The sequence below is a fragment of the Ostrinia furnacalis genome, unplaced genomic scaffold, assembly GCF_004193835.3.
Source record: "Ostrinia furnacalis isolate ACB-3 unplaced genomic scaffold, ASM419383v2 OfSCF1480, whole genome shotgun sequence".
Classification (NCBI taxonomy): domain Eukaryota; kingdom Metazoa; phylum Arthropoda; class Insecta; order Lepidoptera; family Crambidae; genus Ostrinia; species Ostrinia furnacalis.
This window is the reverse complement of record NW_021131719.1, coordinates 1-72,089: the sequence shown is the minus strand read 5'-3', so window position 1 is coordinate 72,089 and position 72,089 is coordinate 1. Positions and strand designations below refer to the sequence as shown.

General features: G+C 40.1%; 6 protein-coding genes and 1 long non-coding RNA gene across 7 annotated transcripts in view; 1 reads left to right on the top strand and 6 right to left on the bottom strand.

Annotated features, from left to right (window-relative positions):
* LOC114352938 (UPF0728 protein C10orf53 homolog) overlaps positions 1–518 on the bottom strand; it is a 1,565-nt gene extending 1,047 nt beyond the window's left edge. Inside the window, exon 1 of the mRNA XM_028304702.1 lies at positions 426–518. Coding sequence (XP_028160503.1) covers positions 426–516 — 91 coding nt within the window. The 5' untranslated portion in view covers positions 517–518. The remainder of the gene's footprint in view (positions 1–425) is intronic.
* A 4,051-nt stretch (positions 519–4,569) lies between these two features.
* LOC114352917 (Protein transport protein Sec24AB) lies at positions 4,570–21,578 on the bottom strand. Its single transcript, XM_028304681.1, has 13 exons — positions 21,554–21,578; positions 19,454–19,641; positions 18,425–18,578; positions 17,288–17,445; positions 16,812–16,885; positions 16,553–16,704; positions 15,637–15,790; positions 14,670–14,845; positions 13,266–13,376; positions 12,333–12,517; positions 9,963–10,162; positions 8,761–8,997; positions 4,570–7,631 (listed from the first exon to the last, which is right to left on the bottom strand). The coding sequence occupies exons 1-13, from the start codon at positions 21,576–21,578 to the stop codon at positions 7,520–7,522; spliced, it is 1,926 nt and encodes a 641-aa protein (XP_028160482.1). The 3' UTR covers positions 4,570–7,519.
* A 411-nt stretch (positions 21,579–21,989) lies between these two features.
* On the bottom strand, positions 21,990–22,919 carry LOC114352914 (uncharacterized). The gene is made up of 3 exons (XR_003655896.1): positions 22,831–22,919; positions 22,476–22,772; positions 21,990–22,320 (listed from the first exon to the last, which is right to left on the bottom strand). It is a non-coding gene; the product is annotated as an uncharacterized LOC114352914 (long non-coding RNA).
* A 7,534-nt stretch (positions 22,920–30,453) lies between these two features.
* mdu (mitotic spindle positioning protein meduse) lies at positions 30,454–36,601 on the bottom strand. The gene is made up of 2 exons (XM_028304687.1): positions 36,371–36,601; positions 30,454–32,995 (listed from the first exon to the last, which is right to left on the bottom strand). The coding sequence occupies exons 1-2, from the start codon at positions 36,377–36,379 to the stop codon at positions 32,087–32,089; spliced, it is 918 nt and encodes a 305-aa protein (XP_028160488.1). The 5' UTR covers positions 36,380–36,601; the 3' UTR covers positions 30,454–32,086.
* Positions 36,602–37,036: 435 nt separating this feature from the next.
* On the bottom strand, positions 37,037–38,695 carry LOC114352935 (gastrula zinc finger protein XlCGF57.1). Its single transcript, XM_028304699.1, has one exon. The coding sequence runs from the start codon at positions 38,578–38,580 to the stop codon at positions 37,120–37,122; it is 1,461 nt and encodes a 486-aa protein (XP_028160500.1). The 5' UTR covers positions 38,581–38,695; the 3' UTR covers positions 37,037–37,119.
* A 449-nt stretch (positions 38,696–39,144) lies between these two features.
* Positions 39,145–55,259, top strand: LOC114352915 (DNA repair protein XRCC1-like). Its single transcript, XM_028304680.1, has 6 exons — positions 39,145–39,320; positions 39,411–39,521; positions 39,667–39,753; positions 40,717–40,881; positions 41,431–41,638; positions 55,246–55,259. Exons 1-6 carry the CDS (start codon positions 39,270–39,272, stop codon positions 55,257–55,259), a joined length of 636 nt encoding a protein of 211 aa, XP_028160481.1. The 5' UTR covers positions 39,145–39,269.
* Positions 54,755–71,864, bottom strand: LOC114352936 (V-type proton ATPase 116 kDa subunit a; the record flags this gene model as incomplete). The annotated part of the gene is made up of 12 exons (XM_028304700.1): positions 54,755–55,971; positions 56,719–56,923; positions 58,285–58,456; positions 59,888–60,105; positions 60,872–60,999; positions 61,096–61,205; positions 61,401–61,774; positions 62,101–62,251; positions 62,510–62,722; positions 66,716–66,892; positions 70,967–71,290; positions 71,697–71,864. Coding segments are annotated over 12 exons (2,367 nt in total), but the record flags the coding sequence as incomplete, so codon positions are not given.
* Positions 71,865–72,089: the final 225 nt, after the last annotated feature.

Here is a 72,089-nt window from a genome sequence, read left to right as displayed (position 1 = left end):
CACTTCTTCAAAAAATGGGTAGGTAGTTACGCTATAGCCATTTTTTATGACTATAAAACTGTTAAGTTGGGATTAATCGCTATCCATCTGTTAAAGAGGACACGTGAGATCTTTATTTGGTTTTATAACCATAAAAATTGGTCTAATTGATCCCAGAGGTGAGCCCAAAGTGAGGTCTATTTTCAAGTCACATTTATTGTAAATGTTAATCATTTATTTAGAAATGAAATGTATTTTTCTTTAAGGATATTTATTGGGCTTTCAAATAACACCAATATTGTTGGGGTACCATGATTGTGTCAGAAGAAAATCTTTAAAGTTTGCGTCGCGGAAGGTGCGGTTTATTTGATGTTGAGTGTATAAGGGTTCCGTTTTTTGCCATTTGGCTACGGAACCCTAAAAAGCTTGTAAAAACAGAGAGGTACCTCTCAATCCCCGTAACTTCTGTGGTTTGTGAGCAACAGTGTGGAAGGAATCGCAAGGTCCATAATAAATAGTCACATATTGAAAAGACATCCTTGTACAATAAAAATGCTATAAAATCAATAAAAATTCTAAAAAAAACACTGCTCAGGTTGAGCGAAGATCTTGAAATGAATATACTGTAATTTTAATACTGTTGTATTCTTAGATATAATGTACAATAGTACATATAATATTTTCAGAACATACAATAATATTGTTTAGACTTCAGATCAACAAAAACACAAAAATAAGTCTGCCAAAAATTGACATGACTGGCAACAATTTTTTTTTAAGTTACGAAATCACGGATTAGACCGATTTATTATTTATTTGGTGATTTTTTTTTAAATATTACAAAATATTATCCTAGCCTGAAACTGAAAATTTAAAAAAATGCTCACTAGGTCATCTTCATAGAAACACACCTGTAGCGGTAAGCAAAACTCTTTGCGCCGGGTATAGGCTACGGCGGTTGCGATGGTAACCAGGTTGTTGATGTCAGGGAGAACGTCAGGTAGTAAAATAGGAGATTTTACAATATATTATTTTATTCAAAAGTGACTACGTGAGTTTCCATATTAAGCCACGTACCCTTTATTGGTGACCCCGATTTTCGTCCAATTTGTCTACAACTGTACTGCTTAATTGCTGCAACGGACAAGGACTACTTTTACACCTCAGACCTGAACTCCCGACCAAGGGTCGAGTAACGAGTTCCAACTTCATTTTGGAACCGCATCACCCCGTGCCCGAGCTCACACCTAGAAGTTGACAGACAATTTGTTCCGGGTTGCTCGCTCCGTGCTCCGTGTTCCGGGTTGACACACCACGCCGCGTTCACCACAGAGGGAAGAGGCGTTCACCTGCCTTGTGAATGCTGAGCACCTACCTGTTTGCTGGACAACGCGACAGATTGCAAGTTTTTGAGTGTTTTTATTTTTTTGTCACTTTCTAAGTGTTGAATTTTATGGAATTGGGAAAGAAGTACCGAGTTTGAAGCGTTCATGAGCAGACATTGCAGTTGAATATTCAAGTTCTGAATTTGATTATTGATGAATAATAAAATAAATCATACTAACTCGATTGATGGTTTCATTTAATTTATTTAAACCAGGTTACCTATAATAATATTTTTTCGTTAATATATGAAAATATCAAATTAGCCCGTAATCCTGAATCCTGATACATAAAGTTAGCCTATTAATTTAACACAGGTACGACTGTACTGAGTGTTGCACTATCAAATGCAATTGACGCGCCTCTATGCCAGGGTTTTTATGTTCCTGGTCAGGCTATACATGACCTACTCATTACAAGCTTTTATTTGTATTTACTCTGATAATATCGCTATGGTTAATGTTTTTAGCTATTAATGTGTTTAATTGACGTGTAATCTGATCGATACGAAATTAAAACACCGTTATTATAGGGGTACCAGAATCTCATGGCAAATAGGGAAAATAAACTTTGTTGATAGCAATACTGGGGAAATTGGAATAAACGATCTTGATACTATTTAATTTTTTACTTTTATTACTTTAATATTAATGAACATGAAGTACGAATATACATTTTAGGTAGGTATGTGTATGAAGAATGTTGTTAGACATCAGATTTTTAACATAGGTAAATGTTTTGGAAATTGAATAAATCGTATATTACTTTAAGTAACTAATTTTATTATGCATCATACTTCTAACTTATCACTTCATTCAGAACTAGAAAAGGATTCTTAAAACTCCACTTGCATTTCTTGTTTTTCAATAAACAGATGATCAAGATAAAGAGGTACTGTAAATAAATTGCTCTTCCAGCATTTCAATGGAGAAGTTCCTGATGTTAAAACACTATATTTCTCTGAATGGGATTAAAATATATACCAAAACTAAAAAGACGGTGAAGTTTTTATTTAAATCGATCAAGAAATGTCTGAGAAATAAATTATTTATATTACCTACATATTTTCGCGTGGAACTGAAACATAGGCGGTGCCGTTCTTTTTGTATATGGCCAGGTCTGGGATATTTTAAAAAAAGGTTACAAAATTTTACTAAGAAAGAATCTTGAGTGACCCTAGCTGAAAAATTAAAAACTGCTAGATTTAAAAAAAATAACCTGTCAACAGCACTGGCTGGATCAGGGGTGATTTACTGTTTGTACTCCGAATGACTGTCGTGAATACACCGATCAAAATGGCGTGAATAGTTATGCGCAACTTTAGGGCCCTGTAACTTATTTATTTGTAGAGATATTTTCATGATTATTTTACAATTATTATTAGTTTTACTTATATTTATTTCAAGTTTATTTAAAAGAAAAAAATTGGAAACTTCTTCATTATTCAATCTTGCTTTGATGAAATCTTTTTCAATTTTCTTTACATGGTCATAACATCTGCACCAATTTGTGAGATATACCTGAAAACCCCGATAAAGCAGCTATTAAGTAAGAATAATATAAAAAAACCCAACCCTCCTTCTGACGCAGTTGGGTAATAAACTAAATGTATCAAAACATTTCAGTCCAACTTACTGTCAACTCGACGACGCGCTTTAGAATCAAAGATTTACTTTGAATTATGCCTTATTTTACAATTCACATTGAAAACAATATGCTTTGCTTGAACTTTTTCGACTTTTTCAGAAAAATAACAAATAGTCAAGAAGAGATTACAAAAATTTTGCAGCGGCTGACAGATTTCATAATTTTCTTTGACAGGTGACAGTTAAACCATAGACAATTGCCATATGAAAAACACACTTTTCCAATATTTTTGTTTGCCATGAGATTCTGGTACACCTATATTATGATTTTAAATTTATTATATTGAAACGAGTTACAAGGTTCTATGGGATTATGGAACGAAACTATGGGATTACGGAGTTCACTCAGACCCGCATTATGGAACGACGCCCAAAATTCGGTTCATACTGAACCATAATATGTTTCATCTAAGATTTTGGGATCGTTACATATTAAGGGTCATAATTATTACTAAGTAGTTTGTTTTCTCACTTCTAAGGCACCAGCTTTTTCACTTTTTCGTTATTTATTTGAATAACATAATTTATGTATTTCAGCACATACATTTTCGAATGTGTACAAAAATTATTTTTCTGAAATCTAATAAAAAGAGGAAAAATTATAAGAGAATCTGATGGACTCACCATCGGATAAATCGGATTCTCTTATAATTTGAAGTTTAGTGAATCCTTGGCTTTATTTTCTGAAAATAAACTCGAACTTTTTAAAGGCAGAAAATGCATTGGAAAGTCCTCTCTTGTTGCTAATGGCAATAATTTTATAGTCACTTCGTCTCATAATTTTGTTTTTAAAAAGATATTATGAAATGTTTTTTTGAAAAGTCGCTGCAAATCGCTTCTACGGCCTACGAACTATTCTCGCTTTAATTATTTAACTGTTTCCAGTGAGGATAAGATCAGTTTGCCAAGTATTGGAATAATCATAGCTTGTTCAACCACCTTTTTTACGATATCTCTCATTTAGAGCTTACACGTTGGCGTCACTGTCATCACTATAGATGCTGATATAGATGACCCACGCTGAACTGTCCCGCCAAACTCAATGACAGGGGGGCGCTACCATCGTCCAACTATATGGTTTCCAACATGGCAAAAATCGGAACTAGCGATCCGGTATTGACGGTGGCGCCCCACTGTCAATGTCATGCATAGAACAGTTCAGTATTTTGGAACTATACCCACGCTGAACTGTCCCACCAAACTCAATGACAGGGGGGCGCTACCATCGTCCAATTATATGGTTTCCAACATGGCAAAAATCGGAACCAGCAATCCGGTATTGACGGTGGCGCCCCGCTGTCAATGTCATGAATAGGACATTTCAGTATAATGGAACTATACCCCAGCAAGTGACAGAATATTATTTGACAGTGACGCCAACTGGTGAGCGCACATACAACAGCCCACATTTGTGCCCACATTTGTCACTATAAGTATTTATACCACCACTGTGGAAATCTACACACGAGTCTTAACTTGTGCATGGATTCAAACAGCATGGCCTGTGGTTGCACGATTGTACACCACAAATCAATCGGAGGAAGGTTCAAAACAACAGTCGGCTTATCCAACATGATTTTATTATATTTTATACACTAGCCAAGACTCGACTCTTCATGTAACAAAGAACGCAGCTCGTTTCAGTGTAAAACATTCTACCTACAATTTCATAAATAATATTTTTTTAATTTACAAACTTTTTAATATATCGAAGTTAAAATACATGGTTTAAAAAAATAAAATCATAGACACGACTAAGCACAGGGTTACAACAAAATTATAAACGATATTGTACGAAAAAAGAGTAAAGGTATGCGCAATGGACGCTTTAGGCATTCAAGGTACAGTCAACTCAAAAATATGTAGTCCCTAAAGATCTTATAGAAACACCTTACGAAACACATATTTATGTAGTGTACTACACGCTACGCTATTGAAGGATACAAAAAAATTATATAATATATTTTATACACGAAATCCATAACGAATTATACCAATAGTACATATACAATATACACAGAACATTTGCACGAATGCGAAATAAAGAAATAGCTGAACCAGTGCATTTATAAATATCTAATTTTAAACGAATGTAAATATACAAAAGGAATTTGATTCGACAGTCTATGTCAACCATTTTTTTATTGCGCATCCAATCGTCCATACATGCAACAATAAACCGCGACCTACCGCGACCTATTATAATTAATTTACAATAAACAAGATTAATATTGTCCAGTGTTCGATTACAACATAATTCATGTTCATAACGTCCCAAACAACCAACATTTAATAATCCTACGCTAACCTTAGCCTATCACATAAATAATTATACTATATCCGTAGTCGCTTCTCATGCTATGAATAAACCATAAAAATATCGATCACAAAAGCCGTATTTGTTTATTACAACATCTAAATGTTTTTGGTTCACTCCGACAAAAACGAAAAATAACATAGGTTGTAATTAACACCATATTTTATCTATAAGATTCCGTTACAAAGTGGATTATGTAATATAGCATTCATCATTTCATTCACCTAACCGTTCGCCTGTGCATCGAACACTGAACTCTAATTCTAAACAATATAATGTCTAAAATGTGATACAAAGTATAAGTGACGTCACACGCCAACAGCTGATGCCAACATATTCACAATATTGAACCTAAATGACACAATGCAAGTTCTGGACCTTCAGACAAGATGCTAACATGCTTTTCAAAGAACATCGGTTATAGTTTTCAGTCATTCTTCCGAACAGCGTTCTACTAACAATTTACAAAATAAGTTAGATGTATCGTTTTTTTTTGTGAATTATTGTAAGTCGTGGAACAATGTTCAGAAAACATCAAGAACTAACCCACTGACCCGCCGACACAAGTCGTCCACTTATGACATGTTGTTGGCGGACCTAGTGTGTGTCCTTAACCGTTTTTTTGCTTGTGTCGTGTCGTATCGAGTTAACAATAAGACAACGGGACGAAAAATATAGAAAGCATCTTATCCACGAGCGCCGTTTACAACTTAAGCAAGTTTCGAACGAAAACCAAAAATAACACACCGATACCTAGATTCGAGATAAATGTCCGTCAAGAAATTATATTTTGGTCCTTTGAGAGACTGGGCAATTAACGGTTTTCACATTGAGTGTACGCATAATTTCTGACAATGTTGTCGATGGTTCGACTGTCAGTTAACTAACTCGAATAACACTGGTCTGTAATTATGCTAAAAATATAGTAAATAGTCTAACAATTTAATCACTATTTCAATGGCAGGGAATTGTTCTGTACCTCTAGGTACTATCATGTGGATAAATTGTGGAAAAACATTATTATACTCTAAAACAGAAACTGGCAAATCTCTTAAAGGCCGACAAGCTGCTTCTTGGGGAACATTCACGTATAAAAATTAATTTTTATCACATTATGTACTATAAATTTCAATGTAGCCTCGTGACTTTATTGCTGCCGTAATTTGGAAACTGGCACGTTACTAAAAAAGTCTAAATATAGCGGACTAGTAATAATAGTAGACTGATAACGGCAACATTCGTATTCTCGGCTCTGTCTGTGTCACACATGATAGCATTTCGGAATGTGCGAGAGAGAGATTCAAAACTACAAACATCAGTAGCTTAACCCTTCAGGCACAATTATGATGAATTTCGGTCTCGCTTCAAGGTCAATAACCTCGTAATACTAAAGCTTCAAACACACCAACGCGTGCAGAACGCCATCGCCGGCGCGATCATAGGCCAATGCCAGGTGATTGATATTACCTTCTCTAGCTATCATGGTAAGATAGGCATAATCCACAGATGTGACATTGACGTTCTATAATATAAAACTTCAATCGAAAATAAGCATTTAACAATCCGCTAATTACTTGTACTAGTCTATGGGCGACGACCGCCATATTGAGGGGAAACTGGACTAAAAAATATTTTTGCAGAATATTGCTACAATATTGCATTTGCAGTAATATTTAGAAACTATAGACTTCGTCACTTGCATTTCAGTATGACAGCCGAGGCTTCACTTTTGTACGTACTAGTAAGTTAAAGCCACTTTCAGATAACTAGACAAAATACATATTTAGGCAAAAAAAAAATTGTCTATGAACAAAAAACAGACGAGAATATCGATAAAAACATGTTTCCAAATAACATAGCCTAAACTTAGTGAAATTACGAGAACAATGCAGGAGTCGTCAGTCATAAGAGAATATGTTAAAAAGTCTTAACAGCACTTTAAAATTTGGTTTCGTTCTAACGCTGAGATATAAACAACTTGACATCGAATAACACTGAGAAATGAATAACATCACACCGAACGGTTCTTGGAATAGTCAATTTATTTACACGTGTGAATAATTTATTCAGTGTCTGTGCGAATGTCGACCGCTTGCCATTTGCTCTCGCGGTACTCTAACTCAAGCCGGACTACGATGCGTGGGATGCGTCCCAACTCTGTCTCCGCGTAGGGTCCCCGCGGCGAAAGCATCTCTCATTTCACTTGGCTTTTGACGTGCTGCAAGAACTCGTAGTAGGAGAATGCGGACTCCACCCGGTCGTCCACTAGCCGGTCCGTGAACACTTGCCGCGACGGCGAATTGTCCCTGCGGATAAAATATTTTGTATTAAAAACTTTACAGTGCCACGAAATCTCATGAAAACCGGGAATAGTAAGTGCTATCGCGATGCAAGGTACATACAACGCCATCTCTTAATACTTTTATGAAGTTATGCAGGATCATTTATTGAATGGGGAAAAACATACATTACCGTGATGCAGAATAACTGCAGCGCCCTCTCTTGATATTTAAAAACTTTATTAGTGATGTGGTGTTATAGTACTAGTTAAATGTTCCTTTTATGTTTGCCTTTAAACTAATTAACTATTCAATTCCAATGTGTCCGAAAGTAGATGACCACCATGTCGGGTAGTTGGCTGAAGGGCCGAAGGTATCCGAAGAAGAACGAAAGACTGACTTGATAAAGCAATTGTAATGAGGGCTATCGTTTTAGCGCTCACCAGTTGGCGCCACTGTAGAGTAAGGTCCTGTCACTTGCTAGTAGCGAAGACAGTGGCGCCAACTGGTGAGCGCGAAAGTGGTAGGAGGACTATCGCATTTGCACTCATCAAGATGGCGCCACTGTAGAGTAAGGTCCTGTCAATCGCCAGGGGTGCCAACTGTTGAGTATAAAAACGATAGCCCTCATTACGTTCGCGCCTCGTCGGGCAGCTGGCTGCAGGCGGCCGAAGGTGCCCGACAGTGCCCGATGGTTGCCGAGCGTGCTGAATACTCACTTGACGAGCAGTATGTTGGCCGGGTACGGACGGTCGTCGTTCAGCTTGTCGATGAGCGAGTGCAGGGCGGCGGCGCCGTCGCTGTCGGGCAGCTGGCCGAAGGTGCCCGACAGTGCCCGAGCGTGCCCGACAGTGCCGTGCGTGCCCGACAGTGCCCGACAGTGCCCGACAATGCCCGACAGTGCCCGACAGTGCCCGAGCGTGGCCGAGCGTGCTGTGGGTACTCACTTGACGAGCAGTATGTTGGCCGGGTAGGGCCGGTCGTCGTTCAGCTTGTCGATGAGCGAGTGCAGGGCGGCGGCGCCGTCGCTGTCGGGCAGCTGGCCGAAGGTGCCCGACAGTGCCCGAGCGTGCCCGACAGTGCCCGTGCGTGCCCGACAGTGCCCGACTATGCCCAACAGTGCCCGACAGTGCCCGAGCGTGCTGTGGGTACTCACTTGACGAGCAGTATGTTGGCCGGGTAGGGACGGTCGTCGTTCAGCTTGTCGATGAGCGAGTGCAGGGCGGCGGCGCCGTCGCTGTCGACTGGCGGCAGGGACCGCGCCTCGTCGGGCAGCTGGCTGAAGGCGGCCACGCCGAATGTGTCGGACAGGAAGGCGGGGCTGACGCCGTGGCACACGTAGATGATCATCGTCTCGCCGTCGTCGAGAAGGTACGCGCCGTTTATATTTATCCTGAGGAATGAATTTTGGTAAGTTTAATTGAAGTGTAGTTATATGCTTAAATAAGCTTAAAGAGTACAATAAAGGTAATTTTAACTATCTTAGTCGTGAGATTCCATAGTATAATAGGACCATGTGTAGCGTTCGGCTGAATACCAAGCGGATATCTAGCGTCCAGCTGTGTAGCGTGAAACTGTGTAATGTGTGGCTGTTTAACGTGCGGCTAAATAGAATACGGCTGTGTAGCCTGCGGTTATGTAACGTTCAACTTTGTAGCGTCCAGGGCCGTCCTGCTGTGTAGCGTCCATACCGTGCACCTGTGTAGCGTCTTTATCGTGCACCTGTTAACCGTACAGCTGTGTAGAGTGCGCCTGTTAACCGTACACCTTTGTCCGTATCCAGCTATGTAGCGTGCAACTATGTAGCGTTCGGCTCTATACCGTACGCCTGTGTAGCACCCAACTATAGCTTTCAACTATTTAGCGCCCAAGTAATGTAGCGTTCAGCTGTGTAGCGTCCAACTATGTAGCGTCCAACTGTGAACCGTCCACTTGTGAACCGTCCAGCTATGTCCAGCTATAAACCGTTCACTTGTGAACAGTCCACCTGTGAACCGTCCACCTATGAACCGTCCAGCTGTGAACCGTCCACTTGTAAACCGTCCACCTATGTAGCGTCCACCTATACAGGGTGTTAGGTAAATGGGTATATGAGCCGACACTAGCCCATGTTAACATGGGCATATAAATGGTATGGTGAAGTCAGAAATTTGATATCATAATTTTATTTTTTTTAATTTTCATACAAAATAAATTTTATAAAATCCGATTTGTATGAAAATTATAATAATTAAAATGAAGATATCAATTTTCTGACTTCACCATACCATTTATATAACCATGTTAACATGGGCTAGTGTCGGCTCATATACCCATTTACCTAACACCCTGTATATCGTCCAGCTGTATCGTGCTCACCTCTCAGCCGACAGTTGCAGACGCGGCGGGTCGGGCGCGGCGTCTTCGTGCGCTTCGGGCGCGTGCGACAATAACTCGTGTATTGGATACAAGTCGGGATACACCGCGCGCAGTAGGCTGGATAGCGGTAGCGTCTTCATGTCGCACATGTCAGCTACTCGATCGTCTAGCCGTGTCGATGTGCCGGTGCGGAAGGCTCTCTGGAACATGAAAATTGTGATTCAGATAACGGAACTATTCAACTATTCACAATTTGAATTTAAGTTTGAATTTATTCCCACCTGCTGCAACTCCTGTGTATTTGTTTATTTATAATTCAAACATCTTAAAAGCTAACAAAATACAGGTTCCAAAGCGCTTATATGATTGTGTATCCAGGATCTACAGCTTGACCGTTAAAAACCCCAACCAGTGAAGGTTAAATTAGTCCGGGGGGAAAGTTAAACTGTTGAAACTGCATCGAAATTAATCAGAAGAACATTGGAGTTCGAAGTTAAGCTTCAACTTCCCTCCAATGGAGAGCGGAAAGTGGTTCAGATGAGACGTATTGTATTGCAATGCATTTCCTTTCCTTCCTATCCCAAAGTAATAATATGATGTCTTTGTTCCACAGTGGGCGTGTTTAGTTGTCATCCCACTCGCACTCTAACCCCGCGTAGTGCGGGGGAATGCACGCCGGCCGGCAGGTACCGACGAGGCTAGTGTCATCCCGCTCGCACTGAAGCTCCGTTATGTCCCGTCTCGCTCACTCACCCGCTTGAGCAGCACCAATGGATACAGCGGCAGTAGTCTTGCTCGACTAGACTAATGTTGACTAGACTAGACTAATGTTGTCTTGCTCGCACTCCAGCCCTGCTATACCCCGTCTCGCTCACTCACCCGTTTGAGCAGTGCCAATAGATACAGCCGCGCGCCGGCGGGGAGCCTCCAGCAAGGGTGTCATCCTGCTCGCACTCTATCGCCGCTGTGCTCTGTCTCACTCACTTACCCGCTTGAGCAGCGCCAGTAGATACAGCGGCAGTAGTCTCAACGAAGCAGGCGCGTGTAAGGCAGCCGAGTGTGCGCAGACGGAAAGGTTCTGCGCCAGTCTAGTGTCGTCCCGCTCGCACTCCAGCCCTGCTATACCCCGTCTCGCTCACTCACCCGCTTGAGCAGCGCCAGTAGATACAACGGGAACAGTCTCAACGAAGCAGGCGCGTGTATGGCGGCCGAGTGCGCGCCGACGGGAAGGCTCCGACGAGGCTAGTGTCGTCCCGCTCGCACTCCAGACCTACTATGTCCCGTCTCGCTCACTCACCCGCTTGAGCAGAGCCAGTAGATACAGCTCGCACTCCAGTCCTACTATACCCGCTTAAGTAGTGCCAATAGATGCATCGACAGTAGTAGCAATGAAGCAGGTGCGTGCAAGGCAGTCCGATGCGCGCCGACGGGAAGGTTCTGCGCCAGTCTAGAGTCATCCCGCTCACACTGTAGCACCGTTCAGGCGAGATTAGTGTCGTCCCGCTCGTACTCCAGTCCTACTATGCCCCGTCTCTCTCACTCACCCGCTTAAGTAGTGCCAATAGATGCATCGGCAGTAGTAGCAGTGAAGCAGGCGCCGGCGAGGCTAGTGTCATCCTGCTCGCACTCTATCCCCGCTGTGCTCTGTCTCACTCACTCACCCGCTTGAGCAGCGCCAGTAGATACAGTAGTCTCAGCGAAGCTGGCGCGTGTAAAGCGGCAGAATGAGGTCCCGGCAAGGCTCATGTCGTCCCGCTTGCACCCTATAACTCTGTCTCACTCACCCGCTTGAGCAGCGCCAGTAGATACAACGGCAGCAGTCTCAACGAAGCGGGCGCGTGCAAGGCGGCGGAATGAGCACCGACGGGAAGGTTCCGACGAGGCAAGTGTCGTCCCGCTCGCACCCTATAACTCTGTCTCACTCACCCGCTTGAGCAGCGCCAGTAGATACAGCGGCAGTAGTCTCAACGAAGCGGGCGCGTGTAAGGCAGCCGAATGAGCGCCGACGGGAAGGTTCTGTGTCAATCTAGTGTCGTCCCGCTCGCACTCCAGTCCTACTATGCCCCGTCTCGCTCACTCACCCACAGTCTCAACGAAGCAGGCGCGTGTAAGGCGGCAGAATGCGCTCACTCACCCGTTTGAGCAGTGCCAATAGATACAGCCGCGCGCCGGCGGGGAGCCTCCAGCAAGGCTAGTGTCATCCTGCTCGCACTCTATCCCCGCTGTGCTCTGTCTCACTCACTCACCCGCTTGAGCAGCGCCAGTAGATACAGCGGCAGTAGTCTCAACGAAGCAGGCGCGTGTAAGTTCTGCGCCAGTCTAGTGTCGTCCCGCTTGCACTCTATCCCCGCTGTGCTCTGTCTCACTCACCCGCTTAAGTAGTGCCAATAGATACAGCGGCAGTAGTCTCAACGAAGCGGGCGCGTGTAAGGCGGCCGAATGTGCGCCGACGGGAAGGTTCTGCGCCAGTCTATGGGCAGACAGCACGTCTACTGCTACGTTGATGAGCGCCTCTCGCGCTTCCGACATCGACGCTGATACGCAGCGGTCCACCGCTGGAAGACAAACGAAAAAGAACTTTATCTTATGACTATTAAATTAAGAGTGGTTACAGAGTATTCAACAAGCGACCTCGACGCTAATACGCATCGGTCCACCGCTGGAAAAGAAACGAAAATGAACCTTATGACTTCTAAAGCCTGGTCCGTGAGCAGGTAGCATTTTGTCCAATGGCCCCTAGCTACCCATCCTTATCGCTCGCGCGTAATTATGTTGCTATCGCGCTCGCACACTCACTGCGGGTGCCAATCGCACAGTCGTGACAGCAATATAATCACGCGCGAGTGATAAGGATGGGTAGCTAGGGGTCATTGGACAAAATTCTACGTGCTCACGGACCGGGCTTTAGATATACTTCTGAGGCTTCTACCACACCAACGCATGCAGATCGATATAGGCATGAGGGGTTAAACTTCGGCCAAACCAATGCGTGCAGCTCGTGTCGGCAATGGCGATCACTGCGCGTGCTTATATCGCCGAGACAAATGTGAACGTTGATGTGAACTCATCGCTACAAATTCATACACATCTGATCGCCATCGCACGCGTTGGTTTGGCCGAATCTTTACAGACCATTCGACCACCGGCGTATGCCTCGACATGCATCTGTCTACCGCTAGAGACGCGAAATGGAAACTTATGACTGCTAAATATAAAAGGTACAACATCCCATTGAATTTTGAACTTTGTATCTTAAGCGTAAAGTGCAAAATCGATTGAAATTACTTATAAGGTCGAACTCACCCATTTTAGCCAGTAATCCTATGATGCACTGCTGGTCAGCAGCGTGTAAAACGTCGGGTAGCGTGCTGGCGATCGGCAGCGCCATCGTGTGCACTCGTATCCGCCTTTCGCCTGCAAATGTAACACTTATTTAGAGATAAATAAAGCGCAAATTGGAATGATATTTCACGTGGAATTTTATGTTCTTGTAATGTGACCTATTTTGCGACAAAAAAACGAGTGCAGTGTGTAACATCACTGGTCAATAAATAAACTGACCGCAGCAATCGCGCGTTCTTATTTATATGGATGAACATTGCAGTAAGACCGCCACGCTCTACTCGCGCGAAACTTGACGGTAACGGTGTTTTAAGGCTCTTATGTAGTATCTTGAGATGTCTAAAACTGGCCAAGTGCGAGTCTGACTCGCGCACCGAGGGTTCCGTACAAACCTGTTGGTTTTGTATTACATCGGTATTAAGGACGTGAAGTAGTGACCCGCTTTATTTTTACTGGAAATAGCCATTTTTTTTGTACTTTCGGCCAAGCCGGAATTTAATAATTATTTTTCCAAGCTTAGCACAAATTTTCTGAACGTGTGCCATGGAGTTTATCTTAGTTTTAAATGACGTAGGGTTTCTTACGGTCCTCTTTCGGACTATACTGGTTAGTTTTAGATTTTTGCCTTTTGACGTTTCAAAATCGTGGGACTATAAAGCCTTGATCACACGTACCGAAGAAACGGGCGAGACAGTGCTCTCGGCCGAGTTCTCGGTGTGTATGAACATTACGCCGAGTGCTCGGCGGAGCGCTCCAGTATGTGACTCGCTCACCCAACTGTCTCGACCGAGTAAACATTTTACTGTCTCGACTAATCGGTACGTGTGATCAAGGCTTAAGTTAATTCTGACAGGTCACAATCACAGTAGGGATGGAGTAGTGTCAGTATATTCAAGTATCGATTACCTTTGCTGCTGGTGTAGAGCAGCGCCGCCTGGAAGCAGACCTGCTGCAGGTCGGCCAGCGACTCGTCCACGGCCAGCTGCATGCCGAAGCCCGCTCCAGCGACACGTCGGGCAGCGATAGCAGGTCCCTAGCTCCCTACAGCAGACACAGTACCTTTGCTGCTGGTGTAGAGCAGCGCCGCCTGGAAGCAGACCTGCTGCAGGTCGGCCAGCGACTCGTCCACGGCCAGCTGCATGCCGAAGCCCGCTCCAGCGACACGTCGGGCAGCGATAGCAGGTCCCTAGCTCCCTACAGCAGACACAGTACCTTTGCTGCTGGTGTAGAGCAGCGCCGCCTGGAAGCAGACCTGCTGCAGGTCGGCCAGCGACTCGTCCACGGCCAGCTGCATGCCGAAGCCCGCTCCAGCGACACGTCGGGCAGCGATAGCAGGTCCCTAGCTCCCTACAGCAGACACAGTACCTTTGCTGCTGGTGTAGAGCAGCGCCGCCTGGAAGCAGACCTGCTGCAGGTCGGCCAGCGACTCGTCCACGGCCAGCTGCATGCCAAAGCCCGCGTCCGGCGACACGTTGGGAAGCGATAGCAGGTCCGTGGACCGCACGAAGAAGTTGCCGTGGAACGTGTGGATCGATATGCCTCTGCAATATAAACATTAATGTTTATGGAACGTTAACTTATTAATTTTGATTCCGTATATCATTCGGTAAAAGTAAAGTTACATTAACTCAAACGCCTGCGCAACATCAACGCGGTACACCAACTCTTTCTAAACTAAATAACACGACGTCAGCGCTGCGTAGATTCGGCGTTCGACAATCGCTCAGTAGTCAGTTTGGCTCGCAGCTACACTGAGCCACCGCCGCTAAGAAATGACGATGTTACATCGACATTCGAAAGACTTGTGGACAGGCCTTAGTCGAAGAACAGATATGCGGCAACAGAGTTCCCGAGTAGACTACAACACGGCAAGGGTAACGCAGTTAAGTGGCTTTCCAGCTAGATGAAGTGATCACTTATGAAATGTCGCTGGCAGAAGCTGGATGCGACTAACCGAATATGGACTAAAGCCTGGTCCGTGAGCACGTAGAATTTTGTCCAATGACCCCTAGCTACTCATCCTCATCGCTCGCGCGTAATTATATTGCTGTCGCGACTGTGCGACTGGCACCCGCAGTGAGTGTGCGAGCGCGATAGCAACATAATTACGCGCGAGCGATAAGGATGGGTAGCTTGGGGTCATTGGACAAAATTCTACGTGCTCACGGACCAGACTATAGTAAAATGTCGTTTAGTGGGAGGTCCTTTTGTCACTAAATGCATAAAGTGGATTGCCGTGGGAAAGGGCCCTAAGTCATGGTATATTCATATACATGGTAATCTGTTTATTGTTTCACTTTATGTTTTCCAAACAAAATAAAATAATACTGACCTCGTACATCGCACCCTCATGACAGCCTCGAATCCAATCTTCCTGGTCAAGTATCGCGCGAACATTCGCGTGAGTTGATCGGCCTGCCACGTGCGGCTGGCACGAAATAGTGGGATATGGTACACCGTGCCCGCACTGAACTTGCTCATGCCGCCTAGAATTGAACAATAATGTATAGTGGACAGGTTCAGTTATAATTTGGGACCTTGTGTAGTTGTAATAAAGGCGATTTTGCAACAGGAATGCAATGCATAGTCTAATGAGCTGTCTTCCGTACATTTAAATTTTGAGACATTATTTTTATTTATGATTTTCCATTAAACATTAGTTCGTTCGTTTCAGCCGAATGACGTCCACTGCTGGACAAAGGCCTCCTCCAAGGTTTGCCACAATGAACAGTCTTGTGTGGTCGAGTGGCGACCACGGGCTGGAAGACGTAGCGTGGGCAGGCCTCTTACTAGGTGGACGGACGATCTGGTGAAGGTCGCGGGAAGAGCCTGGATGCGAAACATTAGTATGGAAAAGCAAAGCCGGAAAACGCAGCGTGGGACGTCCACCCACAAGGTGGACCGACGACATCATAAAGGTAGCAGGAAGACGCTGGACGCAGGCCGCAAACGGGCAATATGGAAAGCATTGGGGGAGGCCTATGTTCAGCAGTAGATGTCCTATGGCTGAGATGATGATGATGAATATGGAAAAAATGGTACGAATTTATATGATTTTTTGTATTGAAAGTATTGTAACTGTGAAATAACAATGTTTTAAATAGTCTAAAGATACAAGGTATATTTGCTATGTAGCCTACGCCGCTATGTTCATCTTCCATCTATCTTAAGTCAATATGACAAAATACTATAGCTTTGCTAATATAATAATCAAGTAATCCTCTAACAAAAAAAAATAGGCTACTTACTAAGCGTAGCAAGGTCTGAGTACTGCGAGTTTAGTAGAAATAGGTCGACAGCCACTTGCGCGCCGCTGCAGTCCAAAGCTAGTCGTTTGTAGAAATCTGTTGCTGGGTTTAGATGCGCCACATCTTTGGAAGACCGCGCGTTCGGGTCCTCTCTGGAAACCACAATTTGAACTTTAACTATGTAGCAATAAGGTTTCGTTTAATAATTTTAAATATTTCAGTAGAAAAATACATAGTAAATGAAAGTTTAAATTATTACCTTGGTTGTAACGAGCCGGGCCCAACGTTTGGTAAACACGTTTGGAATACCGTTATCCGTCCTCCAGTCGGTGCCTATAAAATCGAAAAATAAAGAATTTATTCATTATACACACACTAACACACAAAACATTAGTCGTTTGCGTTACGTATCGTGTGTTTAAAAAGGTAACTTAAATTTTTTTTAGCTAAAAAAATTTTTTAATTAATAATCTTAGTTTCTACTGGATACAGGTCGCTCATTATGGAAATCATTGAGGGAGGTCTATGTTCAGACGTCCTGTAGCTGACATGATGATGATGATTATGATGAATCTGTTTCTGGCTTGATGATTTTTTACACCCTGTATGCGTTTAAGAACCAAAGAAATGCACGGAATGCTCTTGGATGCGGGCAGCGTAGGACCGGACACCCGAAGACCTTTTTCCAGCAGTGGATAACCATTGCTGAAACCGTAAAGTAACGTATGTATTTACCATGAGCTTGTAAGCGGCTTGCAGCGCTGCCCCCAATGCGGAAGCAGGGACGCCAGGCGCTGAGTACCGCTGCGGTAGAACGGTCAGTAACTCCTTGATCATCTCACGCCGCTCTCCCAAGTTTACTAACAGGGATTCCGGGGATGGTAGGAATACGTCTGAAACAGATCATAAACATACTCGAAAACTATTTTTAGGTAAATTACAAGTCTCTAAATCAATTCGAAGTTTAATAGGCAGGTTTGAGGCGTGAGCGGCCATGACCTCTTTTTGCTAAGACGTCACGTCGCAAAAGAAGGTCACGGAGCGAAAGCGCGAGGAAGATCCAAATGCTCGCTCTCCCTCAAATCGACGACGACGGACGGGTCAGAGGAGACGACAATATAATAGAATGGACTTTATTGAACTATTTGTATAATCGTTTTCTGTCTCCTTTCCTCGGTGGCAGCCTTTAAGACCCGCCTAGAAATACTATGATAGCTGAAGGTTTGAATCGAATTCCTATAGTTCCTCCCATTTAAGGCGACTGACGGAACCCCACCGTATTTTAGTTCGTATGCCTCGCCTTTCTATGAAGTGAGCTTATATGACAGTTCGCTAACATACAGACAGTCGGCACTCTTTAGATATAGAACGCCAAAAAGCATTTTGCAAGATAAAGTCCGGTCACGCTCGTACACTCACTGCGGCCGCCCGTCGCACAGTCGCGACAGCAATATAATTACGCACGAGTTTAGGGTCATTGGACGACATTCTATCTACACGGCGACCGAACTTTAGTTAAGTGCAGTCTCTTTTTTTTATTTCTTCCTTGTTTCGTGTGGTATACAATAAAGCGTTTATCAATCTACATACCGTCGATGTCGAGCACGGTCATCTCCTTGGGGCGCGTGAGGCCGTCGCTCATGAGGTAGTAGTGCACGTGCGCGTCGAACACAGAAGCCGGTCTGCCTTCAGAGTGTCGCATAGCACCTGCGGTAGTGTCTGCCTACGTACCGTCGATGTCGAGCACGGTCATCTCCTTGGGGCGCGTGAGGCCGTCGCTCATGAGGTAGTAGTGCACGTGCGCGTCGAACACAGAAGCCGGTCTGCCTTCAGAGTGTCGCATAGCACCTGCGGTAGTGTCTGCCTACGTACCGTCGATGTCGAGCACGGTCATCTCCTTGGGGCGCGTGAGGCCGTCGCTCATGAGGTAGTAGTGCACGTGCGCGTCGAAGCACACGAAGCCGATCTGTGTGCGCGCGTCCCCGGGGAGGTTTTCTAGCTGCGCCTTCAGCGTGTCGCATACCACCTGCGGAACAAACACACATTTATTTTACTACGTAATTTTACTACGTAACGATCCCCGAATCAAGCCCAACCCTCAAATCAGCAGTAGCCGATAACGTTGGATTATTATTGCCATACATTTCACAAGCGGTGCCCCGCGATGTTACCCGTGGTAAAACGTAGCCTATGTGTCAATCCAGGGTGCATTTATCTAACTCAATACCAAATTTTATTAAAATCGCTTCAGCCGTTTAGACGTGACGAAGTAATAAACATACACACTAACTTAACTTTCGCCTTTATAAATTAGTGTGATATGATATAGTGTGATTACCTTACAACTCACAATCTAGTTATGTTGTTTATATTGATGCTGCTTCCTATATATTTCGGTCATGGCGGCCACTTCGAATTTTAGTAGGATTAGCGCATTGACGAGGATACTGGTTCCTACAAAATTTTGGCCATGGCGACACTTCGACTCTTCGTCAGTTTGCATTTGGCGCTAGCCTAGCACGCTCGAAAACGGCTCATGTAGTCAAGACATTCGGCGATGAATACCTGCTCGCAGCCTAACCAGGCATTAAGTGGGATTCTTTCTGCCAGAAAAAATAAAGCCGCTAAAAGATTAGCTGCAATATCACAATTATGGATATCCAATATTATTGTGNGTCCATCAGGAACAGATAGACGGCCGGCTGCGGAGGCCGCAGCATGTATTCGCCAGGCGCGATGAACTCTATCGTGGACTGTGGCGTCTCACCTGCAAGTATCCAGAGTCCCGCGCTATCTGCGACACGTCCAACAGGAACAGATAGACGGCCGGCTGCGGAGGCCTCAGCATAATAATATATTCCGCGGGCGCAATGAACTCTATCGTAGACTGTGGCGTCTCACCTGCAAGTATCCAGAGTCCCGCGCTATCTGCGACACGTCCATCAGAAACAGATAGACGGCCGGCTGCGGAGGCCGCAGCATGTATTCACCAGGCGCGATGAACTCTATCGTGGCCGACTTGATCTCGGGCCGCCGGGTCGGGTCGCCGTACGACTTGCTCACCGGGTCGTATTGGAACTCTTCTGGCACTGTAACATAATGGTCAACACTAATAAGTATAATCTTGAAATAGGATGACGAATTAATCACAGAGCTCTATTCAACGCCGTGCGTTCGATTTGCTGCTTCACTTAAGCAAGCATCGTTTGTGAATACGGGCGTTAGTTTATTCATTTTGCTCTTAATTCTTTAAAAAATCATCCACAGAGGTAAAGAAAACACTACATAAGGTAACATAGTAATCCCTGATGACCAATCATTCTGAGACTCGTCTCTAAACAACACTCAAATATGAATCTAATATCATAAATATCCAGGCCTATGGATTGGTCCAATTTAACCAATGATGGGCTTGAATCCAAGCATGATTTTCAGTGAAGACCAAAAATAATTTTGAGGGCAAAAAGATGAACCCAAAAGGTGTAATTGGATCGCAATATATAATATTGCAACATAAGTTATTGTAGTTGAATTTGTAGTTAAAAGCTTTTTATTTAAACTGTGAACTGCATTGCATAGTCGCACTAAAACCACTAAAACATAAAATAAATTGATACAAAAACTCATTATTCCTTCGTTTGAAACATGTGGAACGCTAGATTTATGAAGATAAAACATGTATAATATGGCTATTCACTCATTCAAATTACCGTATCGTACTGTAACAACACGCGCCGCCAACTATTTAGTATTGTTTTAATTGCGTCACACTTTAATATCGTATTTTGACTACGTGATTTTGAATATCATTTTGCTTCTTATACTTATTTATTTCCTTTTAACAGGACGTTGGCGAAATAATACCAACCTTTTTTTAAAAACATTATTTTATCTTGCATACAAGTTCCTAATTTATGTTATTTATATACTTTAGTTTTGCAGAACTTATTTTGCTTGTCTATAGATTGACCTCGAAATCTATTCGAGATTTCAATATAATGCTATAAGCTGGACTATCAATTTACAGAACTATTGCGGTTTATCAAACTCTTTCAAATAAATACCTTTCTTTGTTTCTTTTTCTTTCTTTTTAAGTTTTATTCAAGCTTAATTTATTCGAACTCAAGTGCAAGTTTAGTGCTTGTTATCGTGTAAATATCAATTACATATACGTAAATGTCGGTACTGTCTCTATTTATAGTTGTAAAAAAATCGAAAGTGAACTCCCAAATTAGATAGCATAGTAGGTTAGGTATCAACGTTTAAATTGATAAAGACAATTAGCGCTTTAGCCTTTTATCACTAATTGAACCATTATCAAACGAAATTTAAACATTCGAAGATCAACAAACTTAGTCGGCATTATAAATCATATCCATATTAACGCACTATCTATAATTGCAATTTATTATCTACGAAACGATGTACAATGTATGGTGTTTAATAGAGCGAACATTAGTATACAGGGTGTTAGGTAAATGGGTATATGAGNCTATCTTTGAGCCAAAGGGAAGTTAAATATAATTTGAAATATTTAGATAGAACTAAAGGTGCAGGTCCCGACGGCATTCCTTCTTTGTTTGCGGCCCAATGCTACGACTGTTTGTCTTTGCCGTTGACCATCATATTTAACGCTTCTCTGTCCACGGGAGTATTTCCCTCTATCTGGAAGGAAGCAAGAATCATTCCGATTTTCAAGTCCGGTGACGCTGCTTCTGTGAAAAACTACCGACCCATCTCTATACTGTCAGTTTTTAGCAAGGTATTCGAGTCCTTAGTCTGCCCTTATTTATCGTGCCACATAAAACACTTGATTTCACCTCAGCAATCTGGCTTCNACTAAATAAATTATTATTATTTTAATTTTTGGACAGCCCTACGATCGCGCAACTCCCTCCTAGGTCAAACGTGGTCAAACGGTATTTCATTCACAAATTTTGACGCGAGTCGGCACCGCCCACTTTTATTATTACTTTTGTTTTGAACCAATTCTTCACTTACCTCTTTTTATTGACTCTGCAAGCATTCCAAGGTAATCAGGGGGTAACACTTCACTCTAATTCACAAAACGAATCGCAACACATCTATCACATCCATCCACTCACTTATTCACCTTCCCACGCTTTCAAGTGACCTGGTAGGTTCTTGTAGTGAAATCCTATTTTCAAGAACGGGATCTCCGGGTCTCCCTTCGGTGGTATGGTGGTGTCGATTCACCCACCCGCGAAAACATTAAGATACAAGGCATCGTGGAACGGAAGGTCTCCCGGGCATAAATCGTTCATCACACTAAAGAAGACACAAAATCCTATTGCACCAACACCACTCAACACACATTACCATAATTTCACTGTATTACTTAGCTATTTGAATATCTAATTATCCAGAACGTCAACAACAAAACATCGCAACGAACGCAAATTATTTACTACACAAAGTCCTATTGCACCAACACCACTCAACACACATCACCATAATTTCACTGTATTACTTAGCTATTTGAATATCTAATTATCCAGAACGTCAACAACAAAACATCGCAACGAACGCAAATTATTTACTGACAAAATAATGTAAACAAATAAACATGGCCGCATGGCGCATGCGCGGTGCAACTAGTGCGGGGTCATTATTTTTTCCATAAAATCGGTAATCGATATTGATATTACATAAATTCGATTAAAATATCAAATTGTTTGAAAACCATCTGAGTAATCAATAGGAATGTCTTAAAATCAATTATCGATTAATTGATAGATCCTACCTACCTGAAATCGCTCATACTATCGATGGGTCTAAATTAGTTTAACGATACCATTGCATTGATAGAAGACATTGAAAAAAAAAACAAGACAGTTTTATTTGGTAAATTAAGAAAACCGTAATCTGCCATGCTTTTGGAAANTTGATAGAGCCTACCTACCTGAAATCGCTCATACTATCGATGGGTCTAAATTAGTTTAACGATACCATTGCATTGATAGAAGACATTGAAAAAAAAACAACACAGTTTTATTTGGTAAATTAAGAAAACCGTAATCTGCCATGCTTTTGGAAATGTTTTAGCTAAATTTGCGATAAACGCTGTTATTTTTCTTAGAAAATATGATATTTTATTAACGATAATATGAGTGATTGGGTGGCCTTTCGATAGGCTATTGATAGACAATCGGCAAGACTACTGTACTGACCAACTGGATTGTAATTACGGCACCTCGACCTTCATTAGTCAATCATNGGCACTGTAATTACGACACTTTGACCTCAGACGACTCGACCTTCATTAGTCAATCATGAAATGAAAACTTAACCCCAACCACAATTAATGGCACCTAAATTTATTATTTGTAGAAAAAAAATCCTTCAACGATTTTTATTGAACACGTGAAAAATCTTAATCGATTTTTTGCCTTCAATGTCACCTCCTTANAGGGTTCCAGGAGCAACCTGGGTCACCATGCCACCATGAATAGGCTTCAGAGGCAATATAATAGGTGCAGTAAGGAGGGAGATATAGATATCTTTTCTGACTCGCTGGGGAAATTTAAGAAAAAAATACAACTCTCATTTGCACATGTGTCCGTTTAGCCAAGATCTGCCAGTTAAATATGAGGTTTAAAATTGCTCTGAATAGAAATAAATCGAATATTGTGTCAAAATCAGCTGTACGTTTAAGTTTCACATTCTGTCAAAGTCCACTTTTGCATGCCGTGGCAGCCTGTAATTAAGATAGCACCTAGTCCTAAGACAAAATTATGTATGTAAACCCCTTTGCTTGAATTTGTGTCTGTCTTGTTGGTTGTCCTAATTAAATAAATAAATAAATAAATAAATAAGATAGATGAAGGGGGTAAAACGGGATCCACGCGTACGAAGTCGCGGGCGGCCCCTAGTTGAAAACATTTTTAGCCGTTTCGTTTTGGCTAATGTGCACATTAGCCGGCTAAAGAAGGAATATCACGACACAAACTAACTGTTATCGAACATTAGCTGCTTCTCGAAAATAAACTTAAGTTTAGCCGGCTAATCTTAAGTTTATGTTCACAACTATCTTTAGCCGTAACATATACATTACATGAATATGAAGTTATAGAAAATCTTCTATTCATAGTTTTTATGAACATCAAACCAAATTAGGTAATTTGGTTTTATGTTTACTTCACCTTTAATTTATCTGGTTTTTTTAATAATAAATTGTTTAACACATTTATCATACTTTGAAATAAAATTATAGACTGATAATAGGGCATTGACTCACTTTTGAATATTATTATAGGTAACAAGTTACTTCCTCTATGATACTAAAATTGCTCAATGTTGCTCAATGGGATTTTAAAAGTAAATTGAAATTAACTGAAAGTTCTGAGAGGGTGGGTATCAGTAGACATGATTGTTAGTTGATGATACACATATATTTTTTCAAGCAATTTATTGATACAAACTTCTAGAACAAATTATTTAATTAGCCTTTTAATATGCAATAAAAAATTTGAATTTGAATTAGGTAATTAACAGCAAAAGTTTTATACAAATTCATAAATGTAACAATAGATTTAATTCCATAAATTGCTAAGTTTGTCATAATAAATAATTGAACTAGGTCTGTGATGTTCTATAAAAAGAAATCAATTCTTTAAACTAATAGCCCTTGGATTTGAAGTATAAATTCTAGAGATAAAATTGTACAACTGAACAAATTTTATGCCATGATTTCGTTAGTCATGTCCACTTATTGTTTTATCGATATCTATACTATTAATATCAGCAAACTTGAGCAAAACAATTCAGGAAAAAGGCTGCAAGTCGCAGTTAAATTAGACGAAATGCTGAAGGTGACGCTTTGATTTTTATACGACGTCATACAACATAATCGGACCGCGTGCTCAAAGAATACAATAATTCATAACTATTTCACTTTATATAGATTTAGGGACGATTTAAAAGGCATTTCCATGGTCTCTGAAAGCATGGTTGGTTAAAACAGCGGATTGATAACACGTTATCAAAGCCCCACGCGTTTCATTATTATCGAATAAAGTAAAAAACTGTAAACACAAACCTTTAACACCAATATCTTCTTCCATTGTTGAAATATATACTAAAAACAATGTAAAACCTTTCTAATAAGTAAGCACGTGCAACTAGCTGATTTAAAATCGTATTTCGAGGGGCAACTGGAAAACAGCTGTTAGGACGCGGCGAACTGTCAAATCAAAACCGACGCGTGCGTAAAATCTGGCAACATTATTTACTGTTTCCGGTTCTGGCTTTGTTTTATTTAATTTTGAAACATTAAAAAGGATTTTAATTAATTTGCGTTGATTATTATTAGATTGATATTATTATCATTATAAATCGCGTTGAAAATTGGTTTATTCGAACTTATTGATTTATTTCTGAAGAGTTCGATGAAAATACGATACGATTCTAATACGATGCAGCCCGCATCACCCATGACATGACCATGACCATGACTAGATGACTGTGAGAACGATAACCATCTACGGCTACACTAGCGCCATTGATTGACCGGCTACATAAATTAAACTTATTTACTTTTTTTAACTGTATAATTTTTTTCGTAATTTTTACTAGTGCATATCGAGCTTTCAACTTTTTCAACAAGTGGAAAGCATCAAACATTGAAGTAACATTGACTTCGTCTATAATTGTGCAGATGGCGCTAACCCAATTTAGGTTCATACAGGGTGTCTGAACTGAACTTTTCCATAAGTTCTGTTCCTGTTCCTGTATTGATTCTGAAAAAAGTTATACAGTTTACTAAAGACTTGGAAAGATCATAAGTTTTAAGAGTAATACTATTTCTGCACACTTACAAATTGCCTCATTGTTTGGTTTGTTTTACGCTGGATGTATTCCAGATTTTTGTGATTTCTTTTGTAGAAATAATAATCAAATAAAACTTTATTTTAACGAAGTCCTATCCTATGTACTCGTAGTAGATACCTATGCTAGTTATTTATGCAGTTCTTCCATTGTTTTTTAAAAACTGAAGAAGATAGATTGAAAAAAATAAACTGAAATATGCTCATATAGTCATTAAATATTACGAACAAAAAACCATAGTGGCTACATTTAAGATTTTGCGATAGGCGCAATGGAATGGTTGGAGGGTTAACTCCAATGCCTGAACGCCCCGCCCTGTGCTAGGGTTAAGTGGGCCCGCACTTAAAATGACATCAAGAGTACAGAAATAGCATTATATCTTCCTGATGACCCCCAACAGAAATTACGTTCAACGACGAAGGCCGTTTCTCAGAGGGATGCCCGCGTGGGACATCCCAAAGAGGAAAAAAGTCCACAAACAATATTTATGCCGGACCTGCGCAGTTTATCCATTTATTTATACAAATTATATTTCCATAACAAGGACGATCTTGTTGTTGGTTGTTGGACATCAACAAATATTGCTATAACGACCCATCACGACTAAGTATTTGCAAGTTATTCATAATCATGCTATGTACCTTCCAGCCTACAGCCTAATAGCCTACAACTCACAATAGAGCTGACAATCAACCGTTCATGAATACAATTTACTGCTAACTACCTACTTACCTACCTAAGTACATATTTACTGCAAATCTGCAAACTATAAAATCACAGCTAATATAATTATAAAATTGATATCTAATTAGAAATAACAATCAAGATTAAAGAACTACTTACTTATTTATTGTTTGGAGTCCAAGAAACTAAATTCTCACAGAACATATAAGTAAGTATAAAGGATTATGTAGGTACTCGTAATTATGAAATTGAAACGATATAGCAGTTAGGTAGGCCTAGTGAAAATTCATTTGTAAGTATTTATGGTGGAAAACAGAAGTTTTGGAGACAAAGCGCGAGGAGGACAATAGTAGGAGAGGAATTGAGGCACCGAGATCAACCATTTCGCGGAACAAAACACGACCGCAAGTTTTGTCCTATCCACCACAAAAACTGTGTTACAGACTGTTGTGTTTTTTTATGCGTCTGAATTGATTGCGTTATTCACCGTCATCAGTCAGTTTTGGAATATTTTCCTAAAAATATTTCAATGCATCATTTTTTCAAATATCAAAATTGACACACGTACTTATTTTAGGTTTAAGTCTGCATTTATAAATAAAAATAGATAGGTAGGTAAGTTACCTCAGTAAGTATACATACAGTCTACACAAAGTATCAAACCATACCTTCTAACATGATAAGTAGTGTTACAATTATAATAATTCATGATATGGGTCATTCCACAAAAATATGTCAACTCTTAGTCCGCGCCACATTTCACATGAAATATTTGTTAATATTTTATTCCAAAATTGTTTAATACTCGCAATGTGCTTTATTCATCACCCATTTATATTTTTTGAAACTATTTTTAAAACATCTTAAGGGGGTCCTGCACAGAATCCTTAAAATTGTCATATTTTTAAATCACGAGTGCTCTGCGATTAGTGACTTAAATACATCAAAGGAACTTGTGTAGGGTAGCCCAATCCTTGATCTAGGTCGCCGCCTTTTCAAAATTTTGAATAAATACGTAAAAAATTGANAAATAAATAAATAAATAATCCCATAGTAAAAGTAATCCATCACCATTATGCGGTTAGTTTTATCACTTATAGTCCTAATGCGTTTGGCAAATAAACAAAAACGTTAAAAAAAAACTTTTATGACCCTAAAAATCGTTCCTGTGACGATCTCGTTGATGTCTTTTCTATGTGCCACTTGTGGTAATGCAAAAATTATGTAAATTATTTACAACTTAAATTGACAATCGGTCGTAATAACTTTTAATAAAGTTCTAGTAATTTTTTTTCACGATCTTGTGATGTTCAAAAATTCATTCATCACCAAATCACGTCTAGGTCGAACTGTCACAAAATCTGAAAATGTAGGGTTATGCAACATTTTATAAAGGCAACAGCCGTTTGGCGGCCCTACTTCTACTTCGTTGCAGCCGTTGGCGGCCGCCGGCAGATTGGCTGCAGTGATGAAAGCGCTGCGCAAGACAGCGACACTCCGATGCGTTCCGAATGCTGCCAGCCCATGATATTTTTACCACTGTCTGAGACGCCCTTGACATAGGTACTATGCTTAAAAATGCTAGTTGATGCAGTACACTCAAGGGCTTGATGCAGCAGAATGACAGCAGCAGCAGATAATTTTAACCGCCTCTGTGGTCTAGTGGTAAGACCACCTGCTTCAGACGCAGAGGTCCCGGGTTCCCAGGTTTGTTCGATTTGGTTGGTGGTAGGGCTTGTTCTAAGTCCGCCTGGCTAGCTACCACCATCTTACCTAAGTCTGTCGCCATAACAACAATGTTAACAGCATTGTTGTGTTACGGCAGTTAGAGGTAAGATAGCCAGTTCCTCCGTGGTTAAGGATTCCGGGTGAAGCTCGCTTCCACCTTCGGCCTGATCATCACTTATCATGAGGTGAGACACAGGCCAAGAGCTTCCTCGTTGTGGATAAAAGGATAAAAAAAAATGATACAAGCTCAGCTGTCAGCGCTGACCCGCGCACACGCCGCGTGTCGCAACGCGTCAACAGTTCTGTGCGCGTTGTGTCGAAATATTCTAGACTTTTGTCTGAGCTGACTGGCCAATTGCGGCGTCTGCAATTAGACGTGTTTCATTTTGTTTTGGATGCGTTGAGAAAGGCTTCGTCGCTTAAGTGAACGTAATGCAGCCGCCATTTTAGTAAATCACTCGTAGGCTACAAAAAGATCTTGAGTAATGTACAACGTCACAGTTTATTTACTTATTTATCCGGGGCTATTTGCCGACAATATCTAAATAAAAAAACAATGTTGAAACTCTAGTAATAGAGTCTAGAATGACTAACCCCAGTGACCCGTTGCCATCTTAACGGTCGTTATTGTGTATTTAATAAATCGCCTATTGTAGCATAGATAAATAAAATAACATATAACAATAACTTTCTGTGAGACTTCAAGCAGATTATAAATAAATAAATAAAACATCTCAAGAAAGTAGACCATTTCTCAGTAAGTTGTATAGGCAGCGGCGCGGCGCCAAGGTGACCGGGTGCGCGCTCTTGACATTCAGCGCCGGCGCCCGCGCAGCCATTGTTGCCTGAACGCGCAGGACGAGGATATATCACTTCAGCTATACGCGACTACCGGTTTGAGATGTTTGTTACATAATACAATACAATAAAACAACTCGCCCAAGTCGAGACTTGAGCCCGCATCTTTTCCTAAACTCTTGATTATGTAATCCGCTACACTCGGGCGTACAAGGTTATTAGGTACTTACTTAAAATAACTTGTGTCATTATGGTCTTTAGGTATGCCTACCCCCATGGGTTGTTTACGACTACCAAAGGGTGACGCTGTCATTGCTATGACCTCCTATTAGGGTCTCAAAGATCGTGTAACTAACTTGCAATGGTGGACGAACATCCTAATTAATACATGTATTTAATCAAGGTATAATTAAAATAACACCGAAGAACAAAGAGAGCATAACGTGCTACAGAAATCGCAATAAAAATAGCACCAGCAATCCAGCTAGGACATAGTTCCAGAGTGGTCCAGCTATGCGACCGGTCCGCGGCGTGGGCGCCTTGCGAAACAACGCGCTAGTGCGCAGATACCCGGCTAATGCCGCCCATTATTGGGATAGTTTCTCTTTCCATCTGCCGTGGGTGCAGAAGAATGCAGGTCATAAAAAGTTAACTAGATCAACGTAATTTTGGACACGAACATAAATAAGCGAGGCTTTAAATCAGCCAGTTATAATTTTTAAATTGAGATTATTAGTAGTTTCTAATAGCAACTTCTGATAATACCTGCTAAGTTTATTACTAATAATAATAATATGTATTTTTACTGCTCCCTCAGTAAATAGTATATAATAATTCTTCGATTTCACTGTCTGTTATTATGAATAAATTCAAACAATACTGTCCTTCAACCGCTCCCAGTTGCAAATATTATTCGGATCATAACAGCAACTTACTGCGAGTAAACTACGCCCAGTGATCTATGCAATATTGCAATGGTCATTAAAGGAACTAGAATATAGTTCTCAGTGCCGAATACCATTGTTTCCATTATCATGAATTATTTTATTGAAAACAAAACTGCTATCTATTTCCAGACAATGGTTGCGAAACCATTGACGGACCACAACAAGAGCAGTTATGAATATTGGCCGCTGATGCAATGCGATTGTTTACTTCAAAGTTGTGAATAACAATTATCTATTGTCGATTATTACGAATTTTCGAGGAGGTCGAAGATCAAGTGGCTTTACCGAACGCAAATCCTTGAAATACATCTTGGGACTTGAATATTTTGAAAGTAATTTGAAATTGGCACAGTATATTCTATCTCTAAAATTACCTTATACACTATTTTAGTTATTTGTGGGAATATAAACTTTTGCTGTAAAATAAATAGGACTTAAAGCCGGTAGAATTAGTTCGGGGCGTAGGATAATAAATATCGAAACTTATTAAAGCTATATATTCTGCGGTTAAACAATCAGTTCGTCAGGCGAAATGTTTCCGTCGGCAATAAAATGTGTAATTTACGTGTATTATGTTTTGTTTGAAATTAATTTAGGTACTGCTGCAAGATGCTGCGGGGTACCTACAAGAAAATAGCAGATTCTTTCATTTCTTTGTGCCTATAGGAAATAATTTTATTAACTCATTAATCATGTGTAAGCACTTTAACCTTTACAAATAATAGACCATACGAGCTATTTATTGTAAGGCAAAACGTACAAGTCCAAGAAAAGTGTAGGTTGATATCCCTAGCATTTTCCCCAAACACGCTAAACCTTTAAAAATGTCAACGAACTAACAAAGACCAAAGGTGAAATTCAGCATACTGCGTGGGTGAGTCAATAACAACCAAAGCGTTTCGTTTGACAAAGTATTTATTGCGAAAACCTTATTATAATTAACACCTCGCGAGCAGAGCGCGAGTAAACATTCTGAATAAATAGCCATCTAATTTACAATATTTCAACTCTAACAAATATTTTAAGGCAATTTTCATATCACAATATTATTTTGACAGAGCTCCTAAGCAGAATAGAAACGATTTGTATAGGAATTGTATTCAGTTCATCACATTCACAAGGCATTTCAGAATAAGTTATGTGTATAGATAATCCACCTGGCACTTTTTACAAAGAAACAAACTTAATACCTACAAGTAAAAAATATTGCAACAATTAACGCTATCAATCTCAAATTATTATGTATAGTTTGCTCTAAACGACATTTAACAGATAATTGACTAATTTATTATTATGCTAAAGAAAATAGTAAATAGAATGTGTAATAAATATTTATACACAGAAATAGTGACATATTTTATTTTGTTAGGCACTATAAGTTAACTATAAAATTGTCATAGCTTCTCATCCCGCCGCGCCTGCAGACCGCGGCCGCACCCTTCGGGCACTTAAGGCACAACTATTTGACACTTCTACATTTCAGTGACGATTTTCATCTAATTATTTCGCAACTACATACACTCTTCCATTTATGAACATTAAAAACTAATTAAGTACAAATTGTAATATTGAACTACTCGAAGTCCAGCTCCGATTTTAGTCCCGAAAGTTCGAACTCACGCGTCTTTCCTTCGACAATCCTCAAAATTACATTTGTAAACATATAAAAAAATAATATTATTACATCTACGACCACGGGGGAAATAAATGCAGCAGATAAAGTTTAAACATGTGGGATATAATTAGCATCGCCTCGCAACGTTCAGTCGTCGATAGAGACGTAAGTGCGCCTGAACGCGATGAAGTTTATCAAAAATTTACTCATAGCGAACGTTGCCCGTTTAACAAGCTTTTAATAACACGCTCGGCGAAACAGCAAACAATAACGATCCGTGGCGAATTAGGAAACGGTGCACTTGAGATGACGCCGCGAGCTCGCGTTTGTACTCGGAGGTGGCGCGTTCCCAGCGTGCAGCGGCGCGGGCGCGCGGTGCCGTACGCGCCGGGAAAGCGGCGCCACCGCAAAAAACACATTAAGTTTTTCAGCGCAGAGGAGTGACGCTAAACAATAGGAAGAAACTATTTTACTCACACTTGGGAGACGAGTTCGCATCGAGTATCGGCCGCTTTCCAACGGCGCGCATGCACGAGATAATTGCTGTTACGGATAACCATCATTTGCATTGTTCGCAATCTGGAGAAAATTAATTGCCCCACAATCGATCGGCGAAAGAAATCGATCGGCCGAACTTAACTTGTTCGGGCACTTGAAATACCGAAATGATACACTTTCATGTGGATAGGTGCCACTCATGTTTTCTTCGAAAGTAAAACGTCGCGAGACGCGAGCGCCCCGCGACGCGTCTCAGTCCGCCGGCCACAGGTATCGAGTTCTCGCGTAACATATCCGAATCCGCTGACACACATTAAACCCCGCTACAATCGATCACGCGACGTTACACGTACTGAGTTTTTTGGCGTTACACGCCCACACATATTGAACCATCACGTCTTCTCAAACTGTTACAATTTAAGCGGCGCCGGCTTCCTGTTTCTGTTGTATGATGGACTCCCACTGCGCGATGAGCCGCGTGGAGCTGGGCGCGAGGAACTCCTGGCCGGGGCTGAGCTCGCACAGCTCCGCCAGCGACTTGGCCGGCTTCAGGCTGCCGATGGACTCGTGGCCCGAGCTGTTCCGCGGCGACGGCGACCGGAGCTCGTCATTCAGGGCCTCGTATAATTCTCCGATAGATTTGGTCGCCTTCAGTTTTCCAGGCAGCGGAATTTCCTCATCCTCGGACTCGGAGCTGGTTTCATTGTCGCTCAACTCGATGTCGAACGGCTTTTGTTTCTTTCTCATGCGTTTCAGTTCATGCTCTCTGTCTTTCATGTCTCTGAGTTCCTTTTGTATTTTTTCCTCAACGGGCACGTAACCCTTTCGGACAGGTTTGCCTTCCGGCGTGCGGGTGATCACGGCGGGACTGACGATGGCCGGGGCGATGACGGGCGATGTCGGGAACGTCAGAGGCGGGGCTAGAGGCACGACCGGGGACGAGGCCATGGGTACTGGGCCGCCGACAGGAGAGGTGGCGGGTAGTTTGCCTTTGTTCGCAATGAACCGTTGCATGATTCCCTTGGTCCCCGTCTGCGGCGTGAAGCGGCGCGTGTAGCCATTGGTGTTGAGGACGGAGGCGGCCGGCGGCGGCGAGGGCGTCACGGGCCCCATGAGGTGCGACGTGGACACCGCCCTGTTGAGGGTTTTCTGCGGCTTGTGGTCATCGTCTCCGTTGACGTGACCGTTCTGTTTGTTGACGTCGATGGTAGACTCCGACATAAGACGGTTTATTCTAAAATGACCCTCTTTGAACTCTCGTTCTCTCTCTGTCACTTCTATGATCTCTCTTTGGATCCTGGAGAGGGGATCCTCTTTTAACAGCGACTGAAACAGAAGAAAAACTAATATTAGTTAAGGTATTTTAATTGATTTCATGATCATACTAGCGGCCGCCCGCGACTTCGTACGCGTGGACCCCGTTTTACCCTTACGGGTGAAGTTTCGAGTTTTTTAGGGTTTACCCGGAAATTATTCAAACTTTTCTCGCTGTAAAAACCATCCTTGGACTTCAACAAACATTTTAAAAAAAGAATTGGTAAAATTGGTCCAGGCGTTGTTGAGTTATGCGCTTACCAACACATTTTGCGATTCATTTTTATATTATAGATTATAAGGATTACCTCCTTGTTAGGGCAATTTAATGTATACGAGTAAATATTATGGCATAATCAAAAAAATATAAACTGCAGACAATGCATTAACTTGCGCTTGAGTCGGCATGGCTGTGCTCGTGGCAGCGGATTACGATTACGATACGTTACATGTGTTGCCAACATATTATGAGTAACGAGTAGGTATAGTTATAAATATTGACCTTAGGCGGCCGATATATCTAGCTCAAAGTGAACAAGTTTTTCAGATTTATAGCTTACACGTATGAGTGAATTTAATTAGTAGCGCCGGATAATGTAATGTTTCGCAAAGTTTATTTATACATAGGGACTAGATTAGAATGCTAATATGGCATCTAAAAATACTTAAAACGTCTAATTTACGATAATTTGTCTACAATAAAGATATTTTTCACCGATAATCACAAGTTTACCTAAGTAACGGCAGTTAAATTACTTTAGTTTACGATTAGATTAGTAGTAACAATACTTAAATCACTCGTGTTACTTGTTTTCCAAAGGTTTTCATAGGTTTTAAGTATTTTCAGTACTTAAATCTACAACTTCAACCTTTTATTTATTGCAGTGGATTACTGTGTTGGTAATAGCACTGCAGTCTGCAGGTCGTAAAAGTTAACCATTAATTTAAATTATTTACTCACAACACTTGTGTATGACTATATCGTGTTTGTTCAGCCATCTGTGAATCATCTATCCGGAACATAGTATTTGCTTTAAGAAAAAATTCGCAGAAATACTTTGGTCTTTGTTTTTGTGAATCTTTCGAAACTAAAGAAATATAAGTAATCAACCTTATGACCTAGTGGTTTACAAGAGCGATTATATTCCATAAGGTTCGATTACAAGTTTAGTTCAATCCCTGTCGGAACAAAGTGTGATGAGCACGAGGATTTAAAGTTTAACTGCTGTACTTAATTGGAACTTGGAACAATTTATTGTAAAAAATAAAAATTACTTAATGTAAAATAAAACATTTTTATCAATATACAACGTGTCCCAAAATTCAAGGATAAGCCGGCGCCGCAGGATGGACATAGTCATGACTACTTTAGGAAAAATAAGAAAAAAAATCTATCTCAATTATTTTTTAAGTTACACAATAAATTATGAAATTCGTCGAAAATTGACACCCCTTATGATATTTTACATCACCACGACTACAATTTTTCAAATACATCTGTTTTTTTGTTTGTATTGGCAACTTAAGTAGTGCTGCTGTCCACTCCAATTCTTAAAACCCCCAGAATCCTTGCAGTTTTTACACAAAAGTTAATCAAAATATGATATTTCCTTAAAATTTTAAACGATTTTTACTTTCACTCCACTTTGACTCGTCGTTTTGTAAAAAAAATCCAGCTCAATGATACCATAATATTGCATTGTCATCGTACTTACATAAGTAAACCAAATTTCAGCTCAATTGGTTGAGGAGAACTGGTTTTAAATTTAATTGCAAGATTTATCCCATACTAACTAACAAGCGAAGTGCTTGTAAAAATGGTACGCATATCTTTTTTGCGACTAGTTTTCTTAGAGTATTATACCATTTTGGAATCTTGGATAGTTGCGTCAACTTTATAATAAACTTGCCGCAGTAGTGTTCATACTGTTTTATTACAAAACGGCGAGTCAAAGTGGAGTGAAATTAAAAATCGTTCAAAATTTTAAGGTAATATCATATTTTGATTAACTTTTGTGTAAAAACTGCAGGGATTCTGAGGGTTTTAAGAATTGGAGAGGACAGCAGCACTACTTAAATTGCCGATACAAACAAAAAAAACAGAAGTATTTGAAAAATTGTGGCCGTGGTATTGTAAAATGTCATAAGGGGTGTCAATTTTCGACGAATTTCATTATTTATTGTGTAACTTAAATAATAATTGAGATAGATTTTTTTTCTTATTTTTCCTAAAGTTGTCATGACTATGTCCACCCTGCGGCGCCGGCTTATCGTTGAATTTTGGGACACGTTGTATAAATGTAAGTAGGTAGATAGATACCTTGTAGTTGATGAAGTCACCTGTTTTAATATCAGTTTTATTGATTGGTTCATAAAGAAACGTTATCATCGACGTGTATAATGCCATTCCAAGATAATAACTCTACATGAACTTTATAAATCCATAGTACCTACACAGTTGAGGTAGGTACAATAAATTATCGTCGCTTCCACATCATATTTTATAGAATTTAGCACACGGCATGAACATGGTGAGAAAACTGCATTCCATACATTTTTCAACAGATCTGCAGTCACGTTAGAGTATGTGGGTAGGTAAAGTGCCTATTATGCCATATCCGCAGTAGCTATGCATGTAGCATTTCATCATAAAGAAAGAGGTCACCGCAGGCCACGCTATGTGACCTACGCACCGCAGTGACGTATGCAGATACCGCGCGGCGGTCAGCGCGGGCCGCCTGGCTTCGAGCAAGCTGCCCAATATGGGACATGGGTGCCCTGACATATTCAACGGACTCGCTTATACCGATTCACGGTGATTATGAATCTACCTTCTTATCGTGTGTACCTACAGGATTTCGTCTATTTCGATCCTTTCCAAATAATAACCCATTTATCATTTATAGAATCACCTGATAATATCATGTTATTAACGGATATGAAGTTAATTTCCATTCTAGATAAGACATTATAGCCACGTTTGTTATTGAACGTTTGATTCGATAGCAATAAATAAAAAAAAAACAATATCGATGATAAAAACTATCGCTGGGCGCGTTATCAGATGATGTATAACAGTACTCCGCTAATCTCGATTTTACCGATGCGGCCGTCTCGCGAGCTTTCTACTGGGCTTCGGTATCGGCACACATTCCCAAACTCGAACACCATTATTCTCTCGCGAAGAAAGCGCTAATTGATCCGAGGGGCACGCGAGCGCCGACCCGCGACTGCACCAGCGCCGCTGCGCCCGCTCGCGAGCGCGGCCAGCCATGCCGATGACCTACGAACCCACAGATCACAATCGCAGGACTACGAGCGGCCGATCTTAACTGGAGCACGCTCGCATTCCAAACCTACCCGCAATAAAACAAAAACTGTACTCACTTCACCCATAGTGAAATTCCAATTTCGAATCCGACTATCCGAGCAGGAAGGAAGTTAAAGGCGAGCACATATGGAGAACTGTTTCACGGTTTGCACATCACGGCACCGACACCTGCCACGGTTGTGCGCCGATTGCGACGTACGTGCGCTCCGGAGGGCGGTCGCGGGCTAACGTCCTCTCGGCCGGCGCGTATCACTCACCTCGCGCGGCTAATTGGCGCGGGAGCGAGAGAGCCTGATAACGCTGCACATTGAAAAGAGAAAGGGGCATAACACCTCACGACACCTGGCGCTGCTTTACCGACCAGCGACCGTTTTGCCGACGGCTCATCATGGCGCGCGTTTGAAACTTGCGAGAGGATTTACGCGCTATTGGGTTTCAGAGGGTCTGTTGTTCCCCCTTCCGTCCAACAGGAAAAGAGGGATAGTTTCGACCCAAGCTGTCGGGATTGTAATGAAGCCATAAAATTCATTATTAGTTTGTTACAGTATCGGCTATGCTTTTTTAGCCCTTTGAGACTACTATTTAATTCTAAGTTAACTTTTTTTTATTTAAACTGAAGAAGTGGGTAGGCACTTATCAATTTATTAATTTTCAGCACTGTAGATGATAATGATAACTTAAATACAATATTTACGTTGCTAAATAAAATAAGCTATAGGTAGTAACATAAATATATTTTAAAAACTATGACTAGCAGTTCAGGGAAGTGACATAAATATTTGAATTACAGGAACAATGTTGTATTCTATTGCACCACATCAAGAGGTTTCAATGGCACCTTGGCCTGGGGCTCCATGTGGCTGACGCGCAGATGGCGCGACAGGTCGCTGGCGCGGTAGAAGCCGCGCGCGCAGTGCCGGCACACGTAGGGCGTGCTGTTGGTGTGCTGCTTCAGCAGGTGGAACTCCAGCATCATTGCGGTCGGGAAGGTGCGAGTGCACTCCCCTATGGAGCATTTGAATTTTGTAGCGTTATCATGCTTAAACGCCATGTGGTGGGACAAGCTCCTCTTGGTGGCGTAGTTCTGGTTGCACAGCTTGCACAGGAAGGGCCGCTCGCCCGTGTGCTTGCGCATGTGCACCTCCAGGTCGGAGAACGTCTTCAAGCAGACGGTGCACTGGCCGGATCTTTCCGAATGCACTCTCCTTATGTGAATTTTCAAATTACCTTTCAATGAAAATGTAGATCCACAGAAACTACATACCAGCTGTTTCTCATTAGTGTGTCGGCGCATATGGGAGTTGAGAGCGTTTCTACTTTTCATGGATTTGTTACATAATTGACAAGTATATTTCTTTTCATCGCTGTGTACCGATTGATGTTTCTTCACGAGATTGCTGTCTGCGAATTTTTTTCCACAAATAGGACACCCGTAAGGCTTTTCTCCTGTGTGAACGCGTTTGTGACGAATCAGAGACGTGACTTGACGGAAACTTTTGGGACAATATGGACAGGAGTATGGTCTTTCGTCCGTGTGTACTCGCATGTGAATTATAATGTCATTTTTTCTATAAAAGCTGCTTCCGCATGTTTCACAGGTGAATTTCCTTTCTCTTTGTCCGTGGCGGGTTTCAAAGTGTCTGGAGAGCGAGCCTTTGGTCCTGAATCTCTTGCTGCAGCCTTGACATTTGTAGGGCATCTCTCCGGTATGGGTGCGCATGTGTGTCTCCATGGCCGAGCGGCTCGCCGTGATCTGGCCGCAGATGACGCACTGCAGGGGTCCCGACTTGGACCGCTTGTTTTTCTTTTTAGTTTTGAAATTCACATTGTTGTGGACCTTTTTCTCTTGGTTTGTTTTATTTTCATATTCGTAGTTAGTTTGATTTTCGTCTAGGTACTCTTGTTTTACAATATCATCGGATTCTATGCCGCCGTTATATTCATTTTCCAATACGAAGTTGACCTCTTCTCCGCTGATATCGAACTCCTCTCTGTCTTCGGCGTCGGCCTCGGGATTTGGGTAGTCGTCGTATCCCACCAGCCGCAGCACTCTGTCCGTCGCCTCACATTTTAAAATGAAGTTGTATGCGACGGTCAAATCATTCACGCAAACATCGCATATAGCACTTGGTAGGCCATCACCTTCTTCTATGCTGATAGGAACACATCGCATAATTTTTACACTGTGCTGGAGGCCTTCTCGGACATCGAACACTGAAGTTGCAGTTGATTTGCTAAGGCAAACTCTACACACTTTTGAATCCATTATTCTCCTCGTTATGACAGAGATTTTTTAATTAAATTATCTTAAAAGAATTTGATGATATTAGACATTGAACATTCAACATTTTTATTTATTAAAATTTGTAACAACAAAGCATCCCTTCAAATTTGTTTTTTTTTTTCACTCTTCTTGTCAAAGTACTTTTTTTATTCTCTCCTTTCAGAGGAAAAGGCAAAGGCACTAAGCTGTACAGCCAAGACTTCATTTTATGACGGTTTTATGGCCTCACGGTAAGAGGGCTGAGGTTTATGGTCATTACTTACAAATCCTCTTTGCTTTTGTCTCAACTCTCGTTACACGACCAATTTAAGGTGTTTTTGATGGTGCAAATTAAAACAGTGCTACAAGCTTTCAAATTCTTTCAAGAAATCTCAGTTTTAGCACCACATCTTTACCAAAACTCAAGGAAAAGAGAGGAATATCTTGGATATCAGTTTCATCATTACTTTAACTAAGGAAATAAACACTTGACTTGGCTGTGTTGCGTATGCGTACTGACCTTTGCTTTATTCCTGCAAAAAGGTATAAAAATTTTGACTGACAGGTGACAAATATACCTGTCAAAATTCGTGCCAAATAAAACACCGGCGCGCGGCGCGATTTATTTTATTAAAAACTACTTAATTTATCGAGTGCGTAACGTTGCTTTCCACCAAATCAATGATAATATTATGCCTCGTGTAAAAATTGATTACATTGTTAGTTTTAGCAGTGAGGATCCGGTATGTTCACGAATGATTTAATGATTGTCTTACAAAAATTATGTGAGCATTTGAAATTCCTACATAAAATGTTGTTCTTGGTGTAATCAGGATAATCCGGCGAGTAACCTGCTAGCATGGGACGTGAGCAAGAAGCGCTGGTTGTGCGCGAAAGGGGAGCCGTCGTGCTCCGTCGTCCTCCAGCTTCCGCGAGCTGTCAAGGTTAGCATATTTACAAAACATACTAAAAATATTATTACCAACCTAAAATCTTTCAACAATTAAAATTCTAAATCACGTAGGAGAGAGCAACGCGTACATTAATAATTAATAATAATAATTAATTATTAATGTTTGCACCCCACAGATTTCTGCAGTACATATTGGAGCCCATCACGCTGCCCTGGTGGAGGTGCTGGTGGGGCGCTCGGAGAAACCAAATGAACCTTTTCAAGTCAGTGCTTACTATTGAATGTCCATTAAACAGCAGCATTGAAAAATTGTATTGTAAATTAACATGCTACATCAGTGTTTTACAACCTGCAGGTCGCGACCCAATGGGGGGTCATGAGAGAACATAAAAACTACATCAGTAAAAAAAACAGTAAAGTTATAAAGTTAGATTTATCCGAAATCTAGTTATGCAAATGCATAAATGTAATGAATTGAAATATTCGGTTCCTACAACATCTTTATCCCAACTAATATTATAAATGCGAAAGTAACTCTGTCTGTCTGTCTGTCTGTCACGCTTTCCCGCTTAAACCTCGCAACCGATTTTGATGAAATTTGGCATAGAGATAGTTTGAGTCCCGGGAAAGAACATAGGATAGTTTTTATCCCGGTTTTTGAAACAGGGACGCGCGCGATAAAGTTTTTCTGTGACAGACAAAATTCCACGCGGGCGAAGCCGCGGGCGGAAAGCTAGTAATATTATAAAATGCATGAAAAAAAAACTAACCGAATTGAGAACCTCATCCTTTTGTTGAAGTCTGTTAAAAAGGGAATGGTCAGGGGGTCACGAAATATTTTTTCATACAGGGGTCGTGTCATGAAAAAGGTTGAAAAACATTGTGCCTGTTATAGTAAACAAAAAAAACAACTACAGAGACTCAAGAGAAATCTAATTGTTTGAGACTCACCGGCGAGCGTGGCGTTCAACGTGTAAAATTAATAAGTATTCTCTTTTTTTGAGCATCATCTGTCAGTTTGTGATAATTGTGATATATGTAGTTCCAAAATACTGAACTGTGCTATCCATGACATTGATAGCGGGGCGCCACCGTCAATACCGGATCGCTGGTTCTGATTTCTGCCATGTTCGAAACCATGTATTTGAACGATGGTAGCGCCCCCCTGTCTTTGAGTTTGGTGGGACAGTTCAGCGTGGGTCATCTATAGCACATTGTTTGAGCAGGTGCTGGTGCCGAGCTGCGTATTTTTATCGCCGGCGGAGTCGCGCAAGGACGCGGGCGTGGAGCGCGTGCGCTCCTTCAGCGGCTCGCAGCTGGCCGCCGCGCGCGCGCAGCGCTGGGACCGCGTGCGCCTCGTGTGCTCGCAGCCCTACAACAAGCACTGCAAGGTGGGTTGTATTCAGCTGCCTTATGTATAAATCTTTGTGGTAAAAGCTAAAATCGTAGGAATTAAAGTGCTTAGAGAACTGCAAACTGCTTTAAATTTGAGTTTAATACTACAGTTGAAAGTGAGTGAAAACTGTGCAGTCAAAGTACAGCTTAAGATAAACATCTGCAAGTTCAAGATGCTTCAAATGAGTAGGTTTACCGGTCGCTAGTGTTAACATACTACCTAATCTTCTCAATATTAGTACTTCAGTGTGCCGGACTACATCTTGACATTATTTTAGCTGTTCATTTACACTGAAAACCAGCGCCGTGGCCTTCGTCACCGTGGGCCACGGCATATGCTGAGTGGGGTCCTGTTGCAGTGGGCATCTTGTTGGTGAATGGGTGGCACTGCTCAGTTTACTCTTGTTTTTTTTTTTTTTTTTTTTCTTCTTCCATTATTATGTGCCACTGTCATGTCTATGTAATTGCCTGTATTTGTGTGATGTCCATTGTAATAAATGTATCTTTCTTTCTTTCATTTCCAATTCATATCTCTTTGACACCAGTACGGGCTGAGCTTCGTGCACATATCGGAGCCGGAGGACTCATCTGCGCCCGCGCCTGCCCCGGCCCCCAGTACCGTGGCGGCGCCGAGCCCGGTCCCCGGCGCGGCGCTGGCGCGGCTGTTGGACGCGGGCTCGTCGTCGGATGACGAGTTCAAGCCGGGGGAGCTGTTCGCAAGGCACAATAGCTCACGGAACAGCACTGACACAGGTAACTTCCCGATCTTCCTTGCTGAGCCATTTATCATTATTTTAAATACGTTATCATTTACTATACATAGTCTGGTCGCCGAGCACGTAGAATTTTGTCTAATGACCCCGAGTTACCTATCCTTATCGCTCGCGCGTAATTATATTGCTGTCGCAACTGTGCGACGCACAGTGGTCTGAAAATGAAGCTCCCATACCATAGAAACTTAATGTCAGAAATTAATAAATAAAAATATGTATTGTGTTTAGTATACCTCCCTTTGTTTTACTAATATAGTATGAAGGGTATGAGTAGCTCCATGTGTGAGAAAAAAAATATTTTATTTTTTTTTGTATGGAAAGAAACACTTAAAGTGGATTTTTTTTTAACTGAATAGAACTGAAGGGCTGGTACTCACATGAGCTATTGCACCATACATGGCGATCAAGATGACATACAATTCTTGTGCCGTTGGGTGCCGCTTTGCATGTAGCAAGCTTTGGAAATTTTGAATTTTCGGTAGGTGATCTTTCAAGTCTTTGATGTTATTTTATGAAGTTATTAACCGCTTTCAATACGAGAATAATATGTTAATTAATACTCATAATAACTAGGAATATACTAGGGATATTTTTAAATAATTTTTATTTTGAAAATATAAAAAAATAAAAAGTTTAATCATTGAATGAAGTAACCAACCAGTTGGTTGACATTGTTATTAGTTACTAACCTGCTACTAGTTACTAACCACTGACATTATTATTAGTTACTAACCTGCTAATGACGTTTTAATGAAAATAATAGAAATCAATATTGATTAAATAAACAACTTAAAAAATCGAACTGCCTAATAGGCCAANGATCATTCAATTATAGTTTATGTAGTGCAGTTAATATCTGGTGAAGCAACGTTTGTGACCAGTAGGCAAGGGTCCTAAATTCTGATATTTCCAATCCTCTGCACATTGTTTTAATTTTCGACCTTTCCGGTCGATATTTAGTATCCATCCTTTAAAGTGCTTCCGGGAATGATAAAATCTGTTGCCTCACTGATTGAGCAACCTTAAACAAACGGAACTTCCGGTAACGTTATACTTTTCAACCTTACTCATGGTTTAACTCTTAAATCAAATAAATAAATAAACTCTAAAATTTTACAAAATAATTTCTAACAGGGTTTACCTCTTTCGCCTAATAAATGAGAAATAAGCGGCACAGCCTTTGTCCAGCAGTGGACGTCATTTGGCTGAAACGAACGAACGAACGAGCGGCAGACCGCTACAACGCAGTCTACCTGCACTCTTGATTAAATGGATTCGTTAATGAATCTTCGGATCTCTGCCGAAGTGTATAATAAATTAGTTCAGCAATGTAATCTATATTTCATAGTGGTAGCTGTTCGCTACATTCAGCGATGGGTATAAATTATAACATTATTAGGTGCTGTTACGTGTGATGCGAAGTTACCGGCGCCTTAAATCACCGCCATGCTCGTTAGCGGGCGAGCGATGGAGCGCGACGCTGGGAGACGTCAAGGAACGCTGCTAATGTTTCAACATTAACAATAACAGTAAGGCTAATTATGTTTGCAACTTCTTACTGTGCCTCTTAGGCCCAGAACAGACGGTGAAACGCAACTGCAACGAAACTGCAACTTTCTGATGAATAAAACTGAAATTGAAAGAGTCAAACTGGTCGCGTCATGTGTGGTCTCTCAAAGGACGCTATGGCAGAAACTTAGATGCAACTCAAAAGTAACTAGCAGTTGCAGTTTCGTTGCAGTTGCGTTTCACCGTCTGTTCTGGGCCTTACTCGTTTCCGAACCTGCCTGCCAAAGAATTTAGACAATGTCTTATTACCGTCTTACAGATTTTAATTCTATTCCGTTTCTATTTGGACACGTGGCGATGAAATTACTATCTGCCTTACGTCACCATCATCATTTCAGCCACAGGACGTCCACTGCTGAAAATAGGCCTCCCCCAATGACTTCGACATCGCACTGTTGGTAGCGGCCTGCATCCAGCGCCTTCCTGTTACATTTGTCAGGTAGTCGGTCCACCTTACTTATCTCACATACTTTTTATCATCTTAAAGGCAGAAAGATAAGTTTGATTCCAAAGACTGAACCGAACAACAACGCATTTCTTTCGAAGTTCTGACACTAACTTGTGAACATGAGTTACTTACATTGCTTACAGGTTTATAGTCGTGTTGAAAGAATTAATATCCATGAAACTTGAGCAATGACGTAATATGCATAGCTAGGTATTCAATTAATTAAACGCTCTACACTTCTGAATCCGAAATGAAAACTATAAAATATGATAACATAAACAAAAAAACTAGAACACTATCGCTTTTATAACCGCCACTGGCGTATATGTGCGTGTGTTATTTAAGCCTAAGCATTATTATCATTGCGTAATCATCCGGTCAAAACGCTTTCAAAAACTTTGCTAGAATCATTCATCATTAACTCTAACTATGGTCGAAGGACAAAAGAAAATAGCAGAGAAATAGTCCTACCAAAATATGAAATTGAAATAATGAAAGCAGTTTCTCGGGTCAGAAAAGGAATAACGATAGTTAATACACCAGCGCCAAGTGCTTAAATAACAAAAACCTTATCTCATCTAAAAGCTCAATCAGGAAAATTACCTAATCAAGAGTTTACTCATATTTAAAAGCAGTGCTCGGGCTAATACAATTACAACCTGTAGATCGCATGACCTGAAAAGATTTTATCAGTTATTTTTAAGTTTTAATGAAATAAGAATATTGTATTTCAGAATATTCATTCATTCATGTATGCTTCTACAGATTTTCCTTTGGTCGGATACTTTAAATTAACGTCACGCGATGTGTGAGTTACCCGGAATGACAGAACCGTCTCATGTAGTGTGTCAAAGTTCACCCGCCTCATTTCCGGAGGTCTCTGTGGAGCTTTCTTCTTAGATAAGAGATCAATGTTGTATGAGGCAGGTTATGTCATACCCCATTAGCCACATACGGCATTAGTGGACCCTTGGGAATATCATCTCATTGTTTGGCCACGTTACATACAAAGATACACCAGCATAGACACACGTACATAAATAGCTTTTATTGTATTTATTATTCGTAAAGTTTTAATACTTATAACTTAGGTATAATTTGTAAAGTATTTCATATTTCACCAGGGAGAGGGATATAGTGTGTACCTACTACTAAAAAGCCGTCGTTGTCGGCCGTTTGGTGTAGTGGTTCAGAACGGACTACTATGCCGAGAGGTCCCGGGTTCGATTCCCGGCCGGGCAGAAATTGAAATGATGAATTTTAATTTCTGTGACGGGTCTGGGTGTGACTATGTATAATATTTATGTATTTAAAAAAAAGTATATAAGTAGTATATCCGTTAAGCTAGCACCCATAACACAAGCATTAAGTTGCTTACTTTGGGGCTAGCTGGCGCTGTGTGAAATTGTCCAAAAAAAAAAAAAAGCCTAGCTTAACATTCTCTTACAATCTCGCCATCTCTATAATATTTTGCTTATGGTTAAGCACCGTAACTACATGTATGCTAAGATTATGAAGCAAATAAATGTATATGTATTGATATCGTGCACATGACCGTAATAGGTAAAGCTGCTCAGAATTAGTTACAATGGCCCGCGGCTCCATCTAAGCAAACTGCGGTTTGTCATGGAAACATTGTGCAAGAGCTTATTTGCCGTGGTGAAGATGTAATGATATCCTTACCAAGAGTACAATAATCATAAGATTAGACAGAAGCTAAACACAAGATTTCAGATAAATGAGAGATATCTAGAGATTCAAAATAGATGTTATTTTTCAAACATGGACCAAATCTTCCAACAAAGGTTCCCAAAGCTTTACGAATGGCATACCAAATACATAAATGGTCGGCTTCCTGCTTCCGAGCCGCACCACGCATGCATTGTCTCCATTATTCGCCGCTTTCGCACGCCGCGGGCTGCGCCTGCGCACCCGCTAATGTTGCCCAACACTAAGCTTAGGCTACACTTTGCCAGGATTTACATTTTCATTTATCTCGTAAAGAATAGGTATCTTGGACGCAGATTTATCAATAACTTAATAGCTTTTCTATACTAATATTATAAAGAGGAAAGTCTGCTATAAAGTGGAAGAGTGTGCATTGAGAAAGTGCGAATCCTTTTTGTTTATTTAATAGACTTTAATAACTTAAAATAATTATTCAGTATAATTTTATTAGGGTGTGTACTTATTTAATATTATATTTTAATAAATTAATGAATTTGTCTAGAAAGCTCTACTTTTCATTTAGCGTCAAAACGTTACACTGCAAGCGGTGGCATTTATCGCAAGTGTGTCTTTAGCCTAACTCCATTGTCGGCCATTACATAAATTGCTCGATTTATACTTACTCTTATTTGTGTGGAGCCTTCCGGGTCTCTTCAGCATTTCGAGGATTTTTAAATCAGTTCTGTCATGTACAGGTTTCCGAATTGTTACGACTGAGCTCTGGGAGAAAACAATATGGCGACTGCGGAAGCGCCAAATGGAATCCGAACTCATTATCTTAGATTACATATACACGCTAAAAGTCATCAAGTTGGTTTCTGTGCCCAATTCACACGTTCTTATGTCATCCTAAGTAAATAGCTTGGGCTGTCTTCAAAGCGTGTTCATGTGAAAATCCTGATAAGCTTGTTGACTTTTAAAATGTATTGTTTGCCTTAAAACACTGTGACGATCTTCCCAACTTTGTGGTTGAAATTGCAACCACTTGAAGAAGACGATAGGTAAAGTTTTTTCTATTTTCTAAAAGCTATGTTTTGAAAAAGTTGACTGCGTGAACTTTTTCACCAACATCATGGTCACCATTAGCAGTACAACAAATAATTATGTTGCCGTAAGGTGTCGTTTCAAAAAACCAAATATTCCTCTAGCTAGGTAAACAACCTATCACGAATCTCTTTAATTACACCGTGTCTCACCTCGAGAGCTCACCGCGGTCATCGCCTAATGAATGATCGCCGCCGTTCCCACGCGGGTCACGCTCCGCTTGGGCTAATGCAATTAGCCACGAGACGGGGCGGCGACCACCACTCCACTGGGGTCAGGTGTATTATGGGAACATCCCCAGTTTCATTTTGCTTCAAAATAGCTACCACCATCTTACCTAAAATCTGTCAGCATAACAACAATGTTAATAGCATTGTGTGTTCCGGCAGTTGGAAGTAAGATAGGCAGTTCCTCTGTGGTTGGGGATTCCGGGTGAAGCTCGCTTCCACCTTCAGCTTGATCATCACTTTCCATCAGGTGACATGCAGGCCAAGAGCTTTCTCGTTGTGAATAAAAAAACAGTAAGTTAGGATCGCCCCTTCTTGACACATTTTTACTGATTGTTATGCTAATATTAAAAAAGAATTAAACGGTAACCCATGAATGCCTTACTAACTTTTTAACATGTTCTAGTCAACTTTTTGTGGCATTCACTTAATGAATAGGGACTTAATTCCCACTTCTCATGGTTTCTTCCAAACCTTCGGCCGCGGTGAGAGCCGGGAACAATGGACCCCGCACTTATTTGATTGTGTTGGAGATGTTGGAATTCACATCACATGGCGCTCGCTCCACAGTTTACATGCCATCCTAAACAATCACCGCTGACTGTGGAAAGCCGTATGAGGTGTCACTGTATATGCTCATATCATCCATATGACTGGTAGAGTTTTCGATAAAAGTTATTTCAATACATTTATTGCCTTTTATTATGTTACAAGAAACAGGCTATGAGTTAAAAAAAATAGAAAAAGGTAGTTGGGTACAAATCAGACACCAAAATACAATACTAGAAGTGGAGAGTTTAACTGACTTAAAACAAGCATTACCCTTGTTTTACAATGTACGGAAGACATGACAAAATCTGCGCAGATGCAGATTCAGGTTTCATCAAAGGTTATGAAATTGATGGGACCGCCAATGATAACTAGAACTCGTTTAGGCACTTACAGGGCATTTATTTACCATCCTAGACTGCATCCCACTTAACACCAGGTGCGATTGTGGTCAAATACCTGCCTAAAAAAAGTTTATTCATAACACCACCCGAACTCTACAATCGCTGGCAACCATAAAAGCATTTACATAGCGTGTGGATGGCGAACAATGCGGCGCTCTTCGACACAGGCTTGACACGGATTTACATGATAATGCGTGACAACGGCGCCCGGGCAGCGATGCCACCGCGAGCCCGCAGCGACTGATCACATATTTACTCAAAAAATTCTACACTTAGCGACGAGATTGGAGTGACAATACTTGGGGAAGACAGGTTTATAATGTCCACACATAAGGTACTCTCAAACTGAAATACCTACTCTGCACAGTAATTGCCAAAAAGAGAAAAGTTACGCCTCAAAGAAGTAGGGAATCTAATCGTACTTTTTAATACGAATTTATTTCTATTGATAAGTACGAGTAATCTTTTAAAGTTTTAGTGATTATAAAATCTTTGAATGCCATATCGTTTATTTCACAACAATACCAGTATTTTTAGCCGCGCGTTCTGAATCCCTGAAGTGTTTTCTAATTTTGCAAGCAGGAAACAGCAATGATGGCAAAAAGTATAACTGTTGATCGATGTGTAAAGCCATAGTTCCTGACAATTTATTGTTGCAATGTTGCAACAAAATATACCAAACTGCTTGAATAGAAAACTTCATCCATCCTTAAATCAAATGTTCAACTTTTCGAATGACAGTACCTAATGTTGTCCCTGCTTGCAAGTACAAAGATTTTCTTTCGTCGATCACGAGGCCGCCATTCAGTTAAAATAACCTCCACCTTTCCCCATTTCCCTTCCCGCTACTATTAGTGCAGTAGTTTCCCCTGTTTAAGGGAGGGCCCTTCCCTCGCGGTGGCCAGAGGTCGCGGCGACAAAGGGCCGCGGCCGTGACCGCGGGCTAATGTGGGGTAATGTGGCCGGCCCTTTCGTGCCTTTGTTGTGGAGAAAGCGCTAAGGAAGCTAGCTATAAGATATGACGGAGGGCGTACTCCGCGAAACGTCTTCGAATCAATGATTCCCATTTTCATCAATAAAAACGTGACTGGAATACAAACTGTCAACTCGTACTGCACAATTAGCACAATCGTAAGTACCTACTCGTACATGGTGTCATTGATATAGTCATCAAATGGTGAGAAATAAACCTTGCACGATTCCAAATAGTAACACTAAATCCGTTATGATGATGCCTTTCGCTTTTCGCATCATCATGACATGACCATGAGCTAATGATAGATGCATATGTATATTTAAGGTAATGACAGGTTTGTTACAGCAAAAGGCGAAGAGAGAGCCACCTTGAATAATGAAATGTCAATATTTTATTATTTTAAGCATTCACTATGTTAAGAAACGTTTGTTATAAAATATTTTAAACCTGTGTTCTTCTATAAATTTTGACTCAATCTACTGATTAGGTTGTTGACGTGAGTGGTCTCACCTCAATCTACGAGTATTTTCATAGCAAAGCCTAATAAAACTATAAATACCACCCACTTGGTCGGGCCGTGTGTGATAATCCGATTAATTGAATTCGACTTCAAAATATTTTTATCTAAAGGTTTAGATAAGATGCTGATAGGCAAACGCTGTAGAGAGGCAATGTATAAATCAACTAAGTATTGTGTGCCATTGCGTGGGGGAACTGCGAAGAAAGATCTTGATATGGGATGCCATCAGCCGGCCATGCATACAAAACTATTGCGATATTTTATGGCCACGTGGGACGAGGTTACTGATCGTTGATACCTAATGTCTACTCGTATTTACATATTTATGGGTATTAAGAATAAATCACACATTTTTTATTCTATAATAATCTAGCAATTTCCACGTTCTAAACCTATGTTCATACGAGGAAATGCTGAAATATCAGTAAGTATAATAATTTCAAGTTCTCAGCATTTTGCGCTAAAAGTGCGTTAGTTACAATTTAATAGTCTTCAGTAGGTACTTTATTTGAATAATGTTATTTCATCGTTTTTATTCGTTGGTATCCAAGATAATACTTTTTGATATTATTTACAACCAATCATGATCCATTCAATTCCACTAAATAATTAGTGCTGTAAAAAATAATGAACTCGTATACATCGTGATTCGACAAGTCTATGCCTCATGTTTTTGCGATTTTGCTGTACTTAATTATTTAGGTTTTCACTAACAAATTAAACTCGATGATTTGACAGAAACATGAAGCAATATTTCGTTTGCACTTCGCGGTCATTTAACCCCTGAGCTTTGTGAATTATTATTTTTGAATGATTCAAATTAAATAAGATATTGCGCTTAATGCATTTTTGAATTACGAGTATGTGAGAACAGTTACAGTTCGATGAAAGTTTCCATGTCAAGAAAAACAGTTAATTATAAAGTTACTGCACCCCATTTTTACTGAACAAATAACTAAAGTTAGATATTATAATAATAATTATAAAAATTCTCAAATATAACACAAGACATTCTTTTACGATTTCATTACGATAAAATGTATTTTATCACTTACATTGTCATAAATTATCAGTTTTCGTCAGTATGATATCCGGCTTAATAAAATAGATAATTATGCGGTTGTTACATTTTATTTAAAATCAAATGTAGGTATCCGTACCAGTAATACGAAGTTAAATGATATTTTTTTGCACAACAAACAATTGTTATGAAATTTGTTTTCCTGTGTTGTCAATAGATGGCGCAGTCTGTACTTTAAATGGCATGTCTGCCTTAACTTAATAAAAACCTTATTCCTCTAGATAGGTTAACTACTTTTATAAGAATTGATTTATAATAAAAATAAAGTTATTATTTTGCTCTAGCTTTATTATACACTCGCGAGCAAAAGTATGGAATCACCATACTTGTTCCGAGCGATCGTAAGAAGTAAATTACTAATAGAAGATAATTAAAAATGGTACCATTTTAAAGGCAATGTTTTACACTTTAAATTGATACTATAAATAAATACATACATAATCATTCAGTTCTTAAGATGGCTCGGAACTAAACACAACGGCGTGATTCCATACTTTTGCTCGTAAGTATATTTTTTTGACAGCAGTCATATTTTTATTAATCAATTATGTTTTATAAAAACTATTTATAATTACGTTGCGGAAAGCACAATTTTATTATTGTTTTTACATTAATCGCACTTTTATTGTAGGTATGTGAACAATACAATTTGCTGTATAATGCGAGTACAATCATGTTGACGCTGCATAATGCGATAGTAAAAATAATAACGCGTAAAAAATGCGCGCCGTGAGTAATTTCTCCGAGGCCGTACGCGCACGCTGTGTGGAACAAACGCGTTACGAATTATTACTGCTATTTTCTAACACTCGTCATAACTGTAATGTAAATATTCATTTACTTTATTAACATACACGCCTATCATTTTTGCAACAGTCTTGCGATAAAAACAAATTGTTTATCAATTTCTAATTTATTATAAATTTTTGCAATCATTTTTCGCACGTATCTACAGAAGAGACTAAAGTTAAGTGTGTAATGCATGAAAAAAATCAGACGCGATAGCTTCGTTCAGCAGACATTAAGATGAAAAATTAAAGCCTCTATTATTGATTTTCGATATTTTGATCATTCCATATTTTGAACATTTTCGATTAAATGTAAATTCGATATTTTGAGTGTTCGAAATTTTGATTTTCCGTCATTTGTTATTCGATAAGGATAACCCGATTTATGGGATTTATATGGCTATACCACAGATAATATAATACTACCTATACTATTTATAATATTTCATAATTAAAGAGACTATTACTATGACATTCTTGACACGATTAATCCATCGCTTATCAGTTGCATTGTTCGCTTCAAGTGTCGGAATTTATACTTCAAATGCGTTGGCAAACGAAATTAATCTTTCCCTTAAAGTGGCTTTGTACAAGTAAGTATTTAATTTGTTTGCGATTGGAGTTTTGAGTCATAGCGCTGTTATCATTGATAAGGACGTCTTATCTGTCGATATCGATTGTCTGCATTCGCGAGTATTGTTTGATATTGCTGTTCGTGCTTCAATAAATATTATGATCTTAATTTGTTGCTTTTATTGCTATTTTATTTGCTCTATTAAAGGGTTAGTCACCATGAGATCATCAACCTGCCTTATTAATTGTGTTGATTAGTGTTGCGATTGCCATATTGTTTTACAAAACTCATAATTATGATCATCAGCCACCTCAGTCCATTGCTGGACATAGGCCTCTACTATTGCATGTATCTGATCGTTATCTTTAATACATACTTTTATTTTTATTTTATTTATTAGGACAACCAACAAGACAAACACGCATACATGGAATTACTATAACTAAAATTGCTTAGAACTAAGTGTTGTCTTAATTACTTTATGATACTTACCTCTAATTGCTCACTATACTCGTAGTAGTCTTTAAAAAAATCTAGTAATTTTATGACTTGGGTTTGTTACACTTTGCTTGATTATGCATGAGTACGCCTGAAGATTTATCTGCAAAGACTTTCAGTTCGTCTAATCATACACTTTAATCTGTTATTAATATTAAAACTTTCGTAACATCTTAATTATTAATCATTGTATTTACATCATCAATATTTCTGACTAACATTATCCGGTTTAAATAATTACAGCTTATACAATTCGGGGAAGTTTATACGAATACACCAATTACCAATCGTCACTGATATGATACCGATAGCATGTCGATGTTGATACAACAATCAGCGGCTGTGTTTAGATATAAGATATAACTCAAGTCAATAAATAATCCAAGTCATGTCCAAGGACTCAGTGTGGTGTTGTTCTCACCATTAAGTAAATGTAATAATATGATTCTGAAATACAACACATGAATGTTCAATTTTTAGGTCCGTATTAGAAAACAACGCTCAAAACTTGATTTAATTTCAATCATTGTTCCTGGCCCAGTGGCTAAATATTGAAATTTAACTATCTAGAACATTGGTTCCCAAAGTTGTCTGGGTTACTACGACTCATCTAATACAAGTTCCCAAACTCGGGACCCACCTACAGGAAATTTCGCCCGCTACCCAAGCGGTTGGATTGGTAGGGTGGTATGTCGTTCCACAGACAGGGCCCACTCAATGTTCGCTCGCGACCCACCACTGGGTCGCGACCCATAGTTTGGGAAACCCTGATCTAGAATCTTGAGGCTAGAGATGGGTAAGTGCTAATAATCCGATTAATAGCAATTGGCTAGTAACGGATTAAAAGCAGTTATTAGCCATAAATAGCCAATAATAGGCGATTTCAGATGGTAACCCTGCTATTAATGTTATACTAATGATTAAACATATCCCTTCATAGTTTACAAATTTAGCACTTGAAATTTGGAAGGGACGTAGCTTAGGTACCGTAGAGGTGCATTAAGAACGGAATACCCGAAATTCCAACGGGCACGGGAATTAGCGGGAAAATCCTTTTGTATGAAAAATCTAAACCGCTTAAGTTAGACGCTTGAAATTTGGCATGCAGGTACCTTAGTAAACTTAAAGCTTAGTTAAAAGTTTAATCATTGAATGAAGTAACCAACCAGTTGGTTGACATTGTTATTAGTTACTAACCTGCTACTAGTTACTAACCACTGACATTATTATTAGTTACTAACCTGCTAATGACGTTTTAATGAAAATAATAGAAATCAATATTGATTAAATAAACAACTTAAAAAATCGAACTGCCTAATAGGCCAATAGAATTACATTTGAAATCGAAAATAATTCCTACAAAAGATTTTATTGTTTTAATGGCTACATTTGTATGGAAGGTGGCGTCTTTTTTTTTTCGCGCGGCCATCGACCAAACTTTGTTTTTTGATTACAAAATAGTGTAATAAACCAAACTTACTATGACATGTATACCTCTAAACTCAGTCTGAACTGAGTTACGAGCGTTAGAAGTTTGATGATTTACATACTAGATTTGCTTTTTGCGCGCAAGTTTTGTAAGAAATTGCAACAAAATAGAGAAAAAAAAACGCCAATTTCCGGCATTGTCTTTTTCGACTTCGACGGAGTTGTGCTTAAGTGGTGGGGCCCCCGAAAGGGGCGTTTTTTCGGTTTTACGGTTATATCGCGTAAAGGACTTACCCTATCAAAAACTGGTCTTCATGACGGTTGAAGGGCATTTAATCCTGCATTGAATAAGACTAAATTCATATGTTTTGGACAAATCGTTCTCGTGCTTATCTTCAAAAAAGTACAAAATGTACGTATAATTAATGAACCTCTCTACGTCCAATGGCTCGTCACTCGCAGGCTCCCAAGCCTTGTAAAGGGCCGAATCAAGGCCTAAGAGCTGGATGTACCTATCCTTGTTCGTCCCAGCCATTCCTTAACTGCGGTTACTGCACCTCTTCCTTGCACTCTCCTGAACAACTCTGTGTTACCAGGCATCGATTAGGCAACGGTATCGAATGGCTGGGACGAACAAGGATAGGCGCATCCAGCTCGTAAGCCTTGACAGGGTTACACTGGTTGAGGCGGCCTTTTCAAAACTTGGAATCCTGCGGGTATCGAGCCATTGGACGTGGAGAGGATCATTAATTATACGTAATTTTGTACTTTTTCGAAGATAAGCACGAGAACGGTTTGTCCAAAACATATGAATTTAGTCTTATTAAATGCCCTTCAACCGTCATGAAGACCAGTTTTTGATTGGGTAAGTTATTTACGAGATATAACCGTAAAACCGAAAAAACGCCCCTTTCGGGGGCCCCCACCACTTAAGCACAACTCCGTCGAAGTCGAAAATTTAGGATAGTCTTAATGGGTAACAAATGAANACCATACACCCGCCATTCTGACGTTCACAAAAAATCATACAGATTAAGCTGAGCTCACACGATACTGTACATGAAGGAAGTTCTTTGCTTGTGGTTCGGCTTGATTTCAGATGCAAAGAATCTGTTAAATCGTAAACGATTTTTATCAATGGATATTTTTATATTTGACTCGATATTAAAAACGAGTGCATCAAAATATGAAATATCACAAAAAGTAGGCCATATTTTGTGCGTAATGTTGATTTAGGTATACAGTTTTATTCACATGTTTACGTAAAAACTACGCCTTTCAACGACGACGAGTTTACGGAAAAAAATAACTGAATAATTAAGAAGAGTTTTTTTGAAGTGTTGTACAGTCGTGTGAACTCAGCATTAGTGGTCTTACCTGGCTGGGTCCAGTAGGCCAAAGATGCGCGATAAGCGGTTATCACGCCATTTTATCGATTTTGCCCATACATTTTGACGTCGATAAAAGTTATCACGGCGCGCATCTTAGGCCTACAGGTGTGGCTATTTCGTTTTTGCATCGTTAGGTTTAGCTATACCTATTTATTTTTCATCTGTGCGTTCTGGCTTTAGAATATGATTCGCCTGAGGTTTTGGGGAAAGCTACCTGCTACATGGATTACTCGGAGTCCCACACAATGTGACGAAAAGCACTTGATTTGATAAAGGCACTATTAAATTCTTGTAAATTACATATTAAAATTGCACAAAAATATAACTATTCATTGATATGATCACTTGTATTTTTCTATCAGGCGTGCGTCATTAGATGTAACCCTATAATATCATGTCGCTCATTGAACACAATGCTAAAATTACAATATGTACTCGTACTAACGATAATTTCAAAATACAAACACTTGCTCTAAATTCAACAGCACACTATCGATTACTTACAGTTTCTTAGGGGTCATCTCATAGGTATACTTACTTCCAACTCTACCAGTTTGCCTATTTTGACTTTTATTTCTTGAATAGAAAAATACGTTTGTCTTAAAATATTTTTTTCATCTACCAATTGGCGAGTACCGCAAGTGGAGGGTTGACCTTTAACCATGATCATTAAAATTTTTCAGTGATTTTAAAATAAATGAAATCTTTCAAATCACTACATATTTTGCGTTCCTTTGAAGAGATTGCTTCTGTTACAGATTCATTTTGCCCTTCAGTGTAAACTCGCAAAGATTCGTTAGTTAGGTACCTTTTATAGGTTACCTGAATGCCACAATCTCTTTCTGCAGATGACCCCATTATTCCTCTGTCATACTGGCCAAACTTAATCTTAACTAATTTGGAAAATTTACTCGATGATACTGGTTTAATTATTGCTAGAGATATATCGTGGAGAGCCGCGTCACTCCGGCGGGCCTCCGTTGGTTTCCGAGGGTTTCTCGTCTTCGTCATGCTCCAGCATCGCTGAGAAGGAGAACGGCAGGAAGGCGTAACCGTGACCCTCGTAGAATTTGCTCATGAACTCCACCCTGGAAATACGAAAGACAAGCTGTAGGACCGAAAGACCGCTGTAACTTAGTGTAACTTACTAACGTTATCTACTTATGTTCTTATCAATTACATTTTAGAAGAAAACGTAGATCACCAGATCTGTCTTTCCTGATCATTATAATCCGGGCCTTTTCAAGGCGAGAGTGAATAGGCACTTACAGGGCAGATATGTACCATCCTGGACTGCATCTCACTTAACATCAGGTGCGATTGCGGTCAAATACCTGCCTTGTCTTGCATAAAAAAAAGATCTATCTTTCTGGTGTTGAAAGTTGAAATCATGGGGACAACGGAAATACAGGGGTAAAATGGGACATAATAATCTTACCACGATTGCAACTTCTGTATACAGTTTTACCTCCAGTGAAACCCATCCAGTAAGGTTGAGTAGTTTCGAGGTATAGCTTTGAAGGGCAGTGAACGTAAAAACCAGATTGTATGGAAGAATACTAACGCCCGTATTCACAAACGATGCTTGCGTAAGTGAAGCAGCAAATCGAACGCACAGCGTTGAATAGAGCTCTGTGATTGGTTCGTATATCATCCTGTGCGTCCACGCGCACTGTGAGACCTCATAGTAAAGTTTGTGAATACGGGCGTAACTCTCGATCACTACAGTAGTAATAGTGTGGAGAACCCCAAAATTCTGACAATTGCGAACATCTTCAAAGCATTTTTGGACACTGATCCAGGCAGCAAACAGTAAATTCTTAGGTTTCACTCACCAATGCAACCTGAGCGTGTGTAAGAACGCCGAGAGTCCCTCCATCAGCACCAGTATGGCCAGCGTGAAGAAGGCCCACACGCCCCAGATCACAAACATCTTTATCCCGTACAGTATCGAGAAGCCTATGCTAAGCATTTGGCCTTCGGAATCCAGAGGCGCCATGCCCATTTTTAGCACCCGCTGCCATAGCACTGCTGATAGCTCTGGAAATTAAGAGAGGTTACCAGATATACTAACAGTAATACGCATTGAGCTATTACAGGACCTGGAAAATAATTTGATTGTATTCTGCTTAAAACTACTTTCAGAATTATAAACCACTAGCGGCCGCCCGCGACTTCGTACGCGTGGATCCCGTTTTACCCCCTTATTGGTGGAGCTTCGAACCTGCATGCTAAATTTCAGCCCGATCCGTCCAGTGGTTTAGGCTGTGCGTTGATAGATCACTCACTATGTCAGTCAGTCAGTCACCAGTCCTAAAATGTAGGATGATTTAGGACGTTTTTTATCCACAAACCGACGTTAGAAGTTCATAAGTTCTTGTTAAGCAGTGTGCATAGGATGAGTTTTCGATTCTTCTATCACAACAACAGTATGTTCAATAGGATCTAAACTATCCTATAAATACACAAAGGGACACAAAACGTGTAATCGTGTCCCACGCGGTGAAAAAACCTAGAACCTGAGTCGAGAGATAAATAAACCTATATTGTCACCATAACAAAAAAAAACACATTAACACAGCTTAACTATTAAGAATAAGGTGACAAGGGCATCCGGCTCAGCGTAAGCTGTACGGCACTAGGTCCATGCAGCTGGTTTTCAGCCGGTGCCAGTCTTCTGCACAGTAATACAGCGTACATAGGTAGGTGCAGTGATATAAAAAAGAGAAACAAAATTAAAATAACAAACTACACATTTTTCATCACCAGCCACTAAGCCTCTCCCACACCGTTACACCGTCAGCTCGTTAACAAACAAAATCAAAACAAAGTTATCAACTCTCTATCATTGGATACAAGATAAATGATAATACACTCGGCATCAAATAAATCGCACCTCCCGCAACAAGCACTTTTCAAAAGTATGCATCCTCACTTCCCACCAACATTGGTACCATTTGAAAGCCTAGTTCTAAACTTAATTAATTTCATTAAAGGAAAGGTTTTTACCCCAAAAATGTGTCTTTAGAAGGATCCAGAGTCACTTCTTCTAAAAATAGGTAGTTACGCTTGAGCCAACTTTTATGGCTATAAAACTGTTAAGTTGGGATTAATCGTTATCCATCTGTTAAAGAGGACACGTGAGGTCATTATTTGGATTTATAACCATGAAAATTGGTCTAATTGATCCCACAGGTGAGCCCAAAGTGAGGTCATTTTTCAAGTCACATTTATGGTAGGTATATGTTAATCATTTATTAGGAAATTAAATTTAAGGATATTTATTGGGCTTTCAAATAACACCAATATTGTTAGAGCACCATGATTGTGTCAGAAGAAAATCTTTAAAGTTCGCGTCGCGGAAGGTGCGATTTATTTGATGTTGAGTATAGTAAACTCACGAGCATGCGCCAGCGATAGAGCCCACAGCCGCAGATAGGAGGCGGTGTGCGATACTGTCCCCAGCACGTACTCGATGGTGTGGATGGCTTGCGTGATCATCATCTCTCCCACTGCCTCTTGCGGCTCCTCTTCAGGCGTGACGTCACCGCTTTCGACCCCTTGCCGATAGTTCTGAGAAAAATATGATACACCTCATACACTTTTGAGTTGTAACCTATACTAATATTATGAAGTTTGTATATTTGTTAAATTGTAAGGGGTAATCTCGGGATCTACTGAACCGATTTTAAAAATTCTTTCACCAATAGAAAGCCACATTATTGCCGAGTGTCATAGGTTATACAGGGTGACTGGAACTGAACCCGCCATAGCTAATACGCGTACCTATAGAGGAGGTCATTTGCTAATTATTGAACCCTACTTCTATGACTAAACTTTTATAGTTTAGGAGATATGTCAATTTTTATACTTTTTTAGATTTTTCCGAAGATCATTGGCAATCCATTATCACCATTAGCTTTTTTTTTAAATCGAATTCGAATTAATTTTTTATCGTGGTTTGTACTTTTGTTGAACTTTGGCGGCTTGTGGCTAGTTATTCAATCATTATCTGGATCTGAAATTTATTTTATTTAACTAAAAATTTATTCGATATTAGTATCAAATAAAAAAATCTGTTAAAATCATGCGAGAAAAAAATTTAAGCAGTTTTTAGGTAAAATTTCGGAAAAATCTGAAAAAAGTTTAAAAATTGACATATCTCCTAAACTATAGAAAGTAAGGTTCAATAATTAGCAAATGACCTCCTCTATACGCGTATTAGCTATAGCGGGTTCAGTTCCAGTCACCCTGTATAAAAAAACGAAAAATTCCAGCTAGTGAAATAAAGACGATTCTGATATTGAATCGTTAACGTACATCAAAAACTTAGACGCAAAAAGAAGTAATTACCTACTGAGATTCAGAACAGCAAAAATTTACAAAAACTCATTTTTTTTTTTACATGAACCACTAATTATACAATAACGAATCAATCAGTTACGGCTACGGCTACCGTATTTGCGTTCACCAGTTGATACCACTGTAGAGTAAGGTCCTGTTACGTAGCAGGATTATTGCATTTGCATCCACCAGGATTAGCACCATTGTAAAGCGTCCATCTGTTGGCGCCACTACTGCATAGCTAGTGACCTTAATATAATAGTGGCGTCAACTGATGGACTTCCATTCACCAGTTGACATTTCTGTACGTAATGTCCTGTCACTTCTTAGTGGGCCGGTGGTGCCAACTGGTGACTGCTGAAGCTGTAGCAGGATTATTGCATTTGCATCCACCAGGATTAGCACCAATGTAAAGCGTCCATCTGTTGGCGCCACTACATAGATAGTGACCTTAATATAATAGTGGCGTCAACTGGTGGACTTGGATTCACCAGTTAACATCACTGTAGAGTAAGGCCCTGTCACTTCTTAGTGGGTTACCCACTGGTGCCAACTGGTGACCGCTGAAGCATCATTGTAAAGCGTCCATCTGTTTGCGCCACTACAAAGTGACCTTAGTAGCGCCAACTGATGGACGCAAAATCTCCTCATCATACTCACTCTTTGTTTCTTAGCCGCCAGTATGTTAAACACTGGCTTCCCAAACAGCATGACCGGGACGCACAATAGGGCGAATACCAAGAAAGTCTTCTGGAGACCATCCTGGCCATCATACATGTACGCGTGGCAGGGTGCCTTTGACTCAGACTCCTTTAGTAGCATCATGTTGATGAAGATTATCAGCACAGACGGGGCGCAGGAGGTGCCGTAAGCCGGGTCTGGACACAAAGAGGTTTCATGAGTTTGTTTTCACGACTTCTATATACACGACTTCTATAGCGAAAACTGTTTTTTTAGCACTGTCAAGTATGGTCTGGTAACGTTTAACGAGATGTGTTTAATGATGATAGGTGTTTCTAGAATGTACGAATACCTATAAGTGGAGAAATAAAATATTTTAATTGAATGCACTCTTCTCATTTATTGCAACATTTGCATACTAAGTACCCACCTACATGTGATAAGTAGGTAGGTACCTATGTATGCAAAATTTAAATGAAGGCCTCGCTAACATTTACCTAACTCGCAGGAAAATAACCTTTTGACTGAAGTTCTTGCAAATAAATCTCCATCTAATTATCCATTCATAGCAAAAGATGCTTAATAAGACACTACTCAGTAAGTTCTGGATAATATTTTAGTTGTTTATAATCATTCGTGACTGCAACAATCACACAACTTAGCCCAAAGGTCTCTAGAGAACCTGCGTGACTGCACTCCTTTTTAATTCCATCCACTGGGGCTTCTAACGTTGTGGTATGCAAATACTAATTGCAGCTCTATTTTTAATATGCGCAGTCTTTTTATAACTATGCAGTTAGTAGTTGGTAGATATTGGCATAATAAAATGGTCAAATTACTGTCTAGAAATTAACGTGTGTGTTTTGTTGTTTTTGTTTATGATATCCGTGGTATAAACAACAATAATCACGGGGTTGATTTTTTTCTTGTTAATTGAGAAGACAAAGAGATTGCAATAATCACCTGTCGCCACCGCAGAGTACATGGTCCATTTCATGAACATCAATATACACAAATACCAAAACAGCAGCAACAAGAACAGTATCTGTGGGATGTACTGCAGCCATATCATTTCTGTCTTCCTGAAGAAGCTGTAATACAAAACCAAAAGGTTAATCTTCCAAATCACCGATGAAACAATAAAAAAGGTCACGACTAAGTCTATTTCTATGAATACTCTTAATTACTTGAAGTTTACCACACTCAATGTCACCCCGAACGCCATGTGTATCACTCCGAATATTATTGATAGCTTCATCTTGTAGGAGTTGAGGAATATAATGTTGTTTTCTGCAAACTGCAAAGAAAATATTTCTTTAATGCAATGACGTCATCCACATTACATTGAGATTGAGAACTATAAAGTCCGTTTTCCACCGCCAAAGAGGAATGAGCTAGGGATGTCTAGCGGTGTGATATTAGTTTAGTTAAAAAGATGGAAAAGCCGCTTTATGAATAGTTATTTTTTACACATAGGGCAAGATTGTCTCACCTGCCATGCAGGATCCAATCCAAAAGGATACGGAGACTGCGTGTAAGACTCCGCTGGGTCCAAACCAAGGCTTTTATGGTTCTCTAATGTCTTACCGTCGTACACATTCTTCCAACTGCTACCGAAAATATTGAGCGACTTCGAGAAAAAATCGTTGTATATCAAGCCAGTGTATATTGAGAATATACCCATCAGAAGTATAATGTACCGACCACCGAAGAATATGTTCCATATTTCATTGTCTGTTTTCATTTTCGCGAATCTCTTTTCGTATATCACGAGGAGGGCGGCGAATATTGTCATGATGAGCCCGTGGCCCACGTCCCCGAACATTACGGCGAATAAGAATGGGAATGTTATAATTGTGTACAAAGCTGAAATAGATAAGAAAATGTAGGATTATATAAGTTAAAACTAGATAATATAAATAAATTGAATCGACTCTAATGGTTGAAAAGCTTTGGAGAAAGATAGAGTGAAACTAGTGTCAAAAGTTCGAATTCCTTCTTGTGATTAACGTCGTTGCGGGTCAAAAGACAAACTTGACCTTCACTGGTTGGGTTTTTATTGGCGGTCAAGCTGTAGATCCTGGCTACACAGGAGTTGCAGCGGCGGTAACGAGAGGTGGAAATAGTCCCGTAACTACTGGAACTTGAGAGAAAACTAAACAAGGTTCGTCGGATGACGGAATATACTTTACCTGGATTAACTTCTCTATAGCTGGCGATTCCATAGGAATCAATAAGGTTCTGGAAGCCCCTAGTGAATTTGTTGGTCCTGTTGAACGTCGGTGGTATTTCTCTGGTGGGGACGTGGTGCAGTATGGACGGGATTGGACTGCCACTTGCTTTCTGCAATGTTAATTACATTAAAAATAAATCTAAATTAACACTCATTTTATTCTATGTATTCATTCTGCATTAACCTACTACTTCAAATTAAGTAAAAACTTGGTAAAGGCTGGTAATAAATTGTCTGTGGTAAAGGTATTTAATCACTGGTATTAATTAGATTACAGTAGTATCTTAGTAGAGAGTTTAAAGTAGGTACTTGAATAAGTAAACTCTTTATTGTTTAAAACTGTAGAGGTTTCAAATAAGAATTCTTACCACGCCATCGTCCAACGCCTTCTGCATCAAAGGCATGTCCCGTTTCGGCACCCAGCACTCAGCAATGAGACACTTCTTCACAATATCCATGCTGAACATGTTCATAGTGTGGTAGATGGCTTTCTCCTTCCTCACTACCACCATCCAGGTGCTGATGTCTCTTGCTATGTTAGCCAGGACCAGTCGCCGGTGGTGCTCCGTTTGTTCTAGAACCTTGAAACAGATAATGGATATGAGTCCCCGTAGACTAAAGACTTTTTATCGGCCGATAGTATGGTCTACTTCTAATTTAAATCAGTCAGTGAAGGTCAAACGCCTCTGTGGTCTAGTGGTAAGACCACCTGCTTCAGACGCAGAGGTCCCGGGTTCAGGGCAGATTTTTCTGTTCGGTTTGGTTGGTGGTAGGACTTGTTCTAAGTCCGCCTGGCTAGCTACCACCATCTCACCTAAGTCTGTCGCCATAACAACAATGTTAACGGCATAGTTGTATTCCGGCAGTTAGAGGTAAGATAGCCAGTTCCTCCGTGGTTGAGGATTCCGGGTGAAGCTCGCTTCCACCTTCGGCCTGATCATCACTTACCATCAGGTGAGATACAGGCCAAGAGCTTCCTCATTGTGAATAAAAAAAAAGTTGATACTAGTTCGGTGTAATGTGCGCACTTTCAAAAGTGTTCATACTGATTAACAGTTCGACTAAATTATCGGCCGACTAAAAGTCGGCAGTCTGTGGGAAGTCAAGGTATCATAAGCAGTTGAAGTAAATGAGGTCATCAGTTACCGAGTGAATGATATACCTACATAGTTTTTATAACTGTTTACAAGATACTCGTATTTACAAATTTCTAGTAACATTGAGTTTGCACTCGGATAACATTTTAAGTTGTTATTGTGGCTATGTACGTACATAAATATGCCTAAGTAGGTACTAAGATAATGAATGGAAAAGTTGGCAATAGTCGATAGATGGATAAAAGTTATTCATAAGGCTAAGAAACGACGGAATTTTGATCAATTTTATATCTTTAGGACCACGAATTTTAAAACTTGAACATTTATCTATAGAATTACTCCGCTTCGCTGGATTATTGAGGTGAACCCACTCATAACAAGCTTTCATGAAGGGTTCGTACATCATCTACACTAATATTATAAAGAGGAAAACTTTGTTTGTTTGTTTGGTTGTAATTTTTTAAAATTCTTTCACCATTCGAAAGCTACATTATCCACGAGTAACATAGGCTAAATTTTATTTTGGAAAAAAATAGGGTTCCGTAAAATCTGTACCCCCAGTGAAAACGGAGTTAAGTCGAAAATGGTGATTTTTGGGAAATCGCATTTGAAGTTAAAAAAAATCCTGCTTCGTCGCTATTNGTGGAGGTGGTACATATACTGAAAATGTATCATTAGAAATCAACTACGGGGGCTAAGGAGATAAAAGGAGGGTTGGAAGTTTATATTATGAAAGTCCTATGTGTTTAAAGTAAGAGAGTTGAAATTTAAAATGTATGCGCTATAGATGCTAAGAGCGGATTTTACGAAACTCTACCCCTAATGGAGTAAAACGAGATCCACGCGTACGAAGTCGCGGGCTGCCGCTAGTCATAAATAACTTGAAAAAATCGAACTGCCTAAGACGGGAATCTTCTTAAATCAATAGAGACATGATTAACAAGACATGTTATACTTGCGAGCTAAGCAGATAAAGTCCAGCAACACATGCCATTTACATAATTATTTACTTTATACATAGTATCCATTCATAAGGACTTACGTAGTTAGTTTTGCAGGGCAATCGAATATTGCACTTAACCTTTTGATTAGACCATTGTGCGCTATTTGATCTTCCTATTCCAACCGCTCCAGATCCCCCCAGGTAGCAGCAGCCTATCTAGGTCTCTACAGGCCTTCTGCAGCGACCCTGGTGATTGGAGAATTTGAGCCTGTTGATCTGCTACGCTTCTGCACTCCTTGTGCACGTGCTGTGGTTTTTCTTCTGCCTCCATGCATCTTCTGCACATCAGGCTGTCTGTACAGCTATACTGTGTAGGTGTTTGTTTAACATACCTGTTATTACACTTAGGACCTTGCGGATGTTGTCCCTGTTAAGTCTTATGAGTCTTTAACTTTTTCGATATAATATCCACAACTGCATCTTTTGTTTGCCTACATCTTTCACAATCTTTCCATTCTGTGTGGTGTTATTTTTCTATTTTGGAGCGCAGCCAGGTCTTGATCTGTGCTTATGGTATCGGCATTATAATTGTTCCGGACCAAATACCGTCGTGTACGATCCCCTTCTGGCCAGTTCATCTGCTGCGTCGTTGCCCAAGGAGTTACTGTGTCCTTTGATCCACTTCAGGAGTGCAGGGTAACGCCATTTGCATCTGCAATGACTTAGGAGCGCGTCATGGCATTCCAATATAAGTATTATAATGTAGTATATTAAGTTGCTTTGTATTGCTTGCACTATCTGAGATTATTTTTATATTCAGACCTCGGATGTCTATGGTTGCAACCGCCTGTGCTGCTCTGATTGCAATCTGCTTGGAAAATTGTATTGTGTTTATCTAGTGTTGTTGATATTCTTAGTATATTTAGGTAATTCGAGAAGACACCAGCTCCCGTACCTTTTTGGGTTTTGGAGCCGTCAGTGTAATATCCTAACTTCATTGATTCCAGAGCAATCTTGCGTTTCCGCTGTAAGCTGGATATTATATCTTCAGACGAAGAGTGAACACAGGGAATTCTGCCGATAGGTGCCTCGGTGAGAGGTATTTCTTTTATAAGGGTTTTGTGCAGGATCGTGGAATGTCCTGTCTCCTTGTTTTGCTTCTATATGCCGTTCTTACCTTTAAGTCTTAGAGCGGCTGCTTGCGCTTCCTCCTGAATGATGAGGTCTAAAGATCTGAGATTCAGAAGGTACTCAAGTGATGTCGATGGAGTGGTTCTCATACTTACTAGGCGTTGCAGGCTTTGGAGTTTTGATCTTGCTGTTGATAGTTGTGTTCTGTGCCACCACACAAGTGATCTATAATAATATATTGTGTAAGAGGGCTATATAACCGACGTGTAGAGCCAGTGCTATCTTTGGGTTGAGACCTCATCTACTACCAATGAGTCTCTTGCACTGATGGAATGCTATAACGAGTCGTACCTCTTGACACAATAAAAAATTGAAAGAAGCCTCCGGTACACTTTGTTAAAAGTAGACATGTATCAATATACACGAAAGAAAACTCAAAATTGGTTCACAAAGCCTTACTTGTATCATTTGGCACAAAATTATTTTCTTTTCTATACGTCGTAGAAACATACCGATTAGATACAAAAATAGCTAATTTTTCAGAGATTCACATTATGTTATAAAGTCAATTTTGATCTAAGTCGAGTTAGATCCCTTTTCACTGGGGGTACAGAAATATGTAGATAATGTAGTCCACGCGCGCGAAGCCGCGGGCGGAAAGCTAGTACTGTATAAAGCTGATGGCCGATGGGGCAGATATGTGGCGACCACGGGCCAGACGACGTAGTGTGGCCCCCACTAGGTGAACCGACGATCTGGTGAAGGTTGCGAGAGGTGCCTGGATGCGGGCGGCGCAGGACCGGTCGTTGTAGAAATCCTTGGAGGAGGCCTTTATCCAGCAGTGGACGTCATTTGGCTGAAACGAACGATACACTGGTCATCATAAAAATCGACCCACCCGCGACAAGCACTTTCAAACGTTTGCATCCCCACTTCCCACCAATATTACTATACTATATTACCATTTAAAAGCCTAGTTCTGAACTTCATTTCATTAAAGGAAAGGTTTTTACCAAAAATGTGTCTGTAGAACAATCCAGAGTCACTTCTTCAAAAATAGGTAGTTACGCTTGAGCCAACTTTTATGGCTATAAAACTGTTAAGTTGGGATTAATCGCTATCCATCTGTTAAAGAGGACACGTGAGATCATTATTTGGTTTTATAACCATAAAAATTGGTCTAATTGATCCCAGAGGTGAGCCCAAAGTGAGGTTTTTTTTCAAGTTTTTCAAGTCACATTTATTGTATATGTTAATCGTTTATTAGGAAATTAAATGTGTTTTCCTTTAAGGATATTTATTGGGCTTTCAAATAACACCAATATTGTTGGGGCACCATGATTGTGTCAGTAGAAACGAGTTTTCCTGTAAAACGTAGGTAGGCCGATTTTTGTCGATCATACCATCTTCAAGTCCTTAATCCTGGTGTCGACGCCAGCTAGCATCTCCTGCTGTTCCTTGAAGGTGGCAGGGCAGGGGTACAGCGTGGCCTGGAACCCGTGGCAAACCTTCTTCACGCGGAGCTTGATCTGCTCCCCGTGGAAGAACACCACGAAAACTGTCTTTTGGAGCTCGTGACCCTGGAAATAATGGTCCAGATGGATAAGTTACACTTATCGTCTCAAGTTCTTATCAGTGACTGTTATTCTTTTATTTACCCTAACCGTAAAGAATGCTTGTCCTAATATCACTCACAATATCACTACTCTTTAGCTTTATTGTCATCCTCAGTCAGTCGACAATTTTAAAGTTAAGAAAAGTTAAGAAAAGCCTTTCCCATGATTATAGTTATTTATATTATTATAGTTTGTATTTAGGACAACCAACAAGACCGACACTAATACCAGCAAATGACTAGTCGTAGCATCATTAAAACAACTTATTATATTTCCCACAAATATAATATTTTTAAATCAAACATTAAGTACCAGATTTGATACAAAGAAGCGTTCCAGCCTAACTGTACGAGCTTACAAAAGCTCCAAGTAGTTAACGAATAGAAAAATCAATAAAAAACTTAGGGCAACGACCGCCTACCACATGTCCTTTCCCGCCACCATATAATACAGGGTTTGTGGCGTTCTCACCCCTTGCTACTGATTTCGTTTTAATACCACGTTTGATCTTACCATAGATACCATCAGTGTGGTAATCACGGATCTGACATAGAAATACTCGTTTGATACGGCAATTACTGCTGGAATACAACTTTTAGAATGAAAAGAATGATTTTAGTTCGGAATTGGTAGAGTCTTGATGACATTTTAGTAAGCTATACTTAAGTACACTGCGAACGTTTTAAGATCTATAAATAAATTGTACAAATTCTCTACCTAAACATTAGACTTGATGATTTTATCTAGGTAAGGTGAAGGTCGGGCGGGCTTTGCCCAAATATTTTTTTATTATATCGTAATTTATACTAAAGTTTGTATTATTTTTTTTACAATAGTTTTCTATGATTTCTTTGCATCTACCGATTGAAGAACTTCAATGACTTTTACAGCTGAAATATGTTCTTTAAAGGCAGAGTCGCGAAGAGTTAAAACGATGTTACCTTGTTGTATTTCACAAGGTTAAAAGCTATTCTATGGCATGCCACCTAAGAATTAGGTTTGTGTCTTTCAACAGTTTGTTTCTGGCACAAGGAAACCTTCCATTGGTATAATATAATAGAGAAGTCGGTCGTACAAGACTTTGTTTTTCTTTACACTAATGGATTTGCTTTCAGCAAAACACTTATAAATCAGCTGATCGCACCTTACAAATTGCAGAATACTGTTGACCTATTTTTAAATTAGATAAGAACACGTGTAGGTGCGTATACGCATTACATTTTGAACGTTATAAACTACATAAAATAGGACTAGAATTTACTGGAAATCGTTCATTGTTTTTTTTAAATACGTGTAGTTTCTACCAGCTTTAGAATGCTGTTTAGCTTTTTTTATACCAATATGTCTCAATCTTTACATGAATTTTAAAACAGTCACTCTCGCTGTCTGTTTGCTTAAATTTTTAAACGGATTTTAATGAGGTATTCAGCAATAGATAGAGTGATTCAAGAAGAAGGTGTATCAGTAGGTACATATAAATTCAATGCAGTCGTGCGGAGCCGGGGCGGGTCCATAGTTTACAATATGAGTGGTTAGATTTTAGCTTTTAATATTATTACTAGCTTTGGACTAGTTTGCTTGCTAGTTTTAGTTATTTATCTACAGTTATTAGGCCGTGATGATGGCCGGTGATAACTGATAGTCATATCGCGGAGACAAAGGTTTACGGCCGCGTTTATGTACCACATAAAACAATTTGACGCACATCTATATTAATGATGAACATGAACTATTTTCGAGCACAATAAACTATCTACTGTTTCGTTTTGGCATGCGTTTGAACGATTGTTGTGCGTAATCATGATTTTGGATGATTCTGGCATGATGACTAAACCAGTTAATGTTTTTAGAATCAAACCCTTGACACCAGATTATGTCGGCATTCGATTCGACGTTCCATTGAATTATTGAATGGAATAGAATGAATGGAAGCACTATTACTAATTGTTTTATGTTTGAATGTGGTATTGTAGACATATCAAACGTCGTTATCAAACGATGTATCAGAGCGGAAGTGTTCCTTAATAAAGAGAGTACGGTGGTCAATTTAAGGTACTATTGCAACTCGAAGGCTTTCCCGAACACACCCCCTTTTGTCCTACACAATCAAGTAAACCATGTCAACATTCAACATTTTTTGTAGACAATTTTGTTGAATGTTGAGATGTTTTTGTTGATTATATACAAGACACGCGCTGGAGACCCGGCTTTAGTATTTTAAGTGTAATCAAAATCTACAGGAACAGTTGAATCATCTTGATGTCATCATCATCATCATTTCAGCCATAGGACGTCCACTGCTGAACATAGGCCTCCCCCATTGCTTTCCAAGTTGATCGATTGGTAGCGGCCTGCGTCCAGCGCTTCCTATTTTGATGCATTTCCAGCGCATCTTGCTTGATGCATTTAACCAAATCTAATGATTGAATTTAAAGTGTTGTTTCGTAATAAGGGCCTGAGTGCCAGTTTATACATAACTGACAAAAAGCGATAGGTACTTTATATAGTAACAGGCATCTTTATAGAGGTTCAATGTATCCAATTGAAGTTGTGATGACAAAAGATAACAACACGACTCTGGATGGAATCAAGAGGAGGCAATTAACAATAAAGAGCTCTAGCAGTGCAGTTAATAATACCCTATGTGTGTAGCATTTAGGCTTAACAACGAGCTAATGACCAGTTCTGTGGGTCTAGACAGAGTGCAAATTATAATCGCAAACCAGTCGAAAAGTGGTCGAAAAGTCCCTTTTTTGTATGGAGTTTTGACGGATTCGATTTTCGAATCGATCAAAAAGTGCGTTTTGTCTAGAGGGGCTGTTATTTGTGACAGGTCGATGCTGCGATGGAGCAGTGGCGAGTTGAATTTCATAGACATTATTGAGTGCCAGGTACGATTCTTGGTCAGGGCAGAGATTTCGTTACCTATGTGGAATCAGTCTGTTGTTGTATTTTGGAAGTCTGATTTGATTGAATTTGAATTCCTTGTGACATAATGATAGTAAATAATGTTATGTTAATTACTTATTGTTTTGGTGTGGAATTTTTAACTTTCAACAAAAAAGAATGGTTATCTGCACCTTCCATTTCTTTCAGGAATAGTTAAATATACCAGTCAAATACATCAGGGAGTGGCGTGTCGAGCGTGGCTTCTATATTCGTGGCGATGACATTTGCCGCATATTTGGGCAATGGCCTCTACAAGTTCGTCAACACAGCCAAAGGTCGACGTAATAGCTGGGGTTGATATATTAAAATTTCATGGAAGGTGCAAGTAAAATACTGGCAACACTTTATGTAATTCATACAAATGAAATTAGGCATAATACTTACGTAGGAACCTAGAAAAATCTCTATTTCAACCCCTCCAATATAGGTGACAGTGAATAGGCACTTACAGGGCAGATATGTACCATCCCACTTAACATAAGGTGCGATTATGGTAAAATAACTGCCTTGTTATGCATAAAAAAAGACCTTTTCAACAGTTTGATAATAGGGAATCAACTGACAATTTCTTAAAAAAAAAACGAAATAACTAAAGGTCGGTTGCAAAACACATCAGTTAAAAACCTTTGTTGACCGCCAAGATTCCTAGAAAACGATCGTAACTAATTGAACTAGCTAGGGCAATTGACTAGAAAGGAATTTATTGGGTAATTATGCAAGACTATCTTCTGCTAGCGGCTTTGCTCGCGTAGATCGTTAGATAACGAACTATTTACATAGATATTTATGGTTTATCACAGACAAAAAATGGTTTATTTTATAGGTGTGAAGGTTGCAATCAAAGGCACGTGAAGATCCTTTTTCATTATTTGAAAAGATAAGGTTTTGGTGTCATCAAGGTTACTCTTTTGATGGTTGAGTGTTCGTTCGGGGACAAAGGTTAGAATAGAATAGAAATGATATATTGACAAAATAAAACATTACGAGTACGTTAGTGTGATGCGCACGATTCATATCGTCGTATCGTCGTGGAATCTGTAAAGTCATTTCGGTTCATTTACGAGCATAGATAATACAACTAGGGCTCACCGTAACAGGATCCTTTAACGGCTGATCAATTTGGGACTGCTTGAAGAATATGTTCCCGTGGGATATCCTCCATAGCATCCTCTCAAAGGACGGCACCCTGGGTGTCGCCACCACACCAGCTATAAACCCTAGGTGTCCCAACGCTTCGTTGTTGTATATCGCAACAGACGTGGAAATCTTCTTCTGGGCTGAGTGGTCTTGGAAGAAGGTCTGCGTCTTTTCGATGAGGATCTTCAGCTCGATCAGAGATAAGTAATCCGTCTTCAGGTTTTGTGCGTTTCTGGTGATCTCTTGGATTTCTGATTCAATGTAATCTATTCTTTCCTGAAAGTAAATAACAATTGAACCTATTAGTACAGCATTTAGAATGAAAAATGTATCACATAATGTGAAACTGTGTATATTCGAGTAGGTACCTTCTCTTCTTCTGTGTAATAAATATTTCTTTAAAAATACCTACTAAGTCAAATTACAAGAAACTGTTCCAGAAACTTATCTGTTAGCTGTAACAACTCCATATCATATCTAGGAAGAGACACTAATAGAGCAGAAGCAAATAAGACATACTAAGTCTCTCTCTTATGATAATGTAGGTATTTATTTGGGATATATTCCTTCCAGAAATCGAACTGCTTTCTGGATGCAATCTGCATAATAGTTTTGCACTTTTGAGCTTCATAACTTCACTATTTACCTAAGTTCCTCTACCAATAAGGTTCTTTATGCCTACCTCAAGTATGTTGATCTCCCTCGGACTGAGGGACCGAGGGCCAGGCTTGGGCGGAGGAGGTGGTTCTGGCAACTCCCCGCTGACCCACCGGAGCTTCCTCTCCATCTCGCTGCATCGTCTGACCTCGCTGACGTAGCGCCTTTGGAAGTCGTTGACGTGGGGATTCAGCTGAGGACAAAGATGTTTGTTGAACTACACCACACATTTAATAACTAAATAAAAACTGGTCTAGAGTTTAACTCAGTGCTTGAGGTATTTGAGGCGATAACTGATATAGTTCCAAAATACTGAACTGTCCTATCCATGACATTGACAGCGGGGCGGCACCGTCAATACCGGCTCGTTGGTTCCGATTTTTGCCATGTTGGAAACCATATAATAATAATAATATTT

Coding starts and splice junctions, on each gene's coding strand:
- LOC114352917 (XM_028304681.1), bottom strand. CDS start 21,578: ATGCTTGCAGAGTCAATAAAAAGAG. Junction 15,791..16,552: donor CTCAGACCTTGCTACGCTTA/GTAAGTAGCCTA, acceptor GTTCAATTCTAG/GCGGCATGAGCAAGTTCAGT. Junction 13,377..14,669: donor GCTCTACACCAGCAGCAAAG/GTACTGTGTCTG, acceptor TTACATTTGCAG/GCGAAAGGCGGATACGAGTG.
- LOC114352935 (XM_028304699.1), bottom strand. CDS start 38,580: ATGGATTCAAAAGTGTGTAGAGTTTGCCTTAGCAAATCAACTGCAACT.
- LOC114352915 (XM_028304680.1), top strand. CDS start 39,270: ATGCCTCGTGTAAAAATTGATTACATTGTTAGTTTTAGCAGTGAGGAT. Junction 39,321..39,410: donor GTTTTAGCAGTGAGGATCCG/GTATGTTCACGA, acceptor TGGTGTAATCAG/GATAATCCGGCGAGTAACCT. Junction 39,522..39,666: donor AGCTTCCGCGAGCTGTCAAG/GTTAGCATATTT, acceptor TGCACCCCACAG/ATTTCTGCAGTACATATTGG.